This window comes from Lissotriton vulgaris, chromosome 1_1, assembly GCF_964263255.1.
Source record: "Lissotriton vulgaris chromosome 1_1, aLisVul1.2, whole genome shotgun sequence".
Classification (NCBI taxonomy): domain Eukaryota; kingdom Metazoa; phylum Chordata; class Amphibia; order Caudata; family Salamandridae; genus Lissotriton; species Lissotriton vulgaris.
The window spans coordinates 1237279500-1237351588 of record NC_141685.1 but is presented as its reverse complement, the minus strand read 5'-3'; positions in this window follow the sequence as shown (position 1 = coordinate 1237351588).

Below are 72089 nucleotides of genomic sequence, written 5' to 3'. Positions count from 1 at the left end.
TTGGTTTTGTCAGTTCTTGACTTGTTTTAAGCTTCAGGTAAAAAAACACGGCGTAGGGGTTTCCCACTCATGGTACCTCCCACCATGTGATATTGACTCCTCATGGGAGACTGTGTGAGTAGAGCTGATCCCATGTAAAACATGGTAGCACCAGGTGTGTTAGCATGCCTTGAAAGGGAATGGGTCAGACTGATTTGCATATAGCCATGTCTGAACTGGGGTGGCGGATTAAACCCAGGTCCTTTGACTGGGTGTGAGTGTTTGATTGGTTCGGATGCTCCATCCATCACCACCCACTTTTGTACCGCTTTGGGCCGCCATAAGTGTGGCAGGGCATGCTCAGACGTGAGTCCCTTGCTCACTTTGCCACTGGTTTCAAGCAAGCCGGGCTGAAGACGGCTGTAATGCCAGTAACCGGTCCTCGGAAGCTTGTTTCCGGTCCAGGGAAGGCATGGCTTGGCAGTTCGGGCTGGACTGTTCCCATGAGGCACAGGGTCAGACTGTTTTGCATATAGCCATGTCTGAACTGGGGTGGCGGAGTGGGCTAAAGAACGATGATGGATTAAACCCAGATCTTTTGACTGGGTGTGAGTGTTTGATTGGTTCGGATGCTCCGTCCATCACCACCCCCTTTTGTACCGCTTGAAAGGGAAGACAGCTCTTATATACTGAAGAAAGAAGAGGGGGTTGTGGCTGATTGTTGGAATAATCAGGGGGGAGATAATATATATATATATTATGGTCAAGCAGATGAGGAGCAATGGTTCCTATTGCCCTCAGCATGTACATCACAAGAAATGGACTGGCCAGATTGTGAAGTCCTTAGTGTGGCATACTAACGGAAAATGTGCTTCCATACAATAAGTGGTGTAAAGAAACGTTAAGTGGGACCCCTGCAAAAGGGCCGGTTCTAGGATTTTTGGGGCCCTGGGCAGAAAGTGAAAGTGTGAGACCCCTCTAATTTGCATAGACTTGACTTATTCAAGGGCTGCTTGCATCTGAATAGATGCCTCTGCTCCTGAATCTGCAGCCCCTCCCTCTCAGCCCCTTTCAAGCACCTCTCAACTGCTCATCAAGTGATGTATGGGTTGCTTATCTCCATACTGCTAAGGAGCTAACAGCAGGGCAATAGCCACCACGTTGTGCCTCTGCATGGGTGAGGGGTGGAGGCCTAATTGCCTGACAAACCTGAGTTTGAAACTGTGAATGGGAGGGGGGCCCACTCCCCTCCTTTTCCCCTGGCTACAACATAGCAGTGAGGCCAGGGGAGGGGGTCTCCTAAGGTTCTGCACTTGCAAGGTGGCACCTTTCATGCTGTCCTCTGACTGTCACACTGGTGCGGGCCCCACGTTGGAGGGCTGACTACGGGGTCCTGGGCAGCTGCCCACACTGCCCATGCCTAGCTCCGGCTTGCCCTGCAAGGTTTATGGAGTGGCCCCGCTCTGGATTTAATTAGGATCTCCTGGGTCAGAGTACTGTGCTGAGGGGGCCCCCTGCAGCTCAGGGGACCCCCACACCACAGGGGCTACGAGGGCTTGTGTTACACCACTGCATACAAATGTACTAAAGTGGATGGCGAAGATCTTCTGCTTCCGGGAGAAGGGACAGCTGTGAGATCTGACAAATATACCTGCCACAGTCTTCCTGATCATCAACACACCATGCAGTCCACTCACTGAAATTCCTTGTCTTCGAAATGGCTACATCAGTGAAGGTCCAATATTTATTATTAGAGGGACCTGTGCTAGGTAAAAAGGCACTGCTTTTCAAAAGTGTTGTAGTCAGAGTTTGTTCAAATGTTTGGGGAATGGTGTTTCATACCTTAAGTGCACGCTCTAACAGGGATTGTGGAAGTCCTTTTTTTTAAGTTAGAATTTTGAGAAGCAGCGTTCCAGACCACTTCAAAAATTGGGTTTTTCTGGATATTGTGCCTCTGTTCTTCAGGTAGTGTGAAGTTTCATTTCAAAGAGCTTTATGTACTGTGCAGGCAAATGTAAACAAGCCCATGGCTTCTAAGGGGATCTATTTGAGTGTTATCACAATCAGTGTTATATGTTCAGACCCATGGGAAATCCTAATCTTGCACTCCTACATGTGTTAATCATATATTCCTTGTCATTTCAGTATGGTAGGTTACAAATATATATAAAAGAGGGTATTGGTTTAATTTTGTAAGAAAATATGGGCGTTGTTTCATGAAGATTTCACGATTCAAGGGAAGTTCAATATTCTTGCCAAATTTCATGGTTCTATTAGACCCAGAAGCCAATTGATCGAAGGTTGTACATTTATCATCTCTGCTAATGTAACCTTGCTTCCAACCCTACCAAACAGAAACAGGACTTAAGCAGATTAATGAGCTCAGTATTGTATGTATGAATGATACATTCTTCTCAAGGACATCATGTGCTTCCTCGGGGAGAACATCCTCCCACTTGCCTATTAGATAAGATGTAACTTAAAATAACAAGTTTCTTTCACATAATTAGGCTCCATACTCCAGTCCTATATTTTATGTATTTTGGCATTATGTCCAAATTACGTTTTTCTAGCGCAACTCTTGGTCAGTTGCAACAACAATTGTATTTTAATTATGTTGCTGTGCTTTTGCTATTTTGCATTAAAAGCAAGTTTTACTTTGGGCTTCTTGACGTGCTGTGTTTTACTTTTAAAACCCTATAGTTCCTGAAACTAAAATTGCTGTCACAGAGGAAGCAGCCTTCATAGGATCACAGTGTGGTGGTCAATCCAAAGCTTCAGTAGTCGATCCTGGAGAGCTCTAGGTACTGTGTCAAAAATAAAAGTCAGGTTCGGGAATGAAGGGTTTAACCTCCCTGTGGAATTTAACCTGGAATTTTGCAGCTTTCAACGCCGAGTCCACTTGAGTGCAGAAATTCAGATTGTTATCAATTTCAAATCTGAGCTGCTTGACCCATTCATAAATGGTTGGCTGACAGTCAAGTATCTTGATGATGTTGAACAAATCTTGTACTTAGCATGGGCAGTGGGCGGGGAGATGAGTAGGAATTCCATTTTAGTGATCTTTTAGTTCCAAGTATTGAATTGGACAGCCAGGGGTGGTGTTTCAAGGTTTCAAGTTTCAAGTTTAATGTTTATTGCTTGATTAATTAAAATCTTCACAATACCCCCCCTTCATAGGATGAGTGAATTCCATCTACTCAACCAGATAGAAATGTAATGTATATAAATGTACATCTGTGCTCTATCTCCCACGCATTTCAAATGTGTAAAATTCTGTTATTATAAAATCATTCTAAATCTATGTTTAGATCGAGTTACAGAAGAGTTAAAATTAAGTACCAACCAAATTAAAAGTATGGAATATGTTACATACAATTATGATTAATGAGTGTCCGCTTGCAATAAGCAGCTGTTGACTAATCTCATAAACTTAACTCCTCGGCAAGACAAGATGCATGACGAACCCTCCAGCCAGCTTATCACTGCTTGTCTGCTAGAGCGGATATTCAGGTTGATAAAAATCGCCTTTAGGTATTGTCTCCCTTGGGTTAGCATGGCTGGACATGTGCACAGCAAGTGGGCCAAGGTTTTCTTTTGAAATCTGCATAAGCGACAACGTTCTGAGTTAAAAACTGTCTGCCAAGAAGGGGATAAATCCTTGGAGACGTGCACCCCCATCCTGAACTTTAGAAGGCACATCTTCAAATTAGAACTGAAATGGGCAGATAAGTAGACTTGAATCTTTGAAGACCTGTATGAGTTCATAACTGTCCATGCATGCCGTCTCTTTGTGAGCGCAAATTTATCTTCCAGTAAAGATTTCTTTTTACTTGCGACATTCACTATTTTGTTAAAGGGCGCTCGATCCATCTTGTTGTCCCATGCTGGTTGGAGCTCCAAAGTAGCCAAGGATGTACTCAGGTAGCTCCCCCAGGAGTTTCTTGCTCATTCTGTGACCTAACTTTGTCCCAGCAGAGTCTGTTTAAGGTGTCCACTTCGGATAACCAGAGGGAGTGGCAGAATTTAATGAAGTTGCTCATTGCCCTGTATTTGAGGTCCTGAAACCCAAATTCCAGTCTTACCTGGGCGGGCGAGGCACATTTTGGCAAATCAAAAACTGCTTTATAGATTTTTGACTGCAATTCGTTCTGGAAATGCAAATCTTTGCCACACCAGGGAACAAGACCGTATGACAAACTTGGTTGAATTTGTGCAGCCATAACTTTTAACAAATGCAAATAGTTAGGGCAGTCCAGTTTTCTGCGCAAGGATCTGTAGGCATAGATCAGGGACTGGTTCTTTGCTTTGAGGGACATTTTGTGTTCTTTGTGACTTGTGCCCTGCCCGATTATTATGCCCAAGTATTTTCAATGAACTTTTTTCTTTCACATGAGCCCCCTTGACCCTCCATTTGAACTTTAATTTCCTACTATCAACCAGACGAAAGATTTTTGGTTTGTCTTTATTTATCTCTAGCTGTTCTGAGTCCAGATAGGATGCCAGGTTATTTATTGATCTTTGTGGTCCCACTGGGGTTTGGCTTAACAAGACTATATCGTCTGCATATTGGAGGATTGCGACTGGATTATTAGCCAGTTTTGGGGGGTGCCAGTCTGGATTTTTAAAGTGTCGGGCAATGTCCGATAAATACAGATTAAAAAGGCTTGGGGCCAAGACACAGCCTTGCTTTAGACCACTTTGTGTGGAAATACTTCTGGTGGTGCTCGACCCATTTCCCAGCTTGACTCTAGTCCAGGTGTCAGTGTGCATGGTTACAATGGCGGTAAGGAGTGCTTTTGGTATGCCCCATCTTTTAAGTTTGCTACATAAATGATTCCTACTCACTCTGTCAAAAGCTGACTTGATGTCCATGAAACAGGCTAGGAGACGGAATTTCCTTCTTTGCGCCTGTTCCGTCAAGAGAGCTAGGGTTGCAAGATTCAATTGAGTGCCCATGCCTTCCCTGAATCCTGTTTGGAAGTTGGGGAGGATGTTTTGTTCCTCCATCCAACATTTCAGATGGAGCAATAGGCACGAGGCATATAGTTTGGCTTCCACGTCAATCAAGGAGATTAATCTATAATTCCCTAGCTTACCGTGATCTCCCTTTTTATAGATGGGGTGAATGACAGACCCCCTCCAAGAAGCTGGGATATTAGATTTTACATAAATCTCGTTGAAGACTGGTTTTAGGATTTCAGACCATAGCTCTGGGTTCTTCCTGAAGATTGCGTTTGGAATGCCGTTTGACCCAGCCGCTCCCTCTGGCTTTATTTTATTTATGAGGTTTTTTAGTTCTTTCTCATTTGTCAGAGGAGTTTGCTCTTTGAAGGAAGAGTTTAAATGGGCTAAATTAGCTGTTGGTGTTGCATGGCTCTGTCCGGCTTGCGCCTCCTTTTGGTCATGGTGTTGCCCCTGGCGTTGTTGTTTTGGATCCCTCGTGGATTGGTTGAGCAAAGTCTTTACGTAGTCAGTCCAGATTTCTGCCCCGATTCCTGCCTGTTGCTGGAGTGTTGGACCCGTTATTAACATGTTAATAATCCCCCAGAAATCTATGCTGTTGGATTTTTTGCCAGCTATTAGTAGTTGCTGCCAGATTGATTCTTAATACTCTGATTTTACTTTCCCCAACTGCTTTCTGTAGGCACTCCTTAGTGTCGCAAACTTAATTTTTTCTTGTTTTAGGTCCTTTTCTCCATCTTGGGACAAATGTCGGACTTCCCTCGCGATCTCTCTTTTGCGCATTTTAAGATCGTGATTGAACCATGGGTCCCTTTTGGCAGTTTTTAAGGACCTCTGCGACTTGGTAACCGGGAAGGTTTGAAGTAAAAACTCAACCATTTGCTCCCAATGGCTTACATACGAACGTTATTGGACTGGGCCTTGAGTTTTGATATAGGCCTTTACTTTGTTCTCAATAAGTTCAGGAGCCTCTCCTCGCCATTTTACTTTACGCAGGTTGAACGTTTCTGAGTGCTGCGTAATGGCGTTATTCTTCTGAGCGGGGTTTGTTCTATTCTTCAGATTCAGTATTAACGGCAGATGATCACTTTCAGCTCGTGTAATTATCCTAAAAGTGTTTATTTCTGAGAGCTGCTTAATACTCATAATTATAAAATCTATTGTAGAAGCGACTTTTCCACTCAGGTAAGTTGCCACTGGGGGCGAGTCCCACGGAGATTTACCGTTCATGATTATTCAGTCGAGTGCTGCTAGTTTGTGGACAAAGTTCAATGCATCATTTGATGCTTTGCGGTTTCTTCCCTGATTGATCGCTAAAAGATTGGTGTTAAAATCGCCGGCGATCACCAGTTGGGCATTTGTGTGGCTTTTCTGCAATACTTTTAGCAGTTTTATAAGGATTATGTATTTACCATTTTGCTTCTTTCTCTCTGGGTGGATATAAACATTTATTAGGAGGAGTTTTGTGGTTTGTTCCTTGCCGGTTACCTTGGTCACTTGAATCCATTTTTCCCCTGTATCTATTTCTTCTGTTTCCCAATTCTGTTTTTGAGTTATGAAGGTTGATAAGCCCCCTTTCGGATGTCCATAATTTGAGAGTTTTCCTGCCAGGCAATAATGTTCAATGAAACCTGGTATTGAGGTTGCACCCGTGTTTCATGTTTCCTGAAGCATGATTATTTGATGTTGATTTAAAAAGTTTACAGTATCTTGGTCTTAGCACATGTCCCTAAAGCAGTGCACATTCCATGAACAGAGCGAGATGTTGGTTGGTTCCGATGTTTGTATTCCTTTGTTAGGAATACTTGTCATTCAAAGATTTTGCGATCCAGGCCCAGTCCTTGAGGTCCTGGGGGCGTCCCCCAGAAGTGCCCGAGCTATCGCTTTTGGGGGGCCTATTGTTTTGCACGGATGTCATTGGTGAATTGGAACGTGCTCCGCGTAAACATGTGTGCTGATGTCTTCGTGGGCTTTGCTCTTCATTTTGTTTGTTTAAGAAGGGATAAGGGTACCTTGGGCGTTGCACTGCCTGGAGCCGGATGCCCCATGTCTCAAATCTTCCGCTCATAGCTACAATATTGTCCACCAGGTCCTTGGACTCCCATGTTGTCAGGGACGCCTCCACCCCCCTTCGGGATGTTTCCATGAATCCCACTGAAATCAAGTCACGTGAACAGATTCCTTTTAGTTCAGGGATTTCGTGGAAAAGTCTCAAGAGGTTTCCCCTGTTGAGCGTATCCTGGATGCCTTTTGATGAATATTCCGGGATAAACGACAGCTTCAGTTCACACAGATCTTTTGCTTCTTGCTTTTCAGAAGAGTGTGGAACGCTACCATTACTTACCCCTGACCCTTTGATAGCTTGCAGGGGTTCTTCGCTGCCTCCCCGTTCATACTCTGCCGAATTTTTAATTGTTACCTCTAGCCTGGCTGTTGGAGGTCCCGAATGTTTTTGGGTCGACATCTTTATTTGTGGGTCCGCTTGCTCCTGGACTGAGATCTTGCAGTGACGATCCTTCCCCCTTAGTGTTACAACGATTGGGTTCAGGGGGATTTGGGGCATTGTTGACAAAGTTCCCTCTTGTCTTTTTTGCTTAAGTTCTGCAAAGTTGAACACCTCTTTCGTCTCTGGTTCTTGCCATGCTAATTGTTGACTGTTTTGTACTTCATCGCCCCTCGGGCTGCTCTGTCCCGGCAGTTGGTGGTTTTCCGGTTGTGCTACTTCTTCCAATTCGTTTTCACGTAATTTTGTTTTCTTCTCATGCTGCACCACCCGGATATCTTTGCCAATCGCTTTATTCTCGCGGAATGGGCTTCTGACTTCTTTTTTGTTTTCAGGCTCAGAAAAAGGTTTAGCTATATGCCTAAGATCTTGACTGTCTGCGAAGGAGGACTGTAAGGAGTGTGCTTGATTTCTTTCTATGCTTCTTGCCTCAGATAGGGGTCGAGGTATTTTCGATTCCGTATTTGGTTTTGCTGTGAAGAGTGGGAATTATTTAACCAGAGCAGGGTTTTGTTGTTTGTTGTATTTTAGCCTGGCCTTCCTTGCATGCTTTCTTTCCCGTTTTTTGATTTTAACTTCTGCCTTAGATGTTGGCTGTGGTGACGCTGTTTGATCTTCATGTTGGATTGGATTTATCTCAAGGTCCACATTTATTTTAGCCTCATTTTTATTTTTTGCTTCCTCCAAGTTGATATTTGGTAGGTGTGAAGTTTGCTCTTGCACAGTTGGTGTTTGAAATGTGCCTTGGCAGTGGTGTTTTAATGACTGTTTAGCTGCCCCTAAAACATCTTTTAAGATTTCCGGTAGTGTAGCCAGTTTCTCTATTATCGGGAAACAATGGCAAGTGGCTTGTTGATTATTTGTGTCGCTCTGCCTGTCTAGAGTTTGTTTTTTTGTTAGTAGCACTGTTAATGCGTCCAGTTTTTATTTATTCCGGCGACTACTAATTTCTGGATCCAAAGGTCCTTAATTAATGTAAAAGTGCCGTCAACAGTACCATTTATGTATGTGTATCAATTGCTCACTGGACCCTACTTGGATTCTATACAAGAAAAAAATGCGTTGACGCGTTTCGGTGCAGAAAACACTAGATACTGTAGCACCTTCCTCAGGACTGCTGTTTCTTTGGGGTCACCGGCTTCAATGAATATTGCTTAACACCCTTTCTGTAAATACATGGGGAGAAGCAATATTCATTGAAGCCGGTGACCCCAAAGAAACAGCAGTCCTGAGGAAGGAGGATCCAGAAATTAGTAGTGGGAAAGGTATTAGTAAGCCACAGTGTGTGTAGGGGGTTGTTTGTTTTTTATTGTGATTCACTGATATATCTGCCTGTGACATTTGTCTTTGTATGACTTCTTTGTTTAAAATTTAATTTAAACTTGCTTATATATGTAATGAATTGTTATGAACATTTGTTTTTAGGTTTACCTTTTCAAAGATTGCTCTTTGAAATTGTAACTTGTTATTTTGTGCAAATTTTCTTTTGTATATGCTTTTATTAAAAAGATTGTGAACTTTCAAATTTTAGCGTGGAAATTAACCTTTTGCCAGTATAACGTATTGAACTAGTCTTTCCTGTTGGTGATTGAATGCTTAGACAGATGGGTATGAAAGAATAGCAAGTCCATACGTGAGTGTGTACCCAGGGATTTCCCTTTGACTGATTGTCACTGTACCCTGTTCCCTGGAGATAGTGGGGTACTCTCTCTCTAGATATTTTCAAAGAGGTTGGGACTGAGACCAGCCTGTCCCATTAACCCACTCCGTTTTCACCGATGTTAGTTTGTAAAACCTCCTCCTCTTGTTCTTTTAGTTTTAGTTTATTGTTTTTATTTCCTTGTTTCCTTCGTGGTCTTGCTATAGCCTCCTGGCGGATTGTAATCAATCAATCAATCAGGAGTTTGTTAAAGCGCGACTACTCACCCGTAAGGGTCTCAAGGTGCTAGGGGTGGGGGGGATGGGGGGGTGCAGGTTCCATTCCATCAAGGAGGGGGTCTGTCGAAGAGCCAGGTTTTGAGGTTTCTTGCGAAGATGGGGAGCGATGTTGTCTGTCTGAGGTGGAGCGGAAGGGCGTTCCATGCTTTGGCCGCGAGGAAGGAGAAGGAGCGGCCTCCCGATCTGGTCTTTCTGGTGCGGGGGACCATGGCGTAGGAAAGCTGGGCTGATCGTAGGGTCCTTTGGGGTGCGTGGAATTTGATGTCGGCTGTTCAGGTATGCTGGTCCGGTGCCGTGGAGGGCCTTGTGTGCGTGGGTGAGCATCTTAAAGGTGATTCTCGCCTCGACGGGGAGCCAGTGGAGTGTGCGCAGGTGCTGGGAGATGTGGCAGTGTTTTGGCAGGTTGAGGACCAGTCTTGTGGCGGCGTTCTGGATGTTCTGTAGCTTGCGGATGAGGTTTTTGTTTATCCCGGCGTAGAGTGCGTTGCCGTAGTCGAGTCTGCTAGTGACCAGGCCGTGAGTGACTGTCTTTCGGTGTTCGAGGGGGATCCATTTGAAGGTCTTACGAAGGAGGCAGAGGGTGTGGAAGCAGGAAGATGAGACAGAGTTGATCTGGCGGTCCATTTTGAGCTTGGAGTCCAGGATGATTCCCAGGTTGCGTGCGTGGTCTGTGGGGGTTGGCGGGTTTCCGAGGGCGGTGGGCCACCAGGTGTCACTCCAGGCGTCGGGGTTTGGGCCCATGATGAGTACTTCTGTTTTGTTGGTGTTTAGTTGAAGGCAGCTGCTTTTCACCCATTTGGCGACGACTTCCATGCCTTCTCGAAAGTTGCGTCTGGCGGTGTTGGGCTCATTGGATAGGGAGAGGATGAGCTGGGTGTCGTCTGCATATGACACAATGTTGAGTCCGTAGGTTCTGACGATGGGGGCAAGTGGAGCCATGTAGACGTTGAAGAGCGTCGGGCTGAGGGAGGAGCCCTGGGGGACTCCGCAGGTGATCGGTGTGGGGTCCAAAAGGAAAGGGGGGAGTCTGACCCGCTGCGTCCTGCCGGAGAGGAAGGAGCAGATCCAGTCGAGGGCCTTGTCCTGGATTCCTGCATCGTAGAGTCTGCGTATTAGAGTGCGGTGGGAGACTGTGTCGAACGCCGCTGATAGGTCGAGGAGGATGAGGGCTACTGTTTCTCCTTTGTACCGGATCGCAATTGTGCAGAATCCTGGCGCTGTGTTTCTTTGCACACCCCCGGGTGCTGACGGCCAAAGTGCACTTCCTTAACTTCCTCTAGCACTAACACCTGTCGATCTCTTTAGCGGCTGTGCTTCGATAAGTGCAGTCCTGCAATAACTAACCTGTGGCTTGGGGCTTGGGGCTTAGATCTTAGGGGTGGCTGCTGATGAGGGTGCTGATAAGGCTGCTGATAAGGCAGATCACTAGCCAGGGGCCCAATCCAGTCTTTCCCCCGCTAACCCCAGCTTACCGCTTGCTGCTCACCGTTTGGTTCCGAGTGCTGGGAGCTGGGTGCTTGGCGCCGGACTCCGGGCTGAGGCTGCAAGGTCCCGCCTTCCGCCTGGTCGGAGCTACATGCTGGTTTAGCCGGTTTCACCACCTCCTTGCCACCGCTTCTCCCTGTCTCCTCGTCCGCTCGTGGGTCACCGCTCGCCGGTCACTTGGTCCCGCTCGCTGCTACTCCCAACAGGGCTCCAACACTGCAAATCCCACAGTGCTCAGTGCAGCACAACAAAGACCACGAGGGAACCCGTCCATCACCCCCGGGGGGGGGGCAGGAGCAAGAGAAGGTAAGCGGGGCTCACGCACAACCAGGCAGCCGGACAGTTGGGGAGACAGAACCTGCGCCCAACCCCGGCTATTGCTGCCGCAGTGTAATCAGGGAAAGTGGCCGCCACCAGTACAGGGGAACGCGGGCAAGCCCCCTGCTCTTCGACCCAAGTGCAGCCGCCGCCTTTGTCTTTCCCCTTTTCTTTGCGATTTTTGTGGCTTCAGAGCTTGTAGGTATGACTGTGGGAGATTAATGACAACATTTTCGGCTTTTCACGCCGATTAACTCCGTTCCTGGTGCTGTAGTCTGCTCCTCTGGTGCTGGCTCTGCACAGTCTCCCGTAATTGCTCTACTCCAAATGAACCGCGCCAGGGGTGGTGATAATTGAGTGTTTTGGTTAGGATTGCTATACTTTCAAGGAAGGATATTCTAAGATGGGTATTGTGAACTTTTCTGATTAGCTATATCTCTATTGTGATCACAGCCTGCCAATTTTTTCACCCATGCCAACTAATGTCCCAATCTGTCCCGCTTCTGATGTATATACCTCAATCTTATGCCTGGTAATAGTAAGAGTGTATTCTTCATTAGATTACTTATTCCCCAAATATTTACATTGCAGCATTATCTTGAAGGTCACAACTGCTCTATCTCACTGGTTCTATCTATACTTGCAATGCTCTCCTTTTTTCGCCTTTGGCCACGTGATTTCAAATGTTTCTTGCTTGTGAAAAATCCATATATTGCTATGTGTACATGTGTGCTAAAGCATTTGCTACTCATGGGGTGCTGGAGAGACCTTCTGCTGCTTGACTCTGTGATTCACAGACTATTGATTTTTTAATTTAATAAACTTGTGCACGCTTAAAGTTGGTATGAGAAAATGCGTTACATCTAATAGTATCATTACCAGAAACTTGGTAGAGAATCTTGGAACTTCTCAGAATGAATCCCAGTGGTTCAATGTTGAAGCTAAGGACAGGAGGGGATGGGTTGAAGTCTTTAGGGGCCCTCTAAGGTAGAGAGGTGGTGAAGGGCAGGGGGGGGGGGTTGGATATCTTTATTAGTTTGGAGCCTTTATTTATGGGTGGGGAATAACCGGAGCATTATATTGCTCAGTGCCATTTGTTGTTCAAGGGTAATTAGAAGAGAGGATCTATTAATGCAGTTTTCTCAGCAAATACCAAGTCATATTAGTGTATATAATGATTGAAAAAATACAACTCTACTGTGTATTGACAAGATAGTTAAGAAATATTAACAGTCAGCCTGACAATAATGGCACATCAATGCTGCCCATACCTGCTATTAGCCTCCATCAAATGAGGAAATGGAGTGAGTGTTTTTCACCAAATTCCCCCGGCCCTGGTTGCACCAACTTGGCTCTGTAATTTAAGCAATTCTCTCTTATATTTCACCTGACCTCACCTGATGCCTCAGCCATGTTGCTGCTGTCAAATCCAGCAAAAGCTTGAAACCTCCCACCACCTGCTCTGCCCCATTACCATTATGAGAGTCTAGAAGACCAAGACCGTCACCACAAATTGATCAGTAGTGGTGGGGTACATACTGGCCCCACTAAATAAAGTAACTTTGTGGTTACGCTGTGACAGCAGCATGCAAATAAAGCTTAATGCCCTTGGTTTGGGGAAGAACTATGTGGACACTGTTTTATTGGATGGCATTTTGCATGTTTTCCTTGTTTCGGGGTATTAATGTGGGGAGTGCGCAGATACACACTCCACTCCCAGGTGCACAGCGTTGTGCGGATTCCAAATCCATCCTAATTTAAACCGTTTAATCTTTTTCTATAAGTTTCTTCAATATTTGTCAAGTATATTTGTCATTGTTCTTCCTTGTTCATCAAGTACACACGTTTTCCATACTGTATTTCTGAAATGGAGCGCGGCCAGAAACCACAGTCAGCGCCAGCTGCAGACGGATAAAAAAAAAAAAAGACACAGAAGCAAAAAATTAACCCTGACCAAGGGCTGGACGACAGCCCGAAATGCATTGGGCTCGAAATAAATTAATGCTGCTCTGAACGACTTGGTGTATTGGGATCTTATTTTTAGAAGAAGTACGGATGGACACATAAAAATATGAGAAGTTACCTAAATACAGTATGGAAAACGTGTGTACTTGATGAACAAGGAAGAACAATGACAAATATACTTGACAAATATTGAAGAAACTTATAGAAAAAGATTAAACGGTTTAAATTAAGATGGATTTGGAATCCGCACAACGCTGTGCACCTGGGAGTGGAGTGTGTATCTGCGCACTCCCCACATGTTGAGGCTTGGAATATGGTGTATTGGGCTTACACAATCCGGGTAGCACGCAACAGGTTTAAATTTATGGAAGATAAGTAAAGGAATACAAATGGAGGATAATGGAGTGCAGACCACCTTCATTCACATCGGGGTATTAATGAGCATATTTACCACCTGCTTTGAGCAAGTGATAAAAGTGAGCTGGGAGGTAGGTAGTGAGCAGCCGTGAGTGTTAGGGAAGAGCGGGGACAGAAGGAGAATGGTTCTTTGCCCTCGCCAAAATCAAATGCTCAGGCAGGGACAGAAGTTTGGCTGCGGTTGCAGCCAAGGTCTAATGTGCGTTTAACTGCCAGAAATACTGACTGGTAAAATCGAGTCAGTTGCTTCGGCACCAGGGAAAATGGGGTGCAGAAAGACAAGGTCAGTATGATCAGGCAGAGCAGTATTTCACCCAGCAATGCCTCTCTGCCTCACTCGTAATGAGGGCCTAAGTCCAACCAAGGACACGAGTAGGAATTGACAACATGGAAAGTGGTAACAGTAATTGCACAGAGAGGAAATTATGTTGAGCTAGAGCACACAGGATTTTGCACATAATTCATATTTCCTGGTTTCAGCAATTACGAGCCAAAACATGTTTTATTCTCCTTAGCTATTGTGTACCTGGGAATCAGTTTAAGATCTTTACATCTCAGATAGGAACCAAAGGGCCTCAAACAGAGTTTGGAAGGAAATGAAAACCCTCCAACTTCCGGAGGACACTTAACATGGAGTACAGTCAGTGGATTGAATTTACTATTGGGGTAGGATTAATGAGGAAATGTATCTGCTGGGTGCTGGATCATATTTAGAGTTCCTGCCAAAATTGGAGGATTTTCATTTGCCCCCAAACTTTAACGAGTCACATAAAATTCCACTGTTATAAATCTTGTGGTAACATGTATGTTATTTGTCGGTTTGTAAGGATTTCAGTTCTTGTGTTTCACAGCACAGGGCCTCACCACTTGTGACATGCTCCTGAGTCCATGTTAAGGGTAGCCCGTGCACTTTAGGCGTCAGGTCTGATAGTGCCTGCACCTGCCCGTAATATTGGAGGTGGGGTAAATTAGCCCTCAGTGCTAACTCCAGTAAACATGCCTACAGTCCTGGGCCTAGATATGGCGCGCAGGCACACAAAGACAAACCACATTAGTTGCTCTCTATGTGACGACAGCCCGAGCGTTGACGTCACCTTTATTTATACCCCTGTCCAGAGCCCAGCCCAGAGGGTTGTGTGTTGATAGAATGTATGTGTGTAGCTCACTACGGGCCCGATGTAGGTAAATCTACATTTACCACTTCATAAATACCGAATCATACCGAATCGGTATTTATGAAGTGGTAAATTAGAGGGGGGGAGATGTAGGTATTTACCGATTCTGTAAATACCGATTCGGTATCCCCCATTGCTTCCTATGGGCCTTGAAGCCCATAGGAATCAATGGGCATTACCGAATCGGTAATTACCGATTCGGTAATTACCGATTTGTGCAAGGGTGCAGGGGGTGTCACTTTGACACCCTCCAGCACCCCAAAAAAAGGCATGTGAGCCATGTGGCACACAGACATGCCCTAAGGGCATGTCTGTCTGTCACATGGCATAGGTGTGCATGCACACATGTGCATGCACACCTGGATTTGGTATTTTAACACCCAATTGGATTGGGTGTTAAAATACCGAATCTGAAGGGCCTGTGGGACTGAAAGTAGTCCCACCTACATCCCAAATTTAAAAAATCGGTAAAATTACCGATTCGGTATTTTTGCGATTCGGTAATTTTACCGAATCGGTAAAATACCGAATCAGACAAAAAAAGGTCCCCTACATCTCAGTAGGCCAAATACCGGTCGGAAACGGCCGAAATCGGCCGTTTCCGACCGGTATTTGGTACCTACATCGGGCCCTACATCCCTTCCAACCTATCAAGAGGGAGCACAACAAACTAAAATAACAAATACAAAATAACAAATACTGAACAGCATTCTTGTATGGTGTGATCAGTTCGATGTGCCACTCAGCACACAACGTCTTTCAACTTCTGGCTTGGTTGGGGATTGGCTCGCAGCAGATATGGATGCCCTCTGCCAGCTCCTCTGACCTCTCCTGCATTCGGAATGGCTCCTGCACTTGTCTCCGACTCAGTTCTTGTCCTATCGTATTCCTCTCTTGTCGACTCCACTTCTACTTCTCCTGGTGCCTCCATAGGCATGTGTTCTTGACTTTCTCCGTGTTCACTCATTTCTCCCTGCATGGGTTGCTTCTTGAACCATGATACATCCCGGGCCAGTTTTCGCTCCCCACGCCTCACTGTGACATTGGTACCCTTCACCTCTGTGACCTTTCATGGCTCATGCTCCAACAGATTCCGAAAATTCCACTCTGGGTGCCTATCCATCACAACCACCTGGTCTCTGGGGCACAGCCCACCTCTTTCCCTCTTCTCGCCTGACTGGACTTATCATTGTTCTTTTGCCATTTTGTTTGTGCTACATCACTGCCCTGTTCACTGGGGATCCATTGCTCACTGGCCAGCACCACATCTCGCACTTCTCTCATCAATATGAGCTCACTCGGGGAGCACCCTGTAGTGCTATGTTGCGTCTGCTGATAGACCCTCAGGAACCGATGTAGGCAGATCTCCAGATCCTCTTTCATGTCCACTCCAATGCAGAGCTCCTTGTTAATTGTCCTCATAAATCATTCCACCTCTCCATTGGCCCTCGGCCACAGGGGAGTCACCTTCTGATGTCTGATGTTGTAGTGCAGCAGGTACTCCATGAACTCTTTTCCATTGTCAGTGCGTATTTCCTCTGGGGTTCCCAACAGAGCAAATATATTTTCCAACACTGGTTTGATGTACTCCAAAGCTGTAGATCTCACCACGTCTATCCCCGGGAACTTTGAATAGCTGACCACCATCACTAATGTGAACCTCCCATCCGAGAAGCTCCAAAAGTCCATGCTTATTCATCTGTGGTTTCCTGCTGGGTGGCTCAGTGTATACTGGAGTCCCATGTGGTTCGCCTCCCATTATGATGCAAGCGTGACAATGGGCCATATGTATCAACAAACCCTTTTGCGATTCCTAAATAGCGATTTTTAAGGAATCACAATTTAGGAATCGCAAAATGGTATGTATGAAGAATTTCGCTTTTTTTAGCGATTCCTTAATCTTCCTTATTTGCGAATTCGCATTTTGCGAATTCGCCATTAAGGAATAATTTCCAATGCATTCTGATGGGCCAGGAGGCCCATAGGAATGATTGCGAACTAATTCTCAAATTGCGAATTCGCAATTTGCTAATCGCAATTTGAGAATTATTTCAAGGGTGCAGGGGTGTCTCAAAGACACCCTGCGGCACCCCTGAAATGTACATGAGTGTGCATATGGCGCACATACATGCCCTATGGGCATGTGTGTGCATCACATGCCACCTTCAAAAATGCCAAATTGTGCATTTTTTGAAGAATTCGCAAGTTACCATCAACTACAATTTGGTGGTAATTTGCGAATTCTTAACCATAATTCGCAGCCCAAAAATTCTACATACATAGCATTTAAGGAATCGCAAAATTGCGATTCCTTAAATGCTATGGCAAAATAAGGAATCGCAAATCTTTGCTATTCCTTATTTTGCGAATATTTCATACATACCAAAACATACAAAAAGGCCTTTTGCGATTCGCAAAGGCCGAAATTCTGCGAATTTCGGCCTCTTCGATTCGCAAAAGGCTTGATACATATGGCCCAATATCTTTTTTCTCGACCATCCGGTCGATTCCCGGGAACCATATTTTGGATCTCAATCTTGCCTTTGTTTTCTCTACTTCCTGATGACCATGATGCGCCAGGTCCACCGTCCTATGCCACAGCGCTGATGGCATCATGATCCTCACGCCTCTTAGAATCAGGCCCTCTCCACTCTCACTTAGCTCTTCTCCGCACCTCCAGATGCCCATCCTGGCCTCCTTCTCTTGTTCCATTCGTCCACTCAAGCCTTGCAGGAACCTCCTCCACTTGCGCTCCTTCAGAGCAGTTCAGACTGACATGAACCACTCATCCAGTATCGTAGCCTCTAATATCTCTTCAAGTGCCAATGCTCTAGGACAGGCTGTTTCCGTGACCTGCTTAACAAACACCTCTGTACCTATGTTCACGCTGCTAATTGTGATCTCCAGCCAGAGTGTGACGGGACAAATAATCTGCTGGGTTGTTGAGCCCTGGTCTGTACACAATGTCGAAATTATAGTGCTGAAGCTGTACTGCTCACCTTTTGATGTGAGGCAGCACACTCCTAGCAGTCCTTTCAAACAATGGCACAATTAGTTTATGGTCCATAACTACTCAGAATTTGTGCCCACAGAGATAGATGTCAAAATGCTGGTATGCCCACCTGATGGCCGGCGCCTCCCTTTCGATCTGGGCATATCTTGGCTCCACCATTGTCAGAGCTCTGCTGGCGTAGGCTATGGGCACCCACTCCTGATCTTGCTGAAGGAGGACTGCTCCCAGCACCACTGGACTCGCATCCACCACCAGCTCCGTCACATGCCCTGGCTTGAAGTACAAGACGGTCGCCCCCTTGTAAAAGTGCCCCTTTTACCTCCTGAAACGCTTTCGCCTCCACGCTGGTCCATTGCACTTCACTTCATTCTTGGTGAGCATTCTCAACGGTTCTGATATTGTTGCCAGGTGAGGGATGAGGCGGCCACAATAATTAGCCATCCCTAGAAAGCTCCTCATCTCAGTCTCGTTCTGGGGCACTGTTGTAGCTTGGATAGCTTCCACCTTTGCCGGATCAACCTGAAAATCCTGCTTTGGAGAATCTGTATCCAAAGAAATTCACCTCATTCATATAAAACACACACTTGTCCTTATGCAGTGTGAGCCCTTGCTCCACCAATCGTCTCAATGTTGCTCTCAGCCTGTGGTGATGGTCTTCCAATGACTTTAAAAATATCAGGACATCGTCACTTACATTGATCACTCCGATCGATCAGGATAATGACTCACGGATTGCATCCTGAAAGACTTCAGCCCTGAGAATATGCCGAAACTGAGTCAATGCCGTAGCCCTACGTGAGTGGAAAGTGTAGTTATGTATCAACTGCTCTCTTCTAGCAATTAGTTGGTGATATCCAGAGTTCAAATCCACTTTTGAGAACCATTGTGCTCCATTAATATCGACTACTATCTCATCAATTGAGGCATTATAATCTGCTCCCTTCTTATCGCATATCCACACACAGGCAGATCGCCCCGGCTTTTTTGGTTTTGGGGCAATTACCAGCGGGGACACCCATGGAGTGGGTCCCGACACCTTATCAATTACCCCGCCTTCTCTCGGCCTCGACCAATGGCCTCAAACGGAACGGCACTCTCCTGTGTCGAAGTGCCACTGGCTTGATAGTTTTATCGATATGTAGCTTCACCTTTACTCCCTTCAGACACCCCAGGTCTTCAAACAGTGTGGGGAACTTGGCCATTATGTCGTCAGCGTGTGACTGGTGCAGTTGCTTTGCGTACATCATCAGCCAGAGATCTTCAGCTGAGTAACACCTCAGCAGCGTTCAAACACTGTCTTGCGTTACATGGAATATGGTCTTTGCCAACGTTTCACCGTGTTTTACTTCCACTTCAATACTCCCTGCAGTGGAATTGTAGTATCACCACTGTATGTGAATATTCTTGCTTCAGTCATCAACAGCAGTGGTCGAGGCTTGAGTTGCTGGTAATGAGAAGCATCCGGTATGTTCACTGACGCCACAGTGTCTATGAATGCCGTTACTATGCTTTCTCCTACATTTTTTTGGCACATGGGAAGCGGGTGTTTCCTGTTGTTTGTTCTTCCTGTGTAAGAGATGACAAACACTTCATCTTCCTCATCCTCTTCTGTGATTCTCATCCTCCTGCACTGTCTATCCACCTCCTCTTCGTCGTCCGCTGCCTTCACCATCTGTCTCCTGTATCCCTGTTCCTTCATCTTTCCTTTTGCAATTGGAGCTTTGGCTGCACTCCTGCACACTTTAGCGAAATGTCCTATTTTTCCACATCGCAGACATGCCTTTTCCTGTGCCGGGCAACCCCTCGGTGGATGACTTAGAGTCCAGAACTGCCACATCCTCTACTTCCTGCTCGTGCACCTCCTGTCACACCTCCACTACTGGATCCCTTCCTAAGGGCATCCACCCTTTCTTCTTTGATCGTACCTGGCTGCACCCTCATTGGTCCTGTCACCTTTCCCGCTAGTTAACTCTAAATAGGAGCTCTGAGGGAAAATTGGACTGGGTCGCCCTCCACTTAAACATAAACCAAGAACAAAAAGCCCAGTCCACTGGATGTAAACTTGTGTCAGTTACTAGAATAATAGAACAGTCTGTGCGTACTGATAACTATTATAATCCCCTACAGCTTTTGAGGGGACACTTCACTGCACCTCACCCAAAAGTTTCTAAATTCAAGCTAAAAAAGGCCAATCTTCCTTGACAGATACACAGAACACCATGTAAATGCTGTCTGACACCTCTAAATCAGTACCAGGCATCCACACCGTCAGTATTGGACCAAGTTCTACTTAGAAAAAATGTGCGAGAAACGAACGACACCTCACGGAAGCACCACCAACGGGGTAACTGGTATGTAATCTCCAGACAGGCCCCTGTCTCATCATCAGTAGTCACTCGATTCTCAAAGAAAGAAAAAGGAAAGTGTCCAAAACGAACAACCAAGACGTGTAACAAACAGTGGAAGCAGAGGCATCTGCTAGTGACAAACACACAACATAAATTAGTGCATAAAACACAGCATCCAATTCCCTTCAATAACTTTATTTGTAGAGAAATGAATGTCTGCTGTAAGAATAAAAAGGCTGGTAGCTATTCATGCATACCATTACCTATTGCCAATGCTGACATGTTTCACTGCCACAACAATTTTGGCAGATTCATCAGGGCTGCACTATATGCTGCCACTCCACTCTTGGACACTTGTTCTGTGTTAACCAGAGACAGCCTAGTTGCTCATACCGGCCGCCTGGGGATAAAAGGGGATGCAGAGGTACTCCAACCCTGAGTCTCCGCCTTCACTTAGCTTGTAGCATTCGTGAAGTCGAGTTACGAGCAGGAAGGAGACCAAGTGCTCGTAACTCAACTTCACGAATGCTACAAGCTAAGTGAAGGCGGTCTCTGGTTAACACAAAACAAGTGTCCAAGAGTGGAGTGGCAGCATATAGTGCAGCCCTGATGAATCTGCCAAAATTGTTGTGGCAGTGAAACATGTCGGCATTGGCAATAGGTAATGGTATGCATGAATAGCTACCAGCCTTTTTATTCTTACAGCAGACATTCATTTCTCTACGAATAAAGTTATTGAAGGGAATTGGATGCTGTGTTTTATGCACTAATTTATGTTGTGTGTTTGTCACTAGCAGATGCCTTCTGCTTCCACTGTTTGTTACACGTCTTGGTTGTTTGTTTTGGACACTTTCCTTTTTCTTTCTTTGAGAATCGAGTGACTACCGATGATGAGACAGGGGCCTGTCTGGAGATTACATACCAGTTACCCCGTTGGTGGCGTTTCCGTGAGGTGTCATTCGCTTCTCGCACATTTTTTCTAAGTAGAACTTGGTCCAACACTGACGGTGTGGATGCCTGGTACTGATTTAGAGGTGTCAGACAGCATTTACTTTGTGTTCTGTGTATCTGTCAAGGAAGATTGGTCTTTTTTAGCTTGAAATTAGAAACTTTTGGGCGAGGTGCAGTGAAGTGTCCCCTCAAAAGCTGTAGGGATTATAATAGTTATCAGTACGCACAGTCTTATTATTCTAGTAACTGACACAAGTTTACGCCCTGTGTACAGGGTCTTTTGTTGCTGGTTTACCCTTCCCGCTAGGGCAGACTTCATTTCCCCTGCTCTCGCATCCACGAGCTTGTGTGACCTCCCAAGCACCAGGATTTCATTGAGCAAAATGCCTGGCTGCCGCAGAATCAGCTTCCTCAGATCCGATAACTTGCAGCTTTGAATCAATGGCGCCCTGATCTCCATCTGCTTGTCTGTTCCCATGCACAAACTATCAAGTTTTCTCAACCTGGGGAAGAACATATCCACTGACTCTTCTTCCTTTTGTTTCGCCTGCCACAGTTTAAAGTCTTCGAAATCCGGATTCAAATGCGGGTCGAAGTAACGGTCCAGGGCTCTTACTGCTCTATCATAATCATTTCTGTCTCCTGTGTTTGGTAAGTCTTGAAAAAGCTCATATAGCTCGTCTCTTCCCATGTGTAGCATGGTAGACCACTTAGCAGCTCCATTGGTTTGGCGCACTGCCATAAAATAGCTCTCCATCTGTCCTATCCATTTGCGCCATCTGGGGGCCGCTGTAGCAGGTGCTGCCAGTTGACTGAATGGCAGCCGTGCTGTCAGTGTTGTGCGCGCCCCTTGTTCCTCAGCCCCATCTCCACCAACTTCTGCCTGTTGGGACATCGCTCTTTCTATTTGTCTGTTACTTTGTGGAGTGAAATGCTGTCGAGTGCCTAGCTCTTGTTGTATATTCTCCTGTTATTTATTTTTTTTACTTGTAATTGACCCCTGGGCCCAGCCTCCAGCTCCTCACGCCTGTAGTGCCTTCCAGCACATCCAGCACTGTGCTGTGACCTCAATCAAGATGGTCGCTGGTTGTATGTAATCACCTGCTTTATCTATTGTCTTTTCTTTTTGTGTGTGATATCCAGAGCACATGCTCTTCACTGAGCACTTGCTTCCAGCACTTCCGTGGGTCTGTTCCTCACATGCGCCTCCTGTGCATGCCTCTCCTCAGCCACCTCACCCCTTGATCGCCCAAACCCTCCTACTGCCTCTGGCTTCCACGGGCCTACCTCTCCTTTGCGCTCTAGCGCTCGCCAGCCATGCTCCCTTTTCTCGCGTGCGGCCGCACGCGGTTGGCTCTTCTTCCCCTATGCTGGCACTCGTCCCTCAGCCACTCACCAGCACTCCACTGCACGGTGGGACACCTGCTCTACGTCCACTACTCAGGATGAGCTCTCCACACTTCATGCGGCTGCCTCAAACTCGTGCCACTTTGTGACCCCAGGAGGAGTCACGATCACAGACAAGTCGCGATTCCACACCGCCTCATCGCCATTGTATTCTTGGAGGTGGGGGTAGATTAGCCCTCACTGCAACCTCCGGTAAACAGGCCTACAACCCTGGGCCTAGAATTGGCGCGCAGGCACACAAACATGAACCATACTTGTTGCTTTCTACGTAATGACAGCTCGAGCTGATGTCAACTTTATTTATACCCCTGGCCCGAGCCCGACACAGAGGGTTGTGTGTTGATACAATGTATCTGTGTGCCCGGGTGGCTTACTACACTGCCCTTCTTTCAGGTTGTCACCTCAAACTTTCCAATCTCATCAGCAGGTGAGGCGGGGTTAGGAGCCTCGTTGACTCCACCACATACTGGGGTGAATTGGGAGTTGGTGGGTAAAAAAGCAAGAGATTGAGAAGGACAACCTCTTCATCACAAAAGTGTATACTCTGCATAGGCTTCAGCTTTCAGTTTCCTGTTTCATTGTTTGAGGCAGAAAAGAGCTGTGCACCTGACCAAGGGTCTATACAGCAGTGGCAATTGAGGGGTTGAAGTGGATCTGCATATGCTGTTAAAGGTAAGTAAAAGAAATCTGTCAAACGTGGTGTGGGTGAGGGTGTGTGAGCGTGACTGGGTGTGTGAGTATGTGTATGTAAGCATTTAAGTTAAATTGAGTACAAGAGCGTGACTGGCGAAGGTGAAAATAAGTGAGAGTGAGTGGCAAAGAATGTCATTATGAGTGAGAATGAGTGAGTCAGATGAATGAGAATGAATGTGAAGTAGTGTGAAAGAGTGACCAATTAATTATGCACCTTTTGTTATCAGTAATATGTACATCCACCTCTGCTCAAAAAATTATGGCAGGAGCCCTGACACATCTCAACAGAAAAGAGGACATTCCAGAAGCAAAACAAGCAGTGGGACTAGAGAAGCGACATGGTAAAAAAATGTTTGATTCCAGGACGGTCTAAATTGTATGAATATAAGATGCTTAAACATTGTCATAGCTTTTTCTGTGGATAGGTAAATTAACTGTATGTTGATTTATTATGATTAACTGACAAACCCCAGCAAGCTGCAAAGATGTAGTAGCAATTGCAGCTATGTTTTTTCTGGTATACCATGTAGTTATGGTTTCCATGAGCCATTTGAAGTTCTTGCCATATTTATGATTTCTGACTTTGATAATATCGGACTATGTATATAATGTATAAATAATTATGTTTTTTTTGCACATGAGTTTTATGAACATTTTTAAACTTTTCTGTGCTATAGTCAGCAAGGCTGTTGGAATGGAATGGAATGAAATGAGGATTTGTAAAGCGCGTTGGCTACCCAGTGGCGTCCCAGCGCTGTAAGGAGCTTGAACTGATCCAGAGATGTGGGAAGGGAGAGGCAGGGTGAGGTTTTAGACCGAAGTTTTGCTGAATAGCCAGGTTTTGAGAATTCTTTTCCGGAAGGTGAGGAGGTTAGGTTCGGATCTGATGTGGAGAGGGAGGGAGTTCCAGATCCTGGCTAGGTTGTAGGAGAGCGATCGACCACCACATCTGGCCTTTCTAATGCGTGGTACTGAGGCGAGGTGGGAGGTCGCGGATCTGAGAGAACGGGTGGGCTGGTAGGCTTTCACAAGGAGGGAATTGATGGGGGGGCCTGTTCCCCAGTAACTTGTTCCCCTGTTACTTTTGTCTACTGGGAAGAAGATTTGAGAGCTATAGAAAACTGACAGATGGCAGCAAGACAACCTTGTATCCCATAAACACTGCCTGCAATTATGTTTACAACAACCCCAGGCCTCAAGGCCACCTAATAATCAGGCTTGTGTCTACACCCAACTACCAAGGCCATGACTTAGAGCCAGTTACTCTGGCAACACCAATATATGTATATGTATATTCCTGTTTCACAGTTCTCCAATACTTCCTTTCACTATGAACAAACGGAGACAAACCCATTCTTCATGCAAGAATTTTGTGTTCATTTGTCCATCACCACAACCACCATGACGCGTTTCGGCCTCACTCATATGTGGTAAGAGGAAGTGAAATGGGAAAGTTGCTATGTGTATTTTAGTAAATAGAAGAGTACGTTTTTCTAGACTAGAGAGAATAAAAGAGAGTTCAATTTCACACAGCCTTCATAGCCTTCATAAGAGAATGGTGTCATTTGGTATGTTTATTGACATTTTGTTGTATGCACTCAGGGGTAAGTACACTATGTATGTAAAGTATTCATAATAAGTCTAACCATAAAGTGTTTAATCTTGTTAATCACATGCATATGTTTAAGAAACACATTATCTTCCTAGGACAAATTAAATAATGTCATCATATAGGCTAATTTTCCTATTGCCTTGCTTACTTGCTATAAAATAGAACAGCATATATTTAGAGTGAATAAACATGTAGTTCATATACCCTGTAAGACTTAGATACATTCACTGTTTATGGGGCAATTGGTTGTCTGATCTGATTCTTAAAACCTAGTCCCACAAACTAAACACTACTATAAGATATTTTTTTTTTACCCAGAACAGATTCTATTTCACAAAGGCCCACACGGATATGTGATTACAAGTTCCTATCAGCAAATATCTCATTCCGCTCATGCTTGGAACGTTTTATGAGAAGTTCTGTCTCATCTAAAATACCATCCCTCATTGAGTTCTTAGTTATCTACAACTCACTCTTGACGTTCATCACAATAACATATGTTGAACAAAGGAGCATCAAGGGTCATTTATTACAATGAGGGTAATAAAATACTCTGTTTCCTGGTTAAATAATAGAACTAAAGGGGAAGAAGGGGACTGCGTATTCATTTCCATGATGCACAACTGGTGTGCCGGTTATTGCATTGTTTTGTCATGCTTTGAGTACCATGAGCACAACACACAGCCTGTCCCCCTGGGCAACTTTTACAGGCCTACTCCAACTATGCTGCTAAACCCTGCCTCCCTGAGACCTTTAACTCCCAGGTAATTCGCCATCCCGACCCAAAATAATTTCTCTCCCCTAGAAGATGAGGACTGACTGAGTTGCAGCAAGCCATTGTCCAAGATAGGAAATGGAACCTCAGGCAAAAAATCCTTTAAGGATGAAATCATGTGAGGCCAGAAGAAGATATATGAACGCAAGCCCCCAACCCTTGGACCCGCCATCCACACTACATGTCCAGCATCAGCACACAAATGCGAGTTTCACCACCACATGTCTAAGGCATTTTTTTGTTTTTTGAGTTTTATATAGCTCAAACTAGACCCAAGGTATTAGAGTGCTTTACAAGAGCACCAGTTGTGTTACATGAGGACACATTCATTTTTGTTAGGCACAGGAATATTAAGTGATTTGCCCAGATTCACAGGATGTTGAGAGCCCCTTGCAGAGACTCAAACCAAGTTTCCCAGCTTGGAGGTCCACCACCCTAGATATTAGGCCACACCTTCGCCCCCGCATTGCCCACAACATCAATGGCGATGAATTGAGGAACTTTAACAACCTTATAGGTGAGGATTTGTCAATACCGACTAGTCACTGGTATTAGGACCTGTTGTGAGCAATGGACCATGCTCCACCATAGCTGTTCCTGACCTGAATTAGCTTTTTTAGAACATTACTGCCATTTCCAACAAAATGAATGATGCTACCTGGTCAATATGATTTCAGATTACTAGATAGTTTGTTTACAGAAGACATGGCCTTGCAGCAACCTGCATGTTAATGGGTTCTACCATTGATGACGCCAGCTATGACATCAAAATCTGGACACCATAGCGACCAACTGTTAACTTTAGTTACAGTGGCACTGGAGGGCAAGATTACTAGAACCAATTTGTATTCACCCTATTTCCAGATAATCCATCATTTGTTGCATTTCCGCATGTATTGATTAATTTTTATCACAATCATTTTAATAGGAGAAATGTCTTAATTGTGGAGTCTTCTTACCTAGCGCTCTGCAGACTAATAGATGGACTAAAGTGGGAACATGTTATATTATGGGGACTGGATTTTAACTGCCGATTGTGTCGCACTTCTAACAATGTAGTATGCAGCCTAGGGGACAAAGTGCCTGCAGACCACTCTCATTTTAAGCGCTGTCCATGCAGGGACACATTGAATAGAGTAATGATAAATCAGAATCTTCTGATTAGTCTAGACTTAGTCTGGCCATCGGCTATTAGACAGGTGACTTTCACAGGGAAGGGTTGCAGCACTATGCTGGAATTTATTGCCATATCCAAAGACTGGGGCAAAAATGTATCCAACTTTACCATCACCCAATGCTGCATGAGTGACCACAACCCGCTAGTTGTGAATCTATTTTGGGCTTGCCTCTACCTCATTATAACCATGTAGTCGTCCCAATCGAGCATACTAGGAACAGGGGTATACGCCTTAAATGGCACAATACTGATACCATGGAATTAGTAACATCTTTAGTAGGGAAAAGCATGGAACAATTTAAGGCCTGCTTAGGGTATGAAGCCAATCCACTACGCGTAATGGGTGCCAATAGAAAAGTCTGCAAATGCGTAGCAGAACCTCTGACAGCACCACAGCCACGGGGCGATCCTAGGTTAAGAAATGGTTCAACAGGCCCTGTTCACAAGCACACAGTAGCCTATTAATGGCATTAAAACGGTCTCCAAGGGATTGTGAAAAAGTTAGATCCTACAGAAGGCTATATAGGGGTATGATCAAGGTTAGGAAGGACATAATGAGAGGAGAGGCCTGGGAACAGCTACAGAAGGCGAGTGCCACCAGTGGTGTTCCTCTATTCTGAAGAATAGTGAATTCTCCCTTCTTTGAGAATAACCTCAATACTAGCATTGATGCGACAATACCATCACATACTTGGTTACTCACTTCACTAAGGTTTACAAATCAAATACTTTGAAAGGTGTGATTAATAACGCTGTCGAAAGCGCAATGGGCCCAGCGGCGAAGGTCTCCCACAATAACACTAAAAGAGGTTATTTCATTGGTGTAACTGTGCCCGAGGAATAAAGCCTCGGGCCCAGATAGGGTTCTCATTGATCTTTTTAAAAGCAACCTAGAATCTTGGGCCCCACTTTAGTAAATGTGTAGCACAGTGAAATTCTTAATAGCCTCCTCAAATTGTGGTCAAAGGCAATCATTGTCCCTATATTTAAGAAAGAGAACCCATGCTGCTACCACCCCATATCCGAACATTGACTCTATGGCTAAGGTTTTGGGCAGAATATTGTTAGACCAGTTGGAGACCTGGAACTCTGAGATTGGTATTTCAACAGCAGTGCAGTACATGTTTAGGCTGGGATTGGGTACAATCGATCAGTGCCTGAATTGCCATCTCCTGATTTCATGTATGTGCTTGCAAGGGGGGAAGGTGCCTACATCTTGCCTTAATGGGCATCAGTTTAGCATTTGATAATGCAGACAGAGGTAAGCTACGGAGGAAGATGTTGGTCTAGGGAGCTTATCCTGAGATTGTGCACTTGGTTTTCAAACCCCATGAGGATGTAGAGGGATGTGTTAGGTATGGCTTAAAAAGCGAATGTACGCCCCCATCAAGATCAGGTAGGGAGTCAGATAACTCTGCGTTTTGACCCTTTTTTAAATTTAGCCTTTATATCAACGACCTTGACATATATCTATTGGGAAGAGAGGTAGATCCACCAAGAGAGGGAACTGAGCATTTCCGAGTACTCATGATATGCTGATGAATGCTTCCTAATGTCTATAACTAGGTTGGGCCTTCAAAAGTAGTTGGGCACATTTATCGTGTTAATGGATATATTGGAGCTGTCTACCAACAAAACTAAATCATTTAGCATGGTTTTCCTCACCCTTGGAGGTGATAATTAAACTGTACATGGCCAGATGTATCTTTGGTGTCTTATGTGTCTTTGGTATCTCTGGTGCCTGTGTCTGGTTGCTCTGTGATCTTGCACAGCAGCAGACTGACGAAAATAATTTTCTGTGCAGACAGCTTCGACTACCCAGAGGTGCATCTGCCTCAATATGACATGACGAATTAGGCCTACAGCATTTAGGGAACACCATAAAGAAAGCACTGACTCTGCTATGGTTGTCGATTTGGTCTAGACCCAAAGTGTCACTCAAACGGTGATTGCTGATTGTTTGAGCTTAGATGAAGCCTGAAAGATTAAGTGGCTGTCCTATGTAAAGGCCCAATTGTATTTCATTGGATGGCTGAACCTTTTTGATGACCCACAGAACCCTAATTTGTCAATCAGACCTTCTGTTAAAGCTGACTTATTGGTTCTCCTGGCAAGGAAAAGAGCAGCAACTGACTGTGGCAGAAGGAAGGTGGAGGCCTACATGCCATTCATTATAACCAATTGTATGGAGCCATTTTATGTAATGTATCAAGCTATCAGAGGCACTAATTGGTAAGATTTAGCATTAATAAGGCCCATCTATTAGTATCTTATCCCTCTGAAGCTCACTGGAGTGACCCTTGACCTTGCCTGGTAGGTCGCTTCCCCCGCTGCAATTCCACCTGCCTTTGCCTTCCCTTGTGTGTCCTTTGCCTCTTCTGTGCCCCGCTGCCCGTGTTGCCTTCTCCAGCTCGCCCCCTCACCACTCCCGCCTCTGCATCCCCTGAGGCCCGCCCCCCTCCGTGCCCATTCGCTGCCCCCTGCCACCCATCTCCGGCCTCCCAGCTGCTCCTGCCTCCCACCTCCCCTTAAATGGGGTCCACTGCGCGGCGAGGAGAGCGACCCTTGACCTTGCCTGGTAGGTCGTCCCCCCCTCTGCAGCTCTACCTGCCTTTGCCTTCTGCTGCTCTTGTGTGCCCTCTGCCTCTTGTGTGCCCCCCTGCCCGTTTTGCCTCCTCCAGCTCGCCCCCTCGCCGCTCCCGCTCCCACCGCTGCATCCCCTGCGGCCCGCCCCCCTCCGTGCCCTTTCGCTGTCTCCGCCTCCCTCCATGCCCATTCGCTGTCCCCGCCTCCTGCTTCCCAGCTCCTCCTCCCTCCCACCTCCCATTAAATGGCGGCCGCTGCGGGGTGAGAAGAGCGACCCTTGACCTTGCCTGGTAGGTCGCTCCCCCCGCTGCAGCTCCACCTGCCTTTGCCTTCTGCTGCCCTTGTGTGCCCTTTGCCTCTTCTCCAGCTCGCCCCCCTCACCGCTCCCGCCCCCCTCTGTGCCCATTTGCTGTCCCCGCCTCCCAGCTGCTCCTCCCTCCCACCTCCCCTTAAATGGCGGCCACTGCACGCCCGCTCGCCTAAGGCAAGTCCATCTGCGCCCGTCCGCACCTGAACCCCTGGCCCGCGCACCAGCCATGAAGACCGCCTCTGATACGACTTCAGCAACCTCAATGCTCTCATCCCAGGACGGACCCTCACCTGCTGCAGGGCCGCCCCGAAGTGCACCCACGGTCCCTTCGCCTGCCGGAACTGCAGCTTCTCCTGCATCAAAGACACCGAGACACCCGCCAATACAGAACACCACCAACTCTGATGCATCCTGATCAACACCAGCTCCGCACGGAAACACGCCGTCGAGCTCTGGGACCTACTCGACACCGCATCACCAGACGTTGCCTTCCTGACCGAGACCTGGATGAACGCAGTCTCCTCTCCAGACATCGCCATAGCCATCCCCGACGGATACGAGAGACCACACCAACGGAGTCGGAGGAGGAATCGCCATCGTTCACAAGAAGACCATCAGGGTCTCTACAAACACCAACGACAATCTCAGCCCCGCCAAACCCATGCACTTTCAGATCTACACGGACCCCAAGATCACCCTAAGAGGCACCCTCGTCTACAGACCACCCGGACCCCGACCACTATTCTGCGATGCCATCGCTGACTTCATCAGCACACACGCACTGACCTCCACCAACTACATCCTCCTCGGAGACCTGAACTTCTATCTGGAGAACAACAACGACAGCAATTCCTCCACCCTGATAGACAACCTCGCCAACCTCGGACTGGAACAGCTCGTCACAACACTGACCTACATCGCCGGACACACTCTCGACGCTATCTTCTCCTCAAGCCCCCACGTCTCCTTCAGCCACGTCTCCGAACCCACCTGGACCGAACACCACTGCATCCAGTTCACCTTTCCAGAAACCCGTTGCACATCACCACACCATACAGACCCCCGTCACTGCTGGGGCAAAATCACGAAGCACAACTACAGACAAACCTCGCCCTCAACCCACCGACCAACCCCTCCAACCCCGACGATGGTGCATGCACCCTGAGGCAATGGATGGATGACTGCGCCAACACCTTAGCCCCGCTAAAAAAGCAAACCCTCAAAGACACCAGCAAGAGAGCCAACTGGTTCACCCCGGAACTCCTAGCGTCAATGCACACCTGGCGGAAGTTGGGCAGCAATAAGTCACCGGGCAGCCGCGCAGCCCACAAAGACGCCAACCGCAACCACCACCACCTCATCAGGACCGCTAAAGGACCTCCTTCAAAGACCTCCTCGACAACAACGCACACAACAGCAAGGAGCTCTTCAACATCGTGAAGGAACTCTCCAAGCTCCAACTCCCCATCTCCAACGCCAACAACATCCCGCCGTCGCAAGCTCTGTGCGACTCCCTCGCCACCTTCTTCCACAGCAAGATCACCGACATCCACGACAGCTTCAACCCCCGGACGACCCTAACAGGCTCCAACACGCCGGACCCACCACACCCCACCGACCACGACTCCCTGACAACCTGGGCCACCGTGAGCATCGAAGACACAATCAAGACCATGAGCACAATCCACTCCGGCTCGCCGTCAGACCCTCATCCACACCACAACTTCAACAAAGCCAGCAGCTCCATCACACCCCACCTATGCAACATCATCCACCTCTCCTTCGAGACCACGACCTTCCCTGAGATCTGGAAACACACCAAGATCAACGCCCCACTGAAGAAACCCAAGGCGGACCCAAGAGAACTCCCATCTCCCTGCTTTCGTTCCCAGCTAAAGTCATCGAGAAGATAGTCAACATCCAGCTCACCCGCTACCTCGAAGACAACAGCATCCTGGACCCCTCCAAGTCAGGATTCTGCAGCAACCACAGCACCGAGACCTCCCTCATCGCTGCCACAGACGACATCAGGATCCTACTGGACAACGGCGAGATGGCAGCCCTCATCCTTCTGGACCTCTCTGCCGCCTTCGACACTGTCTGCCACCGCACACTACGCACACGACTCCACGACGCAGGAATCTGAGACAAGGCCCTGGACTGGACCTCCTCCATCCTCTCCGGCAGAACCCAGAGAGTCCGCCTCGCCCCGTTCCAATCCGAAGCCTCCAATATCATCTGCAGCGTCCCGCAAGGATCCTCCCACAGCCCGACACTTTTCAACGTTTACATGGCGCCTCTCGAACGCATCGCCCGACATCACGACCTCAACATAATCTCCTACGCTGACGACACGCAACTGATCCTCTCCCTCCCCAAGGACCCCCTCACTGTCAAAGCCAACCTCCACCAGGGAATGAAGGCCGTCGCCGACTGGATGGAGGATAGCCGCCTTAAGCTGAACACAGACAAGACGGAGATCCTTATCCTCGGGCCCAACCCCTCAGCTTGGGACTACTCCTGGTGGCCCACACCGCTGGGGACACCTCGACTCAAAACTCACCATGTCCAAACAAGTCAACGCTGTCTCCTCCACCTGCTTCAACACCCTCCGTATGCTCCGCAAGATCTACAGATGGATCCCAAAAGACACAAGGAAAACAGTCACCCAGGCCCTAGTCAGCAGCAGACTCGACTATGAAAATGCCCTCTACGCCGGAGCCCCGACCAAGCTCATCAACATACTGTAAAGAATCCAGAATGCCTCAGCGCGCCTGATCCTCGACGTCCCGCGCCGTGACCACAACACCCCCACCTGAGGGACCTGCACTGGCTCCCCCTCAACAAAAGAATCCAGGCCCAGCCTATCTCAACAGTCGACTCTCCTTCTACGTACCCAACAGGAATCTCCCCTCCGCAGACCTCTCCCTGGCCACAGTCCCACGCATCCGTAGAACCACAGCCAAAGGCAGATCCTTCTCCCACCGCACCGCCAAGACCTGGAACACCCTCCCCTTCAACCTATGACAAACCGAAGACCTTCTAACCTTCAGGAGACGACTGAAAGACCAGGCTGTTCGGCCAGTAGCATCAGCACCCCCCCCCCTCTCCCCACCCTCAGCGCCTTGAAACCCTTGTGGGTAAGTAGTGCGCTTTACAAATTATTTGATTTATTGATTGATTGACTGTGACAAAGACTTCATGCCCTACACTTGCGACTCAGGATCTTTCCAAATGCGGATGCATTTGTTTTTTTTATTTCAACCTTTATAGGGCACCAAGGAAAAGCATTCCTCCACTTAGAGTCCTCAACATCAGAAAATGCAGACCAGCCTTACAATATTTACGATTGTTACATGCAGATGCAGTGTGTCTCACAGTCCATAGATTTATTGTGGCTGCAGTACGTCTGCATAACCAGGAGGGCAAGTCATCACAGTCCGACACAAACAAACATTTATGTTTGGCCTTCACATCTAAAAAACCAAAAGGATGTTTTTTTCCTGCTTCAAGAGGGCTATAGCGGGTAGAATCATTGGGGAGCTGATACTGCCTACTAAATACAAGCCACCTTATGAACCAGGCACGGCTGTGTAACGAGGTGGGCAACTAATCACTGTCTGCCACAAACAGCCTTACATCCATAGAAGCTGTCTTTCCATTATGGTCTTTGTGTCTGATGTAGAGGCTATCAGTTGTATATAACATTTATTGTTTGGCCCTTACCTCTTCACCTCCTATATCCTCTTGTTAAATCTAAATAACCAAAGGGATGATTTTTTTACCCTGCATTGAGAAGACTGCAGCAGCTAGAATCATTGGGGAGCTGATACTTACTACTAAATAAAGTCACCTTATGATGTGCTAATTTAATAGCTTGGTGGTGCCAGCAGCATCTGCTTCTGCACACTTTTAATATGACAAGCTATCCTATGGAAATGATGACTTCCCGATGCTGCTAGCGACAGCTTCTCTTTTTATATTTTGCATATGTCCTATTTGGTGAGTTATTTTATCATGACTGTTTGATGCTACTACTTGCAGTTACTGTTTGTGCTTAGGTCTTGTTGGTGAATTTTCTTTATACGTAGAACTGCTGACCTTGATGTTCCGGCACGGAGATCTTATTATATGAAGATTTTATATAGTGTTCACCACATTAACTGTTTATAATGAAATGTGTATATTCTTTTAGGATTTTTAATATGTAAAACTGCTGATCAGAATGTTATGGAACTGAGATGTTATTATAGGGAGATTTCTCACTGTTTTTATCTATTAACTAGCAGCCCGTCCTGACGTTGTCCGGGGATGAAATAATAATTTACCGTCTGGCTTCTACGAAGGCTAAGCGTGTTTTTATCCACTCCGAAAGCGACAGTGTGCAAATTCACTGAGTTGTCCTGGCTTGGTCGCTTAACGCACTCCCCAAAGATGGTGTGTTGCACAGATACGCCACACACGGCGGTGTCGTCCCACGGCAAACCTTCCCGAACGCGACCCCCTCGCTTTACAATGCAGCCGGCATCTCAGAATGCACAGGCCCACAACAACGGTGAACGGCACGCACACCTCACGACGTGCACGAACGCTAATCTCACTGTGATAGGATGCTGTTCTCAGGCTGCAGGCGTCTCTATGGGTTACAATGCTGAATGCTTAACGCACACGCCCAACCTCGCAGAACTCACCTCACGACGTGCTCAAACTCTTTTCTATCGGCGATACAACGCTATTCTCATGCTGCAGGCGTCTCAGACATTACAATGGTGAATGCTGAACGCACACGCCCACACACACGACCACCCTCGCAGAACGCACACACCCACCTCAGAGCTGATGCTACTTCCAAGGGACTACTTTGTGAAACAACGTACTTTGCCCTTCTAAAGTATATGTTTTGCTGGTGTATAGCCTATGTTCATCTGCTTACCCTGACCTTTACGATGCTGTATTGGGTGTTGTGATTGGTGCTGTACTTCTTGAGCTTACCCGCCTCAAAGGTTTCAGCTCTCTCTTTATAATAGTAGTATAGATAGAGATAGATAGATATAGATATAGATTTGTTTGTATTGAACTGTGTGTATTGTTTTTACCTAATAAAGTTTCTCTTGACTTGACGTGACTTCTCTATATCGCCTGTTTCTTCATGTAGTGTATTTTACTATTTTAATAGAGCCTTCACATTTATTTCATGATGGAAGAGCAACTTTTAGGGAAGTCAGGTGTGGATCGTGATGGAATGGTGGAAGTTAGAACATGGACTGTGGGTTAGCGTGGGAGGTTTGGGAGGGTGGTTGGGAGAGGCAGTTGGAAATTGGATTTTCACGGTACATATTGGTGCCGCTCTTATTGTTGAACTGCTTTTCTCAAATAAACTGCTCCTCATACTGGACGTGTGGATTCATACCTTTCAATAATGGCAACGAGTGATGATTGTAGCAGCACTGACATTTAGTGCAGCTGATTTGGGGATTGCTGTGCACTAGATTGTCTTTGGAAGAGTCTTGTTGTGCTAGTTCCTTGTGCCGGAACTGTAACTCCTCGAGATGCTGATTTTCGTGGACCGCTGTATGTAAGGAGGAGCCTTGTATCATGCTGCGCTGAATTTATGTGCCGGAACTGAATCTTCTCAAGCCATGTGTTTCCACTGATGTGGGTGGCATATTTGTACTGGGCACATGAGAAGCAGTCTATGAGGTGTCCCCTGATTGTGAACTGCCAGGGGATTGACTTGCTATCGCGCATGTGTTCATCGAGGGAAGTGCTCTTCATGCTGTCGCCCTCGACAGGTGCGATTGAGTGGAATTAACAGAGCTGTGGTAAAGAGAGTGCCAATTGTTTTTGTTTACTGTGGAAGCATCAAGGTACTCTGCAAGTTATACTATTTTTAATTTTTTTAATGTGAGAAAGGATGACAGACACACCAATTTTTGCAGCCTGCTACCAGCTATTTATTTTAGATTGTATGTCAAAAATGTTATGTTATCTAAGAACTTGGTCATCGGTGATTGGAAAATCATTTGTTTCTGGTTATCTGATCTTTGAATCTAAGGAACATTTATGTGCTGAATTGAGATTATTGTACATCATTATGTTAGTGTCATTTCCTGCTTCTGTTGTAGATGAAATACGTAGCTGTTTATATTTGGATTATTGTCTATATATATATTATTTCTTTTTCTCTTCTCATTCTCTTTCTTTATATCATTTTTTTTAATAGGCTTTACTAATTAGCAAGTTTTTTAGGTGGCTAGCATTCAACCTCCCCTGTTTTTTTTCGCACAACCTGGAGAACCACCTATACGATGGGATTTACGGTTAGATATGTGTGAGGCATAGTGGAGGTTCTAGAAGAGGGTGAGTGTTCAGAGGCTAGGCATTTATCATTGTTGAAACATAGATTTGAGAGAATAAAAAAATGTATTGCTATTAGAGAATACTGGAAATCTAGGAGTTTATGAGTATGCAATTAAGCAAATTTAGGAAAGCTTTGGTTTGAAAATAAATGTGATCATGGAATGATTCACATTTTATTCTAGGGTACAAAAGGAAGATGAGACCATTGATCAGTTTGTATCTTCTCTTAAGGGTTTAGCTGTGACGTGGGATTTTGAGCACGTCTTATGACGAGGTATTAAGGGATCAAATTCTCATGAGGACTAGATCTAAGAAAATACAGGAGAAGTTATGATCATCTGGAGAAATGTTGTTGAACGGAGCTGTGGACATTGCTAGGAGTATTCAAGTGTCAGAGAAGTGCATTAAAACTGTAAGACGTGAGGGTAGTGTAGGTAATCAGGTTAGTGCAGTAAGTTCAGGGAAGGATGCAAGACCTAAATATAGAATTTGTGATATTAAATCCTATGAAGGTGGATGGTAAGAATTTTTTGTTTTCATTGTGGCTCAAGTAGCCATGTGTCGAATTTTAAAATGTGTCTAGCATTGAACAAAATGTGTAGTACCTGCAATAATAAGGGTCATTTCAGTAGGGTGTGTAAGAACATGGTAAAAAAGTAAATCAAATTGTGGAAGACGTTTCTGATGAAGAAGGGAGTTTACAAGGTGTGGTATTAAGTCTGCAGGATGAGCATGTGTGGGAGGGGAAAGCTACACGTTTACCTACTTGTGTAGTATGCATTGATGGTGTGTAAATGATAACCATGGTAGATATGTGTGCATGGTATACCATCATGGGCAATATTGTATTTAAATGGCTATGGCCTAGCAAAGTGTTATGTGACCAGGATTTTAATCCTGGTAGTTATTCAGAACATAAGATACCAAAGCAAAGGTTTATGTGGGCTAATATTGAATTTAGTTCTAGGAAATGTTATGGTAAAGTGTATGTTGCTTACAAGGGCGCTATGATTCTTGGTTGTGCACACATTACACAACTTGAAATGAAAATTGATCCAAATGTAAATCCTCCTGTGTATTCTGTGTAGAAGGAGGAAAAGTACAGTGGGGAAAACAATTATAATAAAAGTGAATATGGAAATTTGTCTCGTGGGTATCTGGATGTTTTTTATGGTTAATTAGGAAGAATGACGAAATTCAGGCATAAAATAATTATTTGCAAGGTTGCTATACCTGTTCGACAGAAATTAAGGAAGGTGGCAGTAAATTACCGGGAAAAGTTGAATGGGATTTTGCAGGATTTGTGTGAAAAAGGGATAATTGAGCCGGTGTAAAGCCCTGATTGTGTTTCACCAGTTGTCATTTCCCTTAAGGCTAATGGGCATTTACGCCTATGTGCAGATTTGAGGTTTTTAAATGAGGTAATCTGGATTGATACTTTTCCGTTGCTGAACTTGCAAGAACTGACTTCGTTGATAGGAAATGCTAATTGGTCTTTGAAGATCGATCTGACCAGTGCTTACCATCAAATCAAACTAGAAGAGAAGTCCAAACATTGTATGGCTTTCATTACTCCAGAAGGATTGTATCAGTACTGTAGGATGTTGTTTGGACTAACAAGTGCTTCAGCAGTTTTCCAGGACGATATTTAGATTTTTGGTAAAGACGTGTATTCTCACAATAAGGTATTACATGAGGTTTTGTTGGCGCTCAGAGATAATGGTTTATCTGTGAATAAAGAAAAGTGTGAGTTTGGAAAGCAACAAGTGGAGTACTTTAGTTATGTAATTTCGAAGAATGGGATTCAACCAAAAAACAGTCATGTAGAGGCTATCATGGATGCACCAGAGACCAAGAATAAGGAGCAGTTAATGTCGTTTTTGGGTCTCATAGAATTGTATTCAAGATTTGTAGAGAACTATCCATCCAAGGTAGAACCTTTACGGAGTTATCGAAGAAAAATGCAAGGTTTTTTTGGTCTGGTGAATTAAATGAGGGCTGTTTTTTCACAGAAATATAAGTGCGCCTCCTGGATATTAGCATATGCCTCCTGCGCCCAATTTCAATCTGAACTGAATTATTTGCTCATAGAAAAGGAGTTAATTGCAGCTGCGAGGGCAGCTGACTGATTCATGTGTCATGAAGAAAATTTCAAATTTGCTCTGACTACAAACCGTTGGTGAATATTTTGAAACCAGAAGGGGGGAAGAATTTGATACCAAGACTGGCGAGGTTGGCATCAAAATTGCACATGTTTCATTATGATATTGAGTACATTCCAGGAAGAAGCAATACCATTGCTGATGGGTTATGGAGGTTGCCAGAGGACTGTACGGTCAGGCCAGGGATGATGGAGGACGAGTGTGAAATGGCATTTACATATGAGGATGTTGTAAGGGGTGGAGATGAGAGTAAGGAAGGTGAACAGATATTGACTGAATGTTTGTTGTTATAGGAAACGGAGAAAGATGTGGTTCTGGAGGCTGTGGGAAGGTATGTGGTGAGTGGCTGGCCAAAGGAAGGATAATTGCGAGGAGAGTGTAGTGTATTTTGGAAGGTGAATGATGAGTTATCTGTGTCCACAGGGGTGATATTGAGAGCGGATAGAATTTAACCTCCAATTGGAGTACGGGAATGTATTATCGCCACTGGTCATAAGGGGTATGGTGGAATGTTGAGAACTAAAAGAAGAATCAAGGGGAACTTTTTTGATTATTCTAAGTGGCCAGAGGTTAAAATCGCGAGTAATGTGATGACGGATGTTGTGATTGAGTTCTTAGAGGTTGTGTTACCGCTGGAAGGTGTCCCAGTAGAGCTAGTGTCAAATATCGGAGTGCAATATACGTCCATTAAAATGCAGAGATTTTTAGCAGAGTCTAGAATCAAACATGTGAAGACGGTGTTATATAATTCAGAAAGTAATTGACAAGTTGAGCACTATAATAAGATAGTGATAAAGGAGGCCATCCAGTTGTCTCTTGTGGCTGGGTTACAATGGAAAAGTGTTTTACAGAATAGATTGTTATCCTATAGAGTTACCCCACATTCGGGAACTGAGCAAATACCTTTTGGATTGATGACAGGAAGGAAACGATCTACAAAATGAGTACCCTGGTGTTTACTAAGGATGAATAGGAATATAAGGAGTAGGGTTTGTGACCAAAATAGATAGGAGGAGGGTAGAGAAGTTATAAGATCTTACCATACGGGAACAGACTTTCAAAATCAGGTGACCTGAGGTTAAGGTGCATCAATTGGTACGAGTGAGAAACCCCAGATTTGATGTGAAGGGTGCTGCAAGTTGGTCAAAACCATTGAGGGTAAGGAAAGATTCATGAAGTGCAGTGGAGATGGAGGATGGCAGACAATGGAATTCACGGCAAGTGAGTTTGTGCAATGCTATGGGTAGTGGAGTCATGTTGTGTCAGGGTGTGGATGATGTGTCTGGTGAGGGAAATGCATATATGGAAAGGATGTTGTGGTGGACTCATCGTGTGGGGGTGAGGTGGACGGTGGTGATTGTGATGTTAGGACAAGGGGTTGGGAGTCTAGGAGTGATCTTGGCGTATGACGGGCAAGAGGATGAGGACACTTCCAGTTATTTTTGAGGATTATAACTTAGGATAAACCGCTCCTGTGAATTTTGGCTTTATGTTGCCGTCTGGTGAACAGTGACATTTTGATGTATTGTAGTGTTAACCATTATTGTATTTAGTAATTTTGTTGTTGTTGTAAGAGGGACAATGTGTGTTATCATGATGGAATGTGGGGATAGAATATGGAACGTGGGTTAGCTTGGGAGGTTCTAGGAGGGCGGTTGAATGAGATATTTGGAGACTATATGTTTATGGTATATGTTGGAGCCGCTCTTATTGTGCAACTTGTTTTCTCATATAAACTGCTCCTCATACTGGACTTTTGGATTCATACCTTTTATTATGAAGCAATGACAGACATGTGATAACTGGCTGCTTTGCAATATATTATCTCTCTTTCCTTTTTGACTCTCCAAACCACTCTCCGTTAACCTATCTCCTACATACTGCAGTAGCAAACTGGCCAACCTTTTCAACTGTTGCCTATGAAAGTTTCCTCCTGCTTTAGCCTGGATTTAGACCTGACCACTATCTGAGGTAAGGCTTAGATTGAAGATAATTGCACTGCATACTGTTTGGAGACATGCAGTGCAAATGAATAAATCTTCCACCCTTGTAATAATCTAAGAAGCAGCTCCATTTCAAATAGGAAAGAAAATTCTAATGGATGGAGTCTTTTCTGTAGAATAAGATATTAGTGATGGATAATTTCTAGAAAAAAATATTTTAAGTCATGTGTTTTTGATTACTTCTACCTTTATGTCACATTTGACTTTGGTTTGGGTTCATCCATCTTATATGTTCATGGACAAGTCTTGAAATGAAAACATGTGTTAAAGTCAACCAATGAGCATCAGCGGATAGCATTTCATGTCATTTCTTATTACTAAGATGGACGAGCTCAGGCTGCTTGAGGAGAGTGGACATTTTGAGGATCAGTCATCACAATTATCTGCGTCAAGCAACACCATTAGCTATTTGCATTATAAAATATCACAGTATCGGAAGATATGTCCTACCTTTTGTGGCAAGTAGATTGTCAATAGAACCGGCTCCCTCTGTTTCTTCACTCGAGCTTGACCTGTAGAAACAACATCTACCCTTGAAAATAGCATTGAGATCTTTTGCTAAAGCAGTCTTTGATACTCTAGTTTACAACAGAACAATACCCTTCTGCTATTAGGAGATCCAGGCTTCAGACAGATCCTGATTGGGAGTGGGGACAGGATAGGGATACTTGCTCATTGCATGCCGCTAACTAAACCGAATCAGCTCTATTATATTCTGCTGAAACCTTAAGAGCAGCAATGGATCGGGGAAAACAGGCTGTCCTTATCCTTCTTGACCTGTCGGCAGCCTTCGATACCGTGTCCCACAACATCTTACTGGACCGGTTGGCTGCCGCAGGGGTGGGAGGACAGGTGCTGACCTGGTGTAGGAACTTCCTCACAAACAGACGCCAAATAACAGTGCTTGGCCCATATCAGTCTGAGGCTAAAAACGTCAGCTCAGGGGTGCCACAGGGCTCCAGCTTGAGCCCTGTCCTTTTCAATCTATATATGACACCCCTGATGAACTTGATCGAGTCATTCAAGATCAGTTCTATCTCATACGCTGACGACACCCAACTGATTCTGGTGCTGGATAAGGAACAACCAGGTGCCGAGGAAGACCTTAGGAATTGTCTTGCAGCGACATTCAAGTGGATGAATAACAACCATCTAAAGTGCAACGCCGGAAAAACGGAAATCTTACCCATAGGGATCAATAATCTTTTTTCCCCGTCAGCTTGCTGGCCATCGGATGCAGAAGCTCCACCTAACACAATTGCATCCGCCCGTAACCTAGGCATAAAGTTTGACAACTGCCTATCCTTCAAACCTCAGGCTGTAGCAGTGGCAGGTATGTGCTTTCAAATTATCAAAGCACTTAGGAAATTTTTTGACCTCCTTCCCCTTTCGGCGAGGAATACAGTCGCAGTGGCCTTAATAAATTCCAGGCTAGATTACTGCAATGGACTCTATGCTGGAGCAAATAAAATCGTGCTCCACAAATTGCAGATGATCCAAAACGCGGCTGCCCGCCTCGTACTGCGTCTGCCCCGCAGATCATCTGCCTCTGCAGCTCTAAATACCTTACACTGGCTGCCAATAGGAAAGAGAATTTTGTTTAAACTTCTCCTGATTACTTTTAGAGCCTTCCATCAACGTGGCCCGACCTATTTACGAAGGGGGTTCAAAAGATACTACCCAGCACGCTGCCTAAGATCTGCCAGTCAGAATTTACTTACTATTCCCCGCTTTAAACTGGCTACAAAGGGTGGCAAATCCATCTTTGTACTGGGAACTAAGGCCTGGAATAAACTTCCCCTTCCCTTGCGTTCTTTTTCCCAAGAGGCCCCTTTCAGGAAGGCACTGAAAACCTGGATTTTCTCCATGCCTGACTCAATGTGTAGAACCCTAGTGTAGAGGCTGTGTTTAAAAAACTGGACTTCTTTCCCTATCCAACCCTTCCATCTGGGCTGTGTAAGCGCCAAGATACTCCTTGGAGTGGTAGCAGCGCTCTATAAATGCCCATTACAATTACAATTACAATTACAATTACAAATTATCTATGGGACAAATACCAATGCTCCATTCATGGGTGTTATCTGTGGCATTGGGATTCCCAGATCCGCAGTAAACCCATTGATCCTGCATATTACACTCACAAATTTTGACTGCTAAAATTGTACAAAATCTCTGGGTGAACTGTGAGGGAGAGATATTGAATGACCAGGGAAATCAGAATTGTAATTACTGATCCTCCTGGTAATTTCTCATGACTAAGGGCACCTTCAGGGTCTTATGTGTGATCCCCTTTAACTCCACCACCCGGAGTTACTGTTGAGGCACTGGATTCTGAATTCACACTTCGAAATAAATGTGATTAATCCACCCCAAACGCTTCTTATTAAATTATACTGTTATTACTGCCTGGGTTTATTTACTTTTTATACAAAATACATTGCTTCAGTATGTTTTGTAAATTCACGATGCACAAATTCAATGTTTCTAACATTAGAGTTCATACAGGGTTGTACACCAATAGTCACAGAACAGTCAACATTAATTTGTGATATATTCACACTGCTAAATAATTAATTACGTATACATATTTATTGCCTTTTTAAGTGTTGTTAAGTATATATAAAAATGCACCATCTGGTTAAACATTCCAATAAAAAAATGCACGCTTATTTGACTTGATTGAAATGATTAACATATTTAAAAAAGTCCGAGGTGCACCAAATAGGTGGCTTCTAAGCGCTGAGATCTGAATGCCAGAAGTGAGGAGAGTCACATAGCAAGAGAGCAGATGTCTTACTTAAACAGTAAGGATTGGGTTTAAGTAGTCAAAGAAGCTTACCAAGGTATAAAATGTAAATGAAATCAAGTCAAGGGTTAAGATAATAACATATGATTTCTTACACCTCTTTCATAAGCAGCTAATTCAGGAATTAGAACTGAAGCCCAGTTTGCATACCTGACCAACTCCCTGTCCCCTTCGCAGAACACTGTCCTGCTTAGGACGGTTGTGTGGGGCGGGGAGTGGCATCAGTCGATTTCAAGTGAACTAAACCCCTCCCTGAGTCTGCACCCCATTCCTGGAACAGCTGCCACAGTGACAAGATCCCTTCGAAGCTTCTGGCCATTGGAAACACTGTGCCAGAAAGCAGGAATACTTGCCATATGAGGAAAATATGTATGTTTCTTATAGGAAAGCACTGATTTGAGACAGCTTCTTGCTAACATGTTTCAATTTACAATGATCCAGGCCATATTCCTAGGATGGTTGAAGAGTACACCCAACCCAGACTTGAAGGAGCACCTAGGTCACTTTTTTTTTAAAGCGAACTTGTGATTCACAGCTTGATACAAAACTGCTGGTTCAGGATGTGTGTGCCGAGTAAAACAACTTTCCTGCACCCTACACTGAGGAGCATCTGACCAATGGAAACATATAGGAATCCAGGGGATCTCGCATTACGGATCTACTCTTAGACGTGGATGACTACTCAACCATCAAATAACAGAGCGGATGTTACCTGTACCTCTTGTAACTTCTTTCAATTCTTTCATAAAATTGATACTTATTTAAGAACATGGTGTTTGGTCTGTTATATGCAGCCCTTGTGCATTGTGTATGGAGGCTCAGCAAGTTTAAGAGTGTGCCCAATGTTTAGCACAGTGGTTTCCCTTCAAAGTGCCTTTGCCCTCCGTTGTGGATACATCAGCATGCATATTACGTCCCTTTAGTACAGAGCATCTTATGATGTCGAGTTAGCTTGGGGAAATGTACATCCTTTCAATTGCCAAGCTCAGTTCTGCACAGCAACCCTATTTAACTTTCACTCCCTGACTTCCTGATCCCTTCACGTCATCGACTTGAATCCAGACAATTTTGACTGATTCCGGTTGCAATCTACATTCCATTTAGTGTCAACTCTTTCACCTTCTCTTGGTAATTCTGGGAAAGTACTCTCCATCATAATTGGTGGAATTATGAAAAATATAAATAGATTGGATTTCGATGTGCCTGCTCCAGCCGTTGGAGCGCATTTCCCTGCTGGTGTCACTAACTCAAGCTTCATAGTGCCCTGCACCAGAGTACCACAAGGCTTGTTAGCTGTGAAGGGGTTACATGCTCCTTGACAACAATTATGTTGCTGTGATAGCATCAGTCTCTCGCTCCCTCCTCTGATTCATGGTAGGGGGTGGGGGTTGAGCTTTATAAGATGACTGAGCCACATGCCCCATGGGCACATCTAACACTGGCCTGTTAGGCCACAGAAGGCCACCTTGGGATACCCTTCATGATTTACTGACTTTTCTTGACCATTTAGATATCTAGGTACAGAGTGAGAGAAGTTACTCTTGTGGATACCAGATTTGGTAGAATAAGAGTAAAATGGATTTCCTACCCAATATCAGTCCAACAGGCCAGAAAAAAACAGGTTATTCCAATAATTTAACGGGTTCTTGAAGAGGCAGTGGGTCGTCTAAAAGAAGAAATTCCCACACAGAGTTATCTATTACTAAAGGCACATCATTGGAGTCCTTCAGGGGGGACACTTTCACATCGCAAAGTGACGAAGACTATGCAGATCTGGTATGGTGCAATTCGGGCGCTTGCCTACAAACTAACCATGCACAAGCACTTCACTTAAAATTATCATCACAGGTCACTTCCCTGTGTGATAATTTTGATGAACGTATAGCCATTAAGCACTAGGGGGAATGCAGTAACGAATTTACATGGCCTGTTTTCATTAAGTGTGTACGAATGGGTTAAAAAAAAGTCAGATTGCATTGTTTCAATGTGGTTTGAAGGGGAAAAGTAAGGCGGAATTGATTTGATCTTAGCGGCCTAGTTATTTTTCTGAAACTATTTATTTAGCAATTTTGACTGAACCTAGATTAGAAGGGAGATGAAAAGAGAAAAGGAAAGTTCTGAGGAAGTTATTCACATTTTCCCAGATTTCCTTCATGTGGACTATCTGAGCATTCTGTGGACCCCTTTTCTTAAAAAGAGCCCATGCAGTTTTGAACAGTGAGTCCTTTTGACTGAGAGTAAGCAATAGTGAAAGTGTAAAGCTGTTTTATATGTATATTGTGCAGATACAGGGTATTGGACCAGGCATCCTTGGTGTGGTTCCCCTAACTTTTTGCCTTTATACCTCCTGTTTTTGCTGGCTTCGTTTTTGGTGGCCTTAGTATTCTGCCCACTTAACATTGCTGACCAGTGCTAAAGTGCTTGTGCTTGTTCCCTAAAACATGGTAACATTGGTTTATCCACAATTGGCTTATTACATTTACTTATAGATCCCTAATAGAGGGTATTACATGTGCCCAGCGCCTGTAAATTAAATGCTACTGGTGGGCCTGCAGCCCTGATTGTGCCACCCACTAAAGTAACCCTTTAAGGATGTCTGAGGCCTGCCATTGCAGAGCCTGTGTGTGCAGTTTTGAACAGCCATGTAGACCTGGCAAGTCAAAGCTCTTGCCAGGCCCAAACCTTCCCTTTAAAACATATGTCACCCCTACAGTAGGCCCTGAACAGCCTAGAGGGCAGGGTGCAATGTGTTTAAAAAGCAGGGCATGTCTTTACACGTCCTGCTAGTGAAAAACTCTTCGTTTTACACTACTGCCAGGCTTGTTTCTCCCATAGGATAACACAAGAGTTGCCTTATTACATTTTACCAGTGTAATTTCCAAATTGGAAGAGATGACCCCTTTAAGTTTAGTGTCTCTGGAATCACAATTTTAAATCCTAATTTATGGTGAAGTCAGTTTTTAAATTGCAATTTTGAAAATGTCAATTTTAGAAAGTTGGCATTTCCTGTCTACGATCAAATGGCTAGGGTAGGTGACTGTTGGGCCATCTGTATCCCCCCTAGACAGCCTCACACAATGGGAGCTTAAGGTGACTTGATGGGCCACCCTATCATGATAGGAGGAAGGAGCTGGAGGCATCCTCACTTACACATAAATATGCTGTGTCCTGTCCCCACACAAAGGGTGAACATCCCCCTGTAGTGAATCTGGAGCCAGGGCAGGAAGGACAGATAATCTGTCCACTTCAAAGGCTTGTCGTTGAAGTCTTTCCCACTTCAAAGTCACTACTGGGTGTAAGAACTGACCTCAGACACCACCACATCTGTACACTACTGGACCTGTGGATACTCTGCCAGGATGAAGGACTGCAGTGCTACTGAAAGGACTGCCACTCTGCTAGACCGCTACTTTGCTTGACTCCTGCTTTGATGTGCTGACCTGCTGCCTGCTGCCCTCTTGCCTGGGTGAGAAGGACTGGCCTTGCCAGGAGGGGCCCGTGCAGGTAAGAGCAGTGGGGTGGTGGGGCAGTGTGGGGGGGGACTCGTCGGACAAGGGAAAGTTAAATATTTATTTAATTTTCCCTCATTGTGGTCTGTCGAGTCCCCTCCACCCTGCCCCACTTCTCTTACCTGGACAAGCTGCTCCCGGGCCCTGCATCACTTGAACTCAGTTCCCAGAGTGAGTCCAAGGACTAGTTGGTTGGCATCCTTTTCTAAAATCTCAGGGACATAAAAGACTTTCAACCACCCTGCTTCTGCACCTGGACTCTGCCATCTGTGAGGCTGTGGTGCCATCCCAGTCCTGTACGCTTGGAAGTTGGCCTAAGGTGCTTACTTCAGCAGAACCAATGCATCCACTCTCTACCCAACACATTGCTGCTGTGGCGCATCTTAAAGCAGGTGCATCTCCCCTGTTGTGTGAATCAGAACCAGTGTATTGCCTCTGCTGCATGGATCGGCACCTATGCATCACCATCGCCTCTCCACATCAACCTATTGCTGCTGCTGTTGCATGGAGGCATCCTGACGCATCGCCTTCGGAACCACCACAGTGTGGTACTCTTTCCTTCGCAAGGCCCTTGCATCTCCATCGACGACAGCCTCAACGATGACACTGAACCTCCACATCACAGCAAGCCACACATTGGAGCCCTGCGATGCCGATCAGGACCAGTGCATAGCTGCCACTGCATGGATTAGCACTGGAGCATCTCCTCATCTGCACCATGCATAATTGATGTTGACGCAACCAGAAATGTACAGCGGGTCTCACTGGGACCCTGTGTCTGGCCCATGCTCCATCATGGTCAGCCTGAACATTTGACTGTGTCCCAGTCCATGACGACCAGGTATCTCATAGCTTCTAAGATCTGTTTCACATTTTATTCTTTCTAAATTCATAACTCAGGTTCTACGTATTGAATTTTTGTTGTTTTGGTCTTGATTTATTAAAATATCAGCTATTCTTTTAAACTGGCGTGGGATCTTTTGTGTGCTGTTTTCACAGTTTTCACGGTCTGAAGTGTTGCACAAATACTTTACACATTGCCTTTAAGTTAAGCCTCACTGCTCAGTGCCAAGCTACAGCAGGGTGAGCACAGATGGATATGTAGGATTGCTGGTGCCTTGCCCTGAATAGGACTGCGGTTACTGCTTGACTAGGGTTAACTCCCTAGTCAACAAGGAAACCAATTTCTAACACAGGACATGATTCAGGACTGCCCTAATCGGCCTTTGAGTAATGCTGGAAGCTTTCAATTTTCTCTTGAAAAGAAAATGGTACTGTACTTCATTATATTGGACTGCTATGAATAATGCCAATAACCATTAGTTAATACATGTCTTGTTGATTAGTTGTGCATGAGGAGTAGTTATTGAACATGATAGGGTCACTAAGAATAATATCTCAAAGACAGTTAAGAGGACTGAGTGATTCAAACTGAAGATAGGTATAAATAATGCCAAATCCTATGTGTTTTATGTCTTCTCTATTGCAAGTCTCTTTTCGCAACGGTACTGGGTTACTATCTTATGACCTAATTATGTCTCTTCATTGCACATTTATGGCATTACTTGTTTATAGATGCATAATTCATACATTCATTTGTCAACTCAAACAAGATTCTTAATCTCACTGTTTTGTCATTACCATTGTTGTGTTTCTGGAAGTTACTGTTCATTAACTTATGAGATGACTTTATGGTTTCACATAATTTCACTCTAATTATGACATTACTTGTTTATATATGCATAATTCATATATACATTTGTCAACTCAAACAATATCATTATCCTCACAGTTGTGTAGTTAGCATTGTTTAGTTTAAGGAAGCTACTAAACCCCAACTGATGAGAAGCGAGATTCGCCTCTTACTTAATAATGGCTAACCTGCCTTCAGTGCTATTAGAGTACCATAATTTTCTCCTGATTTTGCTAAGACAAGAATCTGTTTAATTCCTCCTAACAGTGAATATAATTGCATCCGATTTTCTTAATACGGTCTATATTCCATAACTGAGAAAAGGAATGGATTTTAAAAGACTTCTTTTTCAGAATAGGTTAATCTTGCGATCTTTATCACCTTTTTGCCACAAGTAGGATCAAGATCTTCTATCATAAATGTAATATAGGGTCTTAAACAAGGTAATGATCACACATAGATGCCCTATGCCTCTTATTAAAGATATTTTCCATTCAGCCTTGGGACACAATATTTAAGCAACACTCATCGCCTTTGGGATCATGAATAACGGGTGTAGCCATTTGGGTTGTGCAATGGTCCTATTATCTTCCAGTGCTTTGCGGAGTCAATATTCTCTAAAGTCTTGAATCAGTTTGCCTTGCTCTATTTGGATGGTATTTTGATGTTTTCAAAAACTTTTAGCACATCAAGAACATATGAAGTTGATGCTACAAAGACTCCAGTAGCATGATTTATCCTGTAAACCTGAGTAGTATTTGTTTTTGAGTGAAGAAGTTGAATATCTTGTATTTTAACTGATGAATGCTTCTAGAATTTCTAAGAGCCTGAAGAAGATGTCAGTTATTCTGGATTTGTCTTTTCCAGCAAGTGTTAAAGAGACTCAAAGAACGTTTTCTTGGATTTACAAATTTCTAGTAATTTTATCAAGAAATGTGAAGAGATAGACACATTTACCTAGTCTTAAATATGGGAATATAAAATAGCATTTCTGCAAGAATGATCAGGATGAAAGAGTTTACAGTACATGAAAACAGATGCTTATTCAACCTTGTGTCATCCTAATACGTCAGAGAAGTTTATTGTGATACAGATGGCTCAAAAAGATCAGCTGAGTCAGTTTAAAATATAGAAGCAGGGAGATGATGTACAAGAAAATCCAATATTTTTCCCTATCCTGTTTTCCATCAGAGTCAGAAAGGAATTACACAGTGCTTGAAAGAATTACGCAGTGCTTGAAAGAGAGTTTTGTTTGATGCCCGGCTAGAAAACAATTGAAATTAAAACTGATCATAAAAATGTGCAGTGTTTGAGAAATATTCAATGCAGAAACAGCAGACAAATAAAACGGGCATTTTTACTTTTCACTGCATGATTTTGTCATCACTTATATTCCTCAATTTAGGAATGTCCATATCTAGAGGCATTTTTTACATAAAGACAGACTGTAAGTTCTCTTCGATGTGTTGTTTTATTCATTTCAAGATGAGGTTAATGATTGCAGAAGTGCAGATGGATCTTATTGAGTTAGAGGATCTCCTTCTACAGACTACTGTGGTTCAATGAAATGAGCTGTAGTAACTGAGTAAGCTATGTTTATTCCAATTACTAGAAGTGGATGTTATAAAAAAAATGTGCCATGACTCTACTATTTCTAGTCATGGAGGAGTTAAGAAATGTTTGGATTTATTTTATTTTTTATTTTTATTTTGTGGCCATCTTTTCATTCTGAAGGCCACACATATGATTTTGCTTTTGTCTGTGCCCAAAATAAATCCTTGCATTCTACACCTTTAGTATATGTTCACCCTATACCTATGGCTTCTGAACCTTGGCATGGATTTCTACAGATTTCCAAACAGACTTGCACTCTCAGAAGAGTACTGTGCATTAAATAAATCATGCATTAGACACTTTTTCTCCTCATCTTAATTTACAAACAGCCATAGAAATGCCATAGTGTTTTCTCACTGCCTCATTGGTTCACTCTATACTAACATCTTTGAGAGACAAGCTCAATATCTTTCACATTTTTAGAAGTGTTTGTGTAAGGCACTAAGAGTTGAATATGATTTATCTTGTGGTTATGGTCCCAGGTATAATGGGCAAACAGAGGGAATCAATCAGAAGTTGGAACAACTCAAGACAACTCTGAATCTAACTAGAGAAGGTACCTATTATAATGCATCTCATAATGTCAGCAAAGGTTAACTTTTAATTTGAAAGGTTTCCATCCAAGAGTGTTTACTTTTTCACCTCGTATTGACCCTGTGGTTCCTTAGCTGGTGAATACTTGAGTCAGTTACAGAAGCGTAAACAACTTGTAACACAATTCTAAAATCTAGATTAAAAAGCATACTGATAAATGAAGATAAAATGTCTTCCTCTTACCTGTAGATAACGTTTAACTGTTTGTCCTTTCCTACCAGTTGAAACATTGTCAGTTAAACTTAAACCATATTCTTTTTGATCATTTGTAATAACTCATCAAATTGATCCGGTAGTTTCCAATTAAGTTACTTCATAATTGCAGGACTCATTCAGTTTTTTATTTATCAACTGATTATGTTATGGACATATGTGAGTCAATAGTGGCAGATACTTATTTAAGACTATTCAAGGTCCAGGGCCTTCGTCAGGCAATGTGTTTTTAGCTCACTCCTTTTTCATGCTAATTCACATTCATTCCAAGTTCTCATGTTTATTTTCGACTTCTCTTCTTGGTTCACCCGATCTTTGTTTGTTTTCCCTTGTGCCTTGTTGCCCTTTGTTGGTGTATTCACCTCTTGTTGAGTTGCTGTGCTGTTATATGTGTTTGTAACTGTATCCTAGGGTTTACAATTAGATTATGTGTGAGCACAAGGCTCAACACAACACCCACTCCCGAAATCAGTAATCTCTGTGAACCTACGTGTATTTATAGTTCCTTTTGCAGCTGGTTATACATATTCAACTATCCTTCTCTGTTTTCCAGCCAGTACAGAGGTCAAGTGTCTTCTTGACGCTGAGGTTGCATTGTGTGGCACTCAACATAGCCAATTCCACCTGAGATTAATTTCTAATCCCACGTTTCACGTTCTCACTACCCCTACCTCTCACAAAATTCCTATCACTGGTAGTACATCTAATTCTTGCAAATGTAGGTGTTTAGGAAAGGCCAGGGTGGTTTTCATTGGGTCTACGTTCCTCAGGTCATGAAAATATGTTGTAACCTTTATTATATTCATCTGGTTACTTCCTCAGTAGCTGCTCAGCCAATGTGAATATGATGCATGGAATGTTGGTGTGATAGTCAGTAGTGGTCGGTGGCGGGAGTACTGCCAGGCAGTGACATGGGCGGGGGAGGGGCAAGGTGGGGGGTAGTAAACCAGGAATATGGCCAAATACAGGTAAGAAAACATATCAATAAATAAAATGAATTTCGTTGTGCACACTGCATCGCCAAATTCGATGCAGTGTGCGCAATGAAATTCATTTTATTTATTTATATGTTTACTTACCTGCATTTGGCCGTATTCCATAGTTTACAACCCCCACCCTGCCCCTCCCCACCCACGTCACCGCCCGGCATGCACTCCCTCCACTGACCGTTACTGGTGATAGTCTTGAATGTAATGTTTGGGTGCCTGGATTTTTGAGTGTGACAGTTGGAGTATGGGCTAAGCAGCAGGCAGATTTCTCCTGATGGGGCAGCATCACTACAACTCAATTACTGTAACTGGTCTCAATAAATCTAAAGGAAACTACATTCTGGATGTGGATTTCATCACTACAGAATGTTTGGTGGTCTGCTTCCACATTTTATCCAGTATAAGTTTAACCCTCTTAGTGAGTGTACTTGCTAGAAAGTTCTTCCATGCATGCCCCTATACTTGTTTGCTGTTTCTTTTAACACCCCCTTGTAACCCAGAGCATTGGGGGGGTGCATACTGTTACATTCATACTGGAATCTGTGCAAAGGACAGTAGCAAGACACAACCTTGAACTGCCTTGGCTCAGAACGGGAAGTTATTTTTAATGTTCTCTTCATCAGTGCACTACAGATGCAGTTCTCAGACTAATGCAGACTATCCTTACTGGCTGGATTGCTCAAGTGCTTTCACACACGCAGTGACCCGGTAGGGTTTTAGGTGACTCATTTGTAGTGTGAATTGTAAAAGTGGGACTCCGGTATTCTGCACTGTGTGCATGATGTAAAACGTGGGCTTCTTCTTTGTAGTTGAATGAAGAGCATCAGCTCTTGGAAAGGGGCAGAACAATCCTGTTAAGCAGCCCTTTTCAAAAGACGCTCTGTCCGTTGGAGAATGTATTCCAATCCAGTTTGTTGCAGAGTCTGTTCTTGTGATTGCAGAACTTATTTGAAGCACATACAAAAAAGTTTGTCTCATAAACTGTTGTGTTAACTTATTTTTCATTGTGATCTTCATCTCTTGCTATTTTATTTATTTATTAGTTATTGAGCATGCAACTATCTAAAGGATATCCTCGTGCTTAGTCCAAGAAATGTATTTCACATGTCAATAAAAAATAAATAAAAAAACAGCCTTGAACAAATAAATGAGATTTTAATGCTTTATAACATTTTAAAAGTCTAGCTCAAGGGCAGCCTGACAGTAACCACAGAAAAGGCCTTGCCCCCTAGGCATACTTTGCAAAAAATTGTAATAGTGAACAGGCCGCCAAAAGATGCCAAAAGCAGTCTAGAAGGACAGTATGTTTTAAATGTACCTCGCTGTACCTCACTTAAACATTGTTGATTTATTTGTGCAGTCCCAGTTTGTAGCGCTCGCTGTGAAGCTTGGACCTTTGACTGCAATTTGTTTTGCTCGTTTTGTGCAGTGATAATAGTAGCGCTCACATCACAGATATTTATACTTTCATCAATACCTGATTGTGCCGGTGCCACTGCCCACAGCGTATCCCTTCTTTGTGCCCCATTCGGTTCCAGTTTTGTTGTTGTTGTGCCTCGGAGCCTGTCCTCTCCACCCCGCTCCCGCCTCCCAGCTGCTCCTCCCTCGCCCCTCCCCCCCTCCACTATCCACTTATGGCAGATGCTTTTGCGCACAGCGTTCACGCGCAGCGGTCGCGCCCCATGCGCGCCGGAGGTGCGCCAAAGGTAAGCCCGTCTACGCCCGTCCGCGCTTGGACTGCGACCAGTGCCAGACCCGCTGGTCCTCGCAAATCCCACTCCACCCGCATAACGTACGATGCCGCATCCCTCTCGGCACTCAACCCCGGCCCACTCCAAGACTGCTACCAAGCCGCCCCTGGACACACCCACGGACCCTTCACCTGCCACTCCTGCAAACTCGACTGCATCAAGACCCACACTAAACCCACAGACTCCAAACAGAGCTCGGACTCTAACCACCTTAAGTGCATCCTACTCAACACCCACTCGGTCCATAGACACGCCATTGAACTTTGGAACCTACTCGACACCACATCGCCAGACGTCGCCTTCCTTACAGAAACCTGGATGAACGCCTCATCAGCTCCCGACATCGCCATAGCCATCCCGGACAGCTACAAGATCATCCGAAAGGACCGCACCATCCAAACAGGAGGAGGCATCGCCATTGTACATAAGAATTCCATCCGCATCACGACCAGCTCAGACGATAACCTCGCAGCCACCGAACACCTTCACTTCCAGATCCACACCGATCCCAAAACCACACTCAGAGGCACCCTCATCTACAGACCACCAGGACCCCGCACTCAATTCAGCGAAGACATCACTGACTTCATCAGCCCACATGCCCTCCCATCTGAGTAATACATTCTACTGGGAGACCTCAACTTCCACCTGGAAAAGAAAAAGGACAGCAACACCACCACCCTCCTGAACAACTTGGCCAATCTCGGACTAATACAACTTGTTGATACCCCCACCCACTATGCCGGGCACACGCTTGACCCAATCTTCACCTCCAGCAAGCACATCTCCTTCAACCACACCACAGCTCTCCATTGGACGGACCACAGCTGCGTTCACTTCAACTAAAAAAAGACCACGACCCGCAACCTCCCACAACCAATTCCCCGAAGAAACTGGAACAAAATTACCTCGACCAGCTCTTCACTTTGCTTCACAAAAACCCTCCTGCCAAATCATCGGACCCAAACCAAGCTGCCATCAACCTCACACAATGGATCCCCCACAGCGCCGACGAACTAGCACCTTTGAAAAACCCTCAAATCAAGCAAAGTAACAAAAAAGGCCCCTGGTTCAACGATGACCTTAAGACATCCAAGAAGTTCTGTCGTACCCTCAAGAAAACCTGGAGAAAAAACCCAACCACTGACAACCTGACCACCTTCAAGAACGCCACCACAAACACCACCAACTGATCCGATCCACCAAGAAATCAGCATTCAAGGATCGACTTGACAACAACGCCCACAACAGCAAGGAACTATTCAACATCGTCAAAGAATTTACCAACCCCACCGCCGGCACCAACGACATCACCCCATCCCAAGACCTCTGAAACTCCCTAGCCTCTTTCTTCCACAACAAAATCCCCGACATACATAACAGCCTTGAAAACCAGTCCGGAGACCAGTCCACTCCACCCAACCCCGAACCAAATCCCCCCTCTAACAACCTTTGCGCCTGGGACCCAATCAACACTGAAGACACCATCCACCTGATAAACTCCATCCACTCAGGATCGCCTACCAACCCATGTCCCCACCACATTTTCAACAAAGCAAACTCTATCATCGCACCCCATCTCCGAGACGTCATCAACTGCTCCCTCAACTCTGCTACCTTCCCGGAAAGCTGGAAACATGCCGAACTCAGCGCCCTTCTGAAGAAACCCACAGCAGGCCCCACTGAACTTAAGAACTACCGTCCCATCTCGCTCCTCCCATTCCCTGCCAAAGTCATTGAGAAAGCCATCAACAGTCAGCTCCCCGCCTTCCTTGAATCCAACAAATCCCTCGACCCCTCACAGTCTGGCTTCCGAGCCAAACACAGCACCGAAACCGCACTCATCGCAGCAACAGACAACATTCGAACACTACTGGACAACGGAGAAACAGTTGCCCTCATCCTACTTGACCTCTCCGCAGCCTTCGACACTGTCTGTCATAGCACCCTCATACAACGCCTCAGCAACGTCGGAATAGAAGGAAAAGCATTGGACTGGATCATCTTGTTCCTCGCCGGGAGAACTCAGAGAGTTCGCCTCCCCCTTTTAGATCAGAAGCCACCGAAGTCGTCTTCGGCGTACCTCAAGGATCATCACTCAGTCCCACCCTCTTCAACGTATACATGAGTCCCCTTCCATCCATCGCGCGCCAACACAACCTCAACATCATCTCCTACGCCGACGACACCCAGCTGATCCCCTCCCTCACCAAAGACCCAAACACGGCCAAAACCAACTTACACGAAGGAATGAAAGATGTTTCTGAGTGGATGAAGAACAGCCGTCTAAAACTGAACTCGGACAAAACGGAAGTCCTAATCTTAGGCTCATCCCCCTCTGCTTGGGACGACTCATAGTGGCCACCGGCCCTGGGAATAGCACCCATACCAACGGACCACGCACGCAACCTGGGCTTCATCCTGGACTCCTCCCTCTCGATGACCAGACAAGTCAACGCCGTTTCTTCATCATGCTTCAACATCCTAAGCATGCTCAAAAAAATATTCCGCTGGATCCCCACCGAAACAAGAAAAACGGTCACCCACGCACTAGTCACAAGCCGACTGGATTACGGCAACACCCTTTACGCCGGAACCACAGCCAAATTACAGAAAAAACTCCAACACATCCAAAACGCCTCAGCCAGACTCATACTAGACATCCCCCGCCATGCTCACATTTCCGGTCACCTGAAAGACTTCCACTGGCTCCCCGTCAACAAGAGGATAACGTTCCGACTCCTCACCCATGCACACAAAGCCCTCTTCGACCTAGGACCAGAATGCCTCAACACGCGCCTGTCCTTTTACACCCCCACCCACCAACTTTCTTCGTCCAATCAGGCCCTCGCCGCTATTCTGCGCATCAACAGATCCACCATGGGGGGAAGATCCTTCTCCTACTTAGCGGCCAAAACCTGGGATTCTCTCCCCACCCACCTCCGCCTTACCCAGAACCACCTCTCATTCAGAAAGCAACTTAAAACTTGGATATTCGATAAATAAAGTACCCCCCCTCCCCTCCCTCAAGCGCCTTGAGACCCTCTGGGTGAGTAGTGCGCTATACAAATTTCTGAACTTGAACTTGAAATATACCTGAAACGTATGAGCCCCAAATTGCAGAACAGATAGATTTGTGGGCCAAACAAAGGGCGTTGCTACTATTCCTGGCTCAGATTTTGCTTTCAGCAGCTTTGATTTCTTCCCTTCTGGGATCTTCTCTGAGTATAGACCGCCTCTTTTCTCCTTCCTGATGTGACTAGGCGTTTTGTGCCTTGCTGATTTTCTTCTGTGTTTACAGTCAACTTCAATCAAGAATTAAAAGATAGCTAAATAGATTTTTTTACTGTTTTGATTCACTTCTAATTTGTGACCATTCAAAAGAGACACTTAAAACATTTCATGAACTTTCATTTTTAAAGTGTGGTACCATGACTAAAGGAAAAAGGAGTCAAACTTTACTCGGGCAATCTAGAAACGCTTCTAGATTGCCTGAGAAAAGTTCCAGTCCTTGACGATTCGTGACTGAAACACAACCCGCCTGTTACAAGTCTCAAATTATACCCTATACTGCACTTATGGAAAGGCCAACATATCTAACTTAAAGACAAAAAAGTGGGTCTCTTGAACCAGAATACACTGTCTTTGTACACAGAACACATAACAACCAATCCATGACAAGCAACAGCATAAGTAACATGCCTCCTCTCTTCTTCCCTTTCTATCTCCCTGTACCTTAATACATCACATTTCACACAGCATTCAACACTGATATTGTCCTTAACCAAATGTTCCTTACCGATTTTCACACAATATTGCAAGACCTGGAGAATTCCAATCTGTGCCAAAACACGTCTTTTATGCGCACAGCAACCACATCTCAACAAACACTGACATCACTCTGAGGAGCATATTCTGAAGGATTAGTTGCCGATTTAGCGTCATTTTTCCGCTGCGAAAATTGCGATAGATTTATTGCCCTATTCACAAGACTACGCTAACAGCCGACATTGCCAGTTTACCTGCGATAGCTGCCGCTAAAACCATGCCAAGGCTGACAGTGACAACTAACGCTAATCGTATGCAGAATAGGCATTCCCGTCCAAAAACTCACAGTAACACCACTTCACGATATTCTTAACCACCAGCCAGATTGGCGATGCGGTCCAAAAACCGGCAATAAGGCACGTTAGCAGCAGGGATTTAAGACCTGCTTTTCTGGTATTAAGTAGAACAAAAACCTGCAGTATAAAGTGAGCCCAACCCAGAGCCACATTTGAAGACCAACATTACCCACTACAGGCTCAAAAGGACAACCATCCTCCGAATCCTGACCCACATTGCCCACAGGCGGATGGTACCAACACAGCAGACAACCAACATCCCTCTGCAGGCAAAGCTGCTGGCTGTGCTGCACTTGTTTGCCTCTGGAACCTTCCAACCAACAAATGCCAGAGTCGGAGGAGTCTCACAGCCAGCTCTATCAAAGTTCCTCACACCTTTCTTGGATGCCATCATCAGCTTGAAACCCCAGCACCTTCACTTCCCCCACACTGAGCAGAAACAGCTGGAGACCAAGCAAGGCTTTTACGCCATAACTGGCTCCCAGCACGTGTTGGGGGCAATTGACTGCACACATGTCCTACTTGTGCCCCCTGCTGACACTGCACACAATTACGCAACAGAAAGCACACGCATTCCATCAATGTGCAGGCAATAATGGACCACCGGGGACTGTTCACCAATTTCGATGCCAACTTCCCAGGCAGTGTGCATGATTCCTACATCTTCCGACAGTCCATTATCAACCAGAGCTTTCAGGATGGCACCTATGGAAATGCACTGCTTATTGGTAAGTACCAACGGTACACACCACACACTCCAACTCCACACATAACAAAATCACATACAATATGCCAACCAACATGCCCACCTACCAGACACAACAACACAAGTAACTGTGGTAGCAGGGGCCTGACATGTAGACAAACCATCCACCAAGGCCTAGCTCCTCAGCCACACAATTGCAGAATGTGGGGAGAGGTGGGAACCAAGAATGTGCAAAGGAGGCAATGGACCCATGAATAAGAATGTACACAATGGCAAGTGCGGCGTTGATGTGCTGGACAGTCTTGAGTCTTGAGTATGCAGAGCACAGACATGTCCATGTGGATATATACTGCTGGTGTTTGAAGTGTTGTGGACAGTGAACGCAACCATGTTACCTCAGGCAGTGGAGAAGACCTTGGAGCTATGTTACCCCCCCTGTAAACGTAGGCATAGTGGGCTGGGCCGGTGTTCGCCAGTCCAGCGTAGGAGTGTGAATGAAAAGCCTGGGGCTCTGGGCGTGGTTCACTTCCGGGATGGCCACCAAATTAACTACTGCGTGTGTCTCCATGTCTGCCATATCCTGACCATAGGTCTACGCACACATGACCCAAAAACCATCAACTGACAAATTATCACCGGCGACGAGGTGGCTATGTCATACGCCACCCTGCGCACATTCTGTTGTCACTTGCGGTACACAGTCAAAATATCGAATCTTTAATTTCGACTTACACTTATATCGAGTTGCTAATATCGAAGGGACAGAATATCGATGTCCAGAATATCGATGGCCAGAATATCGACCCTAAGGTAAGTAATATCGAAATTACTTATATCGATAGCATATATATCGATGTAAGTAATTTCGATTTACTAATATGTGTTAGAAATTTTAGTTAAGTATTTAAATTAATTGTTATAATATGTGTTTAATATGTTTTTATAAATAAAAAAAATATAAAAGTAAGTTTTATGTTTTACTACCAGAGCGGGTTGTGGGTTTTTAGGGGAATAGGGTGGGAAGTAATTTATTTGTAATTAAATTATTATTTTTTAATGATTAATTTATTTTGCAATTAAATATTAATTGGCAATGAATTATTTTAATTGATTAATTGATTAATTAATTGATAATTTATGTATATTTTTAAGTAAATTATATGTTTTACTACTGGAGCAGGTTGTGGGTTTATAGGGGAATAGGGTGGGAAGTAATTTATTTGTAATTAAATAATTATTTTTTAATGATTAATTTATTATGCAATTAAATATTAATTGGCAATGATTTATTTTAATTGAATAATTGAATAATGAATGGATAATTTATGTATATTTTGAACTAAATTATATGTTTTACTACTGGAGCGGGTTGTGAGTTTATAGGGGAATAGGGTGGGAAGTAATTTAATTGTAATATTAATTAACTTTGGGTAAAGGAGTATTTTTAGGGTTCAGGGTCAGTTTTCAGTTCTTGGGTAAAGGGGTATTTTTAGGGTTCAGGGTCAGTTTTCAGTTTTTGGGTAAAGGGGTATTTTAGGGTTCAGGGTCAGTGTTCAGTTTTTGGGTAAAGGGGTATTTTTAGGGTTCAGGGTCAGTTTTCAGTTTTTGGGTAAAGGGGTATTTTTAGGGTTCAGGGTCAGTTTTCAGTTTTTGGGTAAAGGGGTATTTTTAGGGTTCAGGGTCAGTTTTCAGTTTTTGGGTAAAGGGGTATTTTTAGGGTTCAGGGTCAGTTTTCAGTTTTTGGGTAAAGGGGTATTTTTAGGGTTCAGGGTCAGTTTTCAGTCCTTGGGTAAAGGGGTATTTTTAGGGTTCAGGGTCAGTTTTGGGTTTTTGGGTAAAGGGGTATTTTTAGGGTTCAGGATCAGTTTTCAGTTCTTGGGTAAAGAGATATTTTTTGTGTTCAGGGTCAGTTTTCCCTACTGTTGCACCCACTGGAGTGGGAATAGTAATTTTAACCCCTACGCTATCCAACACTTTCCCTACTGTTGCACCCTCTGGAGTGGGAATAGTAATTTTTACCCCTACGCTATCCAACACTTTCCCTACTGTTGCACTCTCTGGAGTGGGAATAGTAATTTTTACCCCTACGCTATCCAACACTTTCTCTACTGTTGCACCCTCTGGAGTGGGAATAGTAATTATTGTTAAGTAAGTATATATTATATATGATTTGTTAATATTATTATTTTTTATTAAATATGTATTATTATTTTTTTTACCATTATTAAATATATTTAAATATGTTTAAGTAATTTATAAGTATTATTTACAGTATTTTTCATGATATTTTAAACCAAAAAAAAACCGATATATTTGACAACGATATTTTTAACATCGATATTATTTTTTCGATATTTTGGTACTTACCATGTTGTACATAGGGCGTCGATATTCTTGCAATTGATATAATTACGCCGATATTTGTGTAGGTCGAAATTCTGTCTGTCGAAATTCTGTCATAGATCCGTCACTTGCATGGGCGTGTCTGCCAGGGTGACACCCCTCATCCTGCCATGAGGCCGCCGCTGTGACCGGTGGTGCCTGTGCAATCTTGTGCACCTGCTGCACCGCAGCATCATTGCAGGCTGCACACCCGCTCAGCTCTTCAGGTGCGACTACCCCAGTGTACTGCATGTCATCGCTACGTGGCAGTAGGCCTGTGTCAGATGCAGTGCCTCAGGTGCCACTACCTCTGTGCACCACAAGTCACCGTCCAGCCTCCAGGCCACTGCATTATCGCAGGCTGCACACCCGCTCAGCTCTTCAGGTGCCACTACCTCAGTGCACCGCAATTCAATGTCCTGTGGGGCTACCCCACAAGTCTGTCTCCAGCAGCCAGCAGCATGTCCTCTGCAATGCCACTAAAACCCTTCACAGTCAAGGGGCCACCCCGTCCCAGGCCAACCTCTGGAAAGCCTGGGTGGAACGCACTCTGAAGCGCACGACATCCCACCGCCGCGGCAGCGGCCCATGCGTAGGCGGGTGAGGAGTGTGAAGAAATGTCCTGGTGCTCTGGGCGTGGGTCAGTTCTGGGCTCAGGACGTGGTTCAGTTCCAGACTCAGGGCATGGTTCAGTTGCGGTCTGGCCACAAAAGTAACTATGAATCTGGATCATGTCCCTTATCTCCTGTGTCTCTGTTGTAGTGTCGTTGCCACCCGGCCCTTAATCGAAAATGTTGCAATTTAGCATGCACCCGGAGGGTGGGCTCGATACATAAAGGAGTGCAAGACTGCTCGGGTTTTGGCTAATACAAGCCAACTGTTGTGTGTGTATATTCATTGCCACAGCATAAGCCAAAGGGCTAGCCTCAATTGCAGCGTGAGTTCAGCCAGGCCTGAACTCGACATCTGTGTCTGACCCATCCTTACCATAGGCCTACACACAGGTGGCCGCCCACCTTCAACAGCCCACATTACTGTGTTGTTGTCAGGCTTACGGACATGCGCAGACAGGCATGACAAAGGTGTGACGTAGGAATTTAAGTGATGCAACCGCGCAGTGCACACAAGTAAATAGGCTCGGGGAGGGAGGAGCAGCTGTTAGGCTACGAAATTCACATTGATCCCGCACATTTGCCAGAGCAATACATGGCAAACATAAATCCTAAAGTCGCACAAATCACACACCACAAAACGTGTAAGTCTGCCAATACAGCATGCAGAACCACCAATTTACACAAATCACACTTACCTCTCATAGGTGATCAAAGATATGCACTCTATCCATGGAAGATGACACCCCTCCAAGACCCAAAAACCCCGGCACAGAGGCCATACAATGTCCCACAACAATGTGGCCCACAAACGCACCAGGGGCATTGTTGAGCACACATTTGGCGTGTTAAAGTCACATTTCAGGTGCCTGGACATCACGGGTGGAAGACTCCTGTACAACCCAGAAATAGTCTGAAAGATGATGATTGCATGTTGTGTGCTGCACAACATATGTGTATGCACCAGTGCCCCATGGATCCAGGTGCCAGAAGCACCGGACACAGATGAGGAAGATGAGTTAGGTGGACCACACAATACTGCAGCTGCAGCAGGAATAACTCGAAGGGGCACAATCATTAACAATTTCTTTGCATGAGCACGTCACAATGTGACTGTCCTTAGAAATCAGGGAACAGTACAATATTACCACATGAACAGCATGTGCAAATAAATTTATTGCAACACACATTTCCTGTGTGCATGTCAGTCTTCTGCATTAGCACATCACTCTGACAAGCGTAAGTGCATCATTAAGTGCAAACAATCTCACGAATAGCAAATATATGGTAGATATGTCACCTCTGTACCTACTCGAAATGTCATTTCAGGGTGTCAAAAGTAGTACGTAATCCCACTCATCAGCGTATGACATGTGTACAAAAACATGACATGAAAGCTGTCTTGGTGTCCAGAAAAGATAACAGGGTGTCATTTGGGGTCAAAAACGACATCTCAGGTGTCCATTGGGGTCAGAAATGAACCACCCTGATGCAGAGATGCACCATGTGACTCAAGTCCCACAATATGAGCAACATGGACGTAAGGGGGGTGATGTCAGGGGTTGTTTGTGCACGTCGATGTATCAGAGTGTGACCTGCTCCTTTACGGATGTGTTCCACACTCAGTCAACTCAGTGTTGTGGCATGTGCCATGTCATGATAATTGCACTGCAGCCATGCTAATCATCATGTAGTGTCACTTGCATTGTCAGTGTGGCTCACGGACCCGCAGCTCTGCTGGGTTCAGCATATGTGCATGGGTTTGTTGTGAGATTAGTGATGTGTGGGGAGGGCCCCCTCTGGGCACATTGTCGACGGGGGCCTACTTGTTGTTTCTATGTGTGCTGCAGTATGCCAAGGAGATAAGGGACATGATCCAGATTCATTGGGTGTGTGCACTGTGCAATGCTTAATTGTGCATGTGTGCCATTGTGCCCATCTCCCCCACACCCCGTCCCTGGTTGTTACTCACCCATTTGGGTCAGGTCATGTTCAGCAATGTCCGGTCTCCCAACTCCTGCCACCGTCTCCCCACTGATGACTGTGGATACCATTTCCTACATCTCATCCAGCTCCTGCTGTGGCGCTGGACTCCCACCTCCAGTCTGCATTGCTGCTTTCCGGTTGTTAGTGAGTTTCTGCTTGGTTTTGCGCTTCACATCATTCCACGCTTTTTGGCACTTCTCTCCGACCGCATTTACCTTGGCCATGATTGACTGCCATATTGCGTTTTTAGTTGCCAATGACACAGTGGAGGTAATAAACAGTTGTCTGGTGGTGTTTTTTGGTACAGAGCAGGAATATCGCCGCAAAAATATCGCCTAACATAAATATCGCCGCAAAAATATCTACAGGAAGAAATATCGATGACAAAAATATCGTCTGACCAAAATATCGACAGACAGGTAAGTAATATCGTTAACATTAATATAGTTGTAATAAATATCGTTTACAAAAACATAGTTTACAATAATATCGTTTTTTAAATAATTATAAGTAATGTAGTGTTTTTAATGATTATTTTTAGTCAAAGTACTATTTTTAGTAGTATATTATTATTTAATAATGTATTTTCAGTTGAATTTAGTATTAATAGTTCCGTAGCGGGTTGTGGGTTTATAGGGGAGTAGGGTGGGAAGTAATTTAAATATAATGAAATAATACATTAATTAATGTTTTAAATGAAGATAAATAGTGTAATAAATAATAGTTAATTAATTTCAATTAGTTAATTGAATAATAATTATGTAATTAATTATGTTAATTTTTTCATTATTTTTAGGTGTGTGTACAGGATTTTTTTAGTGAAAATGTTTTTGGGTAAAGGGGTATTTTTAGGGTTCAGGGTCAGTTTTCAGTTTTTGGGTAAAGGGGTATTTTTAGGGTTCAGGGTCAGTTTTCAGTTTTTGGGTAAAGGGGTATTTTTAGGGTTCAGGGTCAGTTTTCAGTTTTTGGGTAAAGGGGTATTTTTAGGGTTCAGGGTCAGTTTTCAGTTTTTGGGTAAAGGGTTATTTTTAGGGTTCAGGGTCAGTTTTCAGTTTTTGGGTAAAGGGGTATTTTTAGGGTTCAGGGTCAGTTTTTAGTTTTTGGGTAAAGGGGTATTTTTAGGGTTCAGGGTCAGTTTTTAGTTTTTGGGTAAAGGGGTATTTTTTGGGTTCAGGGTCAGTTTTCAGTTTTTGGGTAAAGGGGTATTTTTAGGGTTCAGGATCAGTTTTCAGTTTTTGGGTAAAGGGGTATTTTTAGGGTTCAGGGTCAGTTTTCAGTTTTTGGGTAAAGGGGTATTTTTAGGGTTCAGGGTCAGTTTTCAGTTTTTGGGTAAAGGGGTATTTTTAGGGTTCAGGGTCAGTTTTTAGTTTTTGGGTAAAGGGGTATTTGTAGGGTTCAGGGTCAGTTTTTAGTTTTTGGGTAAAGGGGTATTTTTTGGGTTCAGGGTCAGTTTTCAGTTTTTGGGTAAAGGTGTTTTTAAATATAATGAAATAATAAATTAATTAATGTTTTAAATAAATATAAATAGTGTAATAAATAATAGTTAATTAATTTTAATTAGTTAATTGAATAATAATTATGTCATTAATTTTGTTAATTTTTTAATTAATTTTAGGTGTGTGTACAGGATTTTTTTAGTGAAAATGTTTTTGGGTAAAGGGGTATTTTTAGGGTTCAGGGTCAGTTTTGGGTTTTTGGGTAAAGGGGTATTTTAATTATATATATATGTATTATTGTTGTTATATAAAGTAATGTGTAAAATTAATTAATATGTCCACATTTATTAATTTTATAATTAAAAAGTGTAGTAAATTTGTTTGAAATAGTTAAAAAATAAAAGTAATGTAATGTATTTTGTTAATAGTACTTATATTTATTTATTATTTAATGTAATTTTAATTATTTTAAAAAGTCGATATTTTTTACATCTATATTAATTACAACGATATTTTGGAGTCGATATTTATGTACTTACCTGTTTAAGTATAGGGTGTCGATATTTTTGTAAACGATATTTTTGCAACGATATTTATATCAGCTATATTTTTGTTATCGATATTTTAACACCCTACCGTGTTTTTTCACCTCCGTAATCAGGATCTTGTTTTCCTGCGGACTAAATCACGAGTTCCTCTTTTTCTTCTCCTTGTCCTTCTCCTACCCTGAGGTCCCTGGCTGGCCTCCTGGGGGTTAGTGGGGTACAAGTTGGCCTCTGTAGTTGCTCCATTTTCCTCCATGGTGCTTCTCAGTAGTGTGGGTTTTGTTTTTTTTGTATTTTGTTTGCAGCTTTTATGGTGATTTTTCCCGCCTTACTTGGGAATAGCAAGCCTGGCGCTGCTTATCCCTGATGTTTTTCTCGCTGTTAGGCCCATCCCAACTTTTTTCACCTTCGGGTTTCCTTTTTTATCGACATCCCGGTAATTTTTACGTGGACATTTGACACGTTGTCAGGAAACTATCGCCTGGTGCCGGCATGTTGAGAATATGCTGTTAACACGGCGTTGGTTTTCCGCGATAGACGGCCTTATGTAAAATTGCGTTAGCCTAGGTTGCCGATGATTATCGCACATTCTTGAGAATATCCCCTTGAGTGAAAAGGTACCTCTTTCCCTTCAACAAAGTTGAATGTACAACTCTGTATGCGTCTACACACACAAGCACACACATATTTACACACGTAAATATGTCAGGGCTTACCTAAAAAATAACAAAAAAGAAACCACTCAGCTGAAACAGCTGATTGACAAAGCTATACACTGCTGCAGCGCCAATCATGTAATCTGTATCTTTGGCATAGTTGCTTTATCGTTACAAGTGCAATTTAGAGTTCCTCAAAATGATACACCTACAAAATTATAGTAAGGCACATTTGAATGATCCCATAGCTCCTACTATTATTTATAAACCATTTTAAACATATTTCACAATTTTTTAGGTGTTTTACTGTGACGGATTACTGTGACTGAACCTGAACTCTAGCCGGGACATTACTTTGACTCCAGGCCTATTTGAGTGACACTGATGACTCACTTGTAATATAAAAGACTATAACGTATTGCACCACCTTCAAATAAACAAAAAAATAAACCATGAGTGACCCCTGTAATATTTCCAGTTAGGTTGCCATGCTAGCCACAATGATTCATTTCGTACAAAGATGCATATGATGAATTGCAACAGAGAATATTTATATATTTGGGGCCTTATTTATGAAGGCCTTGCGCCACCGGTGCGTCTCTTTTTCCCATGTTAAAAGTGACGCACCGGCGGCGCAAGTGCTTCATAAATAAGGCCCTTGATGTTCATTCTGAGATCTTGACTGGATTTTCCATTTCAAGGAGTGAAAAGGCTCAGCTTGAAAACCAGAGCTAACTGGATGGGTGTCATTTCAATTTTCTTTCAAGGCAAGAGCTTGCTTTGGTCCACTGCAAGGAACATTTTTTGGCCGAAAGGCATCCTTTCATTTGTGGCAAAGGTCAACGAGTTCACTAACTTTTCATGTATCGAAAATAGCTCTGTGCTGGAGAGATTCAAGCTCGTAGAGTGCACCAAGTAGGACTTATATTTTTAAAGATATGACTTTTGTGGGTGCATAGATTCATCTGAAGTGGACCCAGGCATGTGGCTCCCAGCAGGATATCCACCCTTGTGCCATTTACATGCAACCCTGACGTTATCCGGGTGTGTGAAATTTCCTTTTGTATAATGTATAAATGTGCTTTTGTATAATGTGAAAATATTGCAAAATTAGGCGGAATTACATGTAATTATGTGAAGAGCAAATCCATCATTTTAAGTTATATTTTGTGCAAAATGTGCCCTCGTGTCCATTTTTGCTAGGGGACACATTTAAACGAAAACACTGCGAACAACTGCAACTCATGTACTTTTGTTCTCATGTGTTTGCTGTAGATGTTTGTTCCCATGTGTTTGCTGTCGATGTTTACCACAAATGGTGCATAATTACGCAAAGTGGTGTAATGGTGGAACACCAGGAGCTTGATGTAACCAGTGTAACACAAAATTATGAAGGACTAGGTTTCACAGTGACATGGCCTATCTCACTTGTTCCGTCCTTCTGGGAATGAGACAAATTCTGAAGAAGAATCAGAAAGCCACAACAATGTGATCCCATGTTGGATGGTAGCCAACTGTATAGCTCATAATGGAAGCAAAACAAATGTAATGATTATTGTCCTTAACAACATTGTGGATCACCTACTATCAAAGTGTACATCCTCATTGAGAGAGTGATGCATGATACACAGTCCCTACAGTCAAGTAAATCAAAAGGCTCAGAAGAGCTGGGCATCTAGGTGGAGCAACACAAACCTGTTCCAAGTGCTTGAAAGATATTCATAGATTGCATCCACTTGCGGCAAACAAAAGACAGAGAGCTTGTCTAGCATAATAACAAGTACCAGGTTAGATTGTTGTAATTCAGTGTACTTGGGTTTACCAAGAGAGGGGTTATAAAGATTCTAGGATCTAACTGCCTGTGACTCAAAAGGTGGCAGTAATCTCGAGAAACGGCTATTCTCTTCCTACCACAAAGTGTGCACTGGCTTCCAGTTACTGAACATATTAGGTTTAAAAAGACTGCCTTGCTAAATAGTTATATCTCATGCTGACCTCTTCGTTCCTGCAGCAGCTTTTAAGCTTTTATAAAAGACCTAAGTTCCGAATGGTGACTAGTGGCCATAGAAGTGTACGAAATTCCCATAATTTGCTTTCGTGAAATAATGTAACATTTTTCAAATGTATGCGTTATTACACACAATTCAAATAAATAATTTGCACTATGTTTTAGCACAAAAACATCCTTGCATCAATATTTGGAGCTCCAATACATTTAAACAAAAGTACAACAAATATCAGCCACTCATGTTTTGTTGTTCCGAATCTTCTGCTGTTAAATGTTTCCCAAACTGCGTGTAATTAAGCAAAGTTGCATAATGGCATTTTTTTTTAGGAATTTTAATAGCTAGAATAACATGAAATTCACAAAATTATGAGAATTAGCTGGGGTAATTTAAATTTCCCCATGTTAGTTTATGTTAATACTGGTTACTATAGCGCGCCATTCATCTTCGAAGGTAAGGTAAGGTAAATTCTTTATTGCTTGATTAATAAAAATCTTTGCAATTGTTCTTAAAAATTCTTAATGAACACCATTCAAAGTACATAAAAACTAGATATAAATAATTTGACATTTCATGCAATCACATTAGTATAAGAGCATTTCCTAATTTGCAATATTAATAAATATGAAATAGAATCAGTATGTGCAAAGTACATCTTGTGCTGGCCTTAAATGACAAAAAGTTAAAAACCCAATGAAACCTGTGAGGCACTGTCCGTGGATAGCTTTGTAGTTGCAGTAACAGGGAAGTCAAAACTCAGACAAACACTCACTAGAGAAAAGTTCTTTACTTATCGGAATTTTTTGCTGGTCATATTTTTCCCAGGTCACAGAGTAACGGCTGGGTTTAGTGCAATGTTTACTGACTTCATGAAGTAAACCAGTCTGCAAGCTAATTGAATGTCCTCCCCGTTAAAACAGGCCAACAATGCCTGTCTACGGGTTCGCAGGAGTTTTTGGTTCCACAGTTGTGTTAGATGTCTCCTTCGTTCAGTATCAAGGGCTTTGCAGCTGCATAGCAAATGCAATACATCCTCCTTAGTTTCTTTGCAGAGTCTGATCTTTATGTTGGAATCCAAGCGTTTCCATGGGGGTAGATGTTCTTTTGATGGTATTACCCCCATCCTCAACTGCAAGAAGGTTTCCTTCGTCGCTCGAGAGAAGCCAGTACCTAGGTAGGCCTGTGGTTGCAGCCTGGTGTAACTCTGAATCACGAACCATCCATGCGCCCTCCCGGTTAATACTGCTTTGTCTTCTTCTAGGGATAAGATCTTAACAGTTTTGTTAACGAGCCGATTGAAACATTTTTGCGTACAGCTTGCATCCCAAAGGTCTTTTAACGCAAGAGTATTTATTGCTGCCTGGAGATAGACCATTGCAGGGCTGTTCTTATCTCTTTCCAGCTCCTTCCATAGATAAGTATTCAGGGTGCCCTGCTCAGCACTCTTTACTTTGTGCCAGCATTTTACATAGGTACCTTTACGTGCTAGTTGTTGTTGCTGTAGGCCAAACTCAAGCCTTAATTGGCTGGGGAGGTGTACGGTGGTAGACTGAATATTATTCGCATTGATTTTGCTACTACTTTATCTAAGGTGGACTCATCTCTCCCTCTCATACATTCGCTACCGTAGGTTATCGATGGCAGTAATCTTGCTTGTAGAACATCTAGCTGGGGGATTAAATTTGGACCAGCTATTTTGCTCTTGATGCTTTTTAGTGCAATTGCCAGCGATACCCCTCTGTTCTTAATTGCCTTTTTTTGTTGTTTAAAAGAGCCTTTTGAGTCAAAAATTACGCCCAGATATTTATACTCTTTAACAGTTTCCATTTTCTGATCTCGCAAAAACCACTGTGGGTGTCGCTTTTTCATTTTTTGGTTTAATATCATCACCTTTGATTTCCCTTGATTTATGCTTAGTCCGTTTTTGTCTGAGAAATTGATCGTTGTATCGATGAAGTGTTGAAGACCAACAGGAGTTTGACTTATCAGTATCAAATCGTCCGCGTACAATAGGTTCGATAAAATAAGGCCCCCTAATTTTGGAGAGTGATGGTTGCAATTGTCAAGGTCCTTGGAAAGGTCGGACATGAAGAGGATGAACAGGGTCGGTGCGAGAACGCACCCCTGCTTCAAACCTTTTGTTGTTTTTATTTTCCTTGATAGACAATCGCCTGCCCCCAATTTTATTTGGATCCAGGTTTCTGTATGCAGTAAAATTAGTAGGTTCAGGAGTTTGGGATCTACGTCCCAACTTGAGAGCTTGGCCCAGAGTTTTCCTCTATCTATACTGTCAAATGCAGCTGAGTAGTCGATAAAGCACACATATAGCATTTTTTTGTATTTGATTGTAGAATCTATTAGCAGGGAGAGGACCAAAATGTTTGTTGTAGTCACTACATTTTTTTTGAAACCAGTCTGATTAATGGGGATTAGATTTTTCTTTGATGCCCAGGCTATTAGCTCTTCAAGTAGGAGCCCCGAAAAATATTTAGCATCTATATCGCTAAGAGCAATAAGTCTATAATTCTTGGCTTCATTCTTGGGGCCTTTTTTATAGATTGGGGCATTAATTGAACCTATCCAAGAACTCGGAATTTGCTCCGCCACCCATATTTTTTCGAAGAGTGGGAGCAATTGCTTGGCCCAGTAATTTGGATCTTGCTTGTAAAGGGCAGGTGGAGTTCCGTTTGGCCCAGAGGCTCCCTCTTTCCGACCTTTCGCAATTCTTCCCTTAATCTGTGTTGTTGAGCCTGGGACGTAGGTCTCCTCGGGTGGTAACTTTTGGCCCCTCTTATTTTCCTCCCCAACTTCTAGGTCTTGTATTACTTTGCCGGATACATTGTTGAAGTGGTTGGTTAGATGTTTTACCCAGCACTCCTCCGTTATATGCGAATTTATTCCGGGTGCTTTAGGATTCTCAATTTTATTGACAGTACTCCAGAATCTCGCGTTGTTTTTACTCCTTGCATCATAAAGTAATTTTGCCCAAATTTTTCCTGTGGAGTCCTGATTTATTCGCCACACGAGCTTATTCTTCTTGATCTTTAGTGACCTCAGGTCAGTCAATAGGTGTTTGTCACTCACGTTTTTCCTTATTCCGCAGAGTGTTCTGTTTTTTGCAGATTTTGTTTGTGATAGATCCAGAGGTAGGAATGTCTGAGGGTGTATTTTTGAATTACTTGGCCGCCAGGTTTGTTGTTCATATTTTTGCCTCATTGGTGCATAAGTTTCTTGTGAGGGATTGCACTTTGAGTTAGCTAAGCCAAATAGTTTTAAAAAGATTTCCCAGGCAGTATTGTTATTGTCATGTAGTGGCTTGACACTTTCCCAGCAAATCATGGCTTTTCTAGAGAGTTTTTCTGGATCACTTATTTTGCATTTAATTCTTTTGCATTTTGACATAGTCGTTACATTTTGCATACTAGTTCGAATTGTTAATGCTATCCCCTGTGCCATCAATGTCAATTCTTGCGGTAGATGGTCACTACAATCGGATGTGCCAATTTTAAAATCTAATATTAGTGGAAAAAGCGAAAAAGATAGGAAAGTATAATCTATCATAGTACTAGAATTGAAGTTGTGAAAGGTGGCCTCTTCGAAGATGTATCTCGGTGCTTACGAGACACAGGCAAAAAACAAACACAGAGAATTAAAATGAGTCTGTTTTAAACAGTTTCCTGAATTTTATATAAACAGGACAGTTTCGGATATGATAGGGCAAGGCATTCCAATAACACAAGGTAAGAAGAAAGAAAGAAAGTTTGAAAAAGACCTGCCACTGCATCTTGTCAAACAAACACAAGGGAACAATAAGCAGGGCTTTGCCCTTGGAGCACAAATCTCTGACTGGACAATAGTAGTTTCGTTTCTGGTATAGGCAACTAGGTCCATTGCCAGTTAATACATTATGAGTGAGACAACACATTTGAAAGATTGTCCTTTTCTTAACAGGTAGCCAATGCAGGGCTGTAAGCAAAGGTTCGCACACAGAACAGGAAGGAAGATTACACACAAGTCATGTAGTAGTATTTTGGTCCACTTGAAAATTAAGGTCTCATTCGCTGATGCGAGTTGAACATTACCATAGTTCAATTTGCTAATAATCAAATCCAGAGCAAGGGTTTTCCTGACAGAGAGTGGAACATAGGAAAAAGTTTTTTTCTGCAGGTTCATCATGTTAAAACAACTATTGCTGGTGGTTGCAACCTGTTTTTCATGGACTAAGGCTGATCTATTTTAAGGCCAAGGTTCTTCACTACCTGTTTGGGTATGGAAGCGGGGCCTAATTCTATAGACCACCATTCTGAGGCACGGCATTATCTCTGT